Source organism: Glandiceps talaboti, chromosome 3 (genome assembly GCF_964340395.1).
Source record: "Glandiceps talaboti chromosome 3, keGlaTala1.1, whole genome shotgun sequence".
Lineage (NCBI taxonomy): Eukaryota > Metazoa > Hemichordata > Enteropneusta > Spengelidae > Glandiceps > Glandiceps talaboti.
This window is the reverse complement of record NC_135551.1, coordinates 20,792,571-20,864,659: the sequence shown is the minus strand read 5'-3', so window position 1 is coordinate 20,864,659 and position 72,089 is coordinate 20,792,571. Positions and strand designations below refer to the sequence as shown.

Here is a 72,089-nt window from a genome sequence, read left to right as displayed (position 1 = left end):
CCACCAAACATCAAAACTTCAACAGGCAATGGACAATAATTTTCAGACGTCTGCCACTTGATTCCAAGAGCATTGAACAAACAGGTCAAAACACTATCAATCTGCAAAGTTCACATGATACCTTACATATAACAAGTTGGGTCGAAATAGGTGACATCAATCCGAGCTTAAGAGACTATTATGCACAGAAGAAAAGACAGTCATTAAAAAAAAATAGGCTAGTTTATTACATTTATCAGGAACACATTACCTTGAGATAAGTCTTCTCTTCTGTTTGACATCTGCAAATAAAAATACAGAAACTTCTTAAAATTTAATTTCTAATCATGGTGGCATGAGAACATAATTATCAATAAAAGTACCAATTATAGCACAAGTGTAGAGTAAAATTTAGTTTTCTATTATGGGTATGTGGTTTTGGTAATAGGCATATCTGCATGCATTTTTGGAATGTTTATTCATTTGCCTTCCCTCACTGGTGTTACTGCTGATAGCAAACCATGGAGGAACGAAAGTTGTTACAAACAGGGTAAGTAAAAAAACGGATTGGATTAACACTTGGCTCAGCATTTCGGAACAGTTTTATGGCCTCTTTCTGGTGTATATGAAATGCCTGGGGAACTGAAAAATTGTTTATGAACAGTGAATTATTATGTAAGGTGGCCATATAATTGTTCTTATCAAATGATGGACTTAATACAAGTCTATACTTTCAACACATTGAGCAGTGTTATTATTCCAATTCAGTTGTTTACTTTCCCTAATTAATTGTCACAGGTTATGTTTGTCCTTGGTCTGATGTCTCAAGTTGTATATTGTCATTATACAACATGGTATACATGTTGTATTGGAGATGATCTTTTTGCTAAGGGCATTTCCATATTTATTTTTAAAAAAATGATTACTGCCTACCCATCCCTGTCATTATATTTGCAATAGCCTGTCATTTGACTGTAGCACAGGGTGTTGTCATGGTTGCTTGGGCCACTTATGTAAGTATATCACACTCATAATTTGCAGACTAACATATTTAGAATTATTACCAAATTTCATCCCAAGAGGTTTGAACGGTAAAGTTCATTACCAAAACCACTTGCAAAAATTCACACTTTTATTCCTCATTTGCATATCACTGGTTGGATTACCAAATCATGAAAAATCCTTTGTGTACATACCTATATCAACATCTTCATCAAAGTTCTTGTTAATCTGCTTATTGATTTTGATTTGCGTTTGTTTTGTTATGAACACTATCAGAGAAGTGCACAGCTTTCTAATTGGCACATGACTGTCAAAGATACTTTTGCAATGGGCAGATGATTGAATCTCAGGGGTAAGCTGATAATTACTTCTGCAATTGTCTGACTGATCAAAGGATAAACCATACTTGGCTATCTGAACTTGGAAATCAATAGCAAGGAGGTGAATCTTTTAAAAGTAAGCTCATATAACTTCACAATATGAAAGGCACCAGATCAGTGTAAACATGTAGTACATTACCAAGGTTCTCATACAAAACGTTTCACATTACATTGTCCCTGCTATGAAGTATGAAGACATATTGTGCACTAAGGGGGTAAAAAAATTAGTGAAGGTATTTGTCCTCTCTCTACATCTGTACCATTATGCTTATTTCTATCTCTGTAACTATGGAAATTGACCCGGAATTTATCACCATTTACAAGTGTGATAGATCTATGATGTATTCCCTGAGTGCCATAGGCTGTTAATACATCGTTCTTGACCTGCAATATTACTGTGTATATTCTATTTGCATTTAATCTGAGTGGTTGAGAGAAAATTACAGCCCAAACTACTGGGCCAGTTGTATGTGAGGCTTTGATTTGCGAGACCACCCTTTCCTGACTGTTGAGCAGGGTAATAGTAACAGATATTGCCATGTTCGTACTGCCAAATACATGTAAACCATACAAATAAATTGGTTTGTCTACTTGAAAGGAAATTCTGTCTCCCTCAAACTGATTTGTTCTCCACTCATTGACGTTAATATGCTCAGAACAGAACCGTTGTACAACAATGTAATGTGGTGACACTACATCTCGTGATTGAGTGCTTATTTGGGTATGAAAGTTTGGGTTAAAATTTGGATCACTACAGCATTGCATTAGCATGGTTGCATCTTCTGCGCATAGAATTTGTTCCACTACTATCTTGTGGACAGATATATGACTTAAACTGTTAAAACGGATATGAGGTAAAAATGCTTCAAAGTCTTGCGGAGTGTCTCTGCATTCAGGATTCTCAGATTCCTGCTTTTTTGCAACCCAAGCGAATAATGCATCCACCAACGTGTCTTCCGACACAGCTAAAGATTGCCTTTGTATAATTTTTACTACCAATGGCACAGACAGTTTGATAAAGTCTTGCAGTGTGACGTCAGTAACTAACAGGACTGCACCATTGTGGTCAATCATCTTAAGGCAATGGTCACACAGTTTAGTCAAGCTGTATTTGTCGCTATATTTCAACATTGCAAAGTTATCTTTGACTGTCATGTTATGAATTAAAAAATGTTCACATTTCTCTGTTAAGGTGGTTATCATATAAAAATCAGCAATCTGAATGTAGTCTGTTACATTTTGATTATCTAGTATCAGGTCATCGTTGTAGATGTTGTCAATCGTTTTCCTCATTTTTTCACTGTCAAATTGTTTACAGTATATTGTCCCATTTTTTGCCCACTTTTCGATCTGTGTTTTGATCATCTGTGAGTTGAGCTTCATTACCAATGAGTGCACTCTCAATGTACTGCCATCTTTCAAAACCAATACACAGTCTGTTTCTTCTCCACTGGCATATGCACTTTTTAACAATGTCCCGAGAGACATTTTGAATCTGAAATTGCAATATATTTAAATGGGGAATTTTTCAGGTTGATCAGTGCTGTGATGGAATTAAATTGTAGCAACGTCAAAGTATTCTTATATATATTTGAAACATGGCCTGCTGAAAAGTGCCATAATATAACTGTTGTGAAAAGAAAAGATGCTTTTATTGAAAGGTGTTAAATTGTGGTGCTCCCCTCTGGTGAATGAAGTGCAAAGGGCACATGTCCATCATGTCCATGTAATCCATCACAAACTGAGAGGTTGACCTTTCTATGTAAAGTTTCTAGGAGTGCACTGATATGCAAATGTCCAACCAGGACTCCACCTCCAGTCTGTTTAAACTAAAATCATGTGGGGACGCCACAACATCGACCTGTTTATATGAACACAGGTGGGGGCAGCACAGATTTTTGTGTTTGAAGAATCCTCTTGACTAGACTGGGGATTAGGATTGAAGTTTCTCAAACGAATGTACTGTACCAGTTTAGATTCTAGACTAATAAAAGAGCCATTTTGTCCTCACTACATCCTGGTTTTGTATTCATAGCACTACATAATACTACATACTGATTTGAAATTAATTGTGCTGTTTGCAATGATTTTAAATTTTAACAAATTTAGTTAGAAGGGGGTGGAGAAATGGCTTTAAGGCCTTACTAAAAGACTCTGTTTTAACTATTGATCTCATCCCTAATGTGTTGATTTATGATGCCAACTATTGACCTGTTATTTAGCACAATATAGCTATCGTATGACTACATATCTTCTTTCTGTGTTTGTGTTTCACTTATTCTCTGACACCTGTGATCATCCCCAAGTTTAATTAATAGATATTACCAGGTTACACGTGAACCCCCTTTTGTCTTGCTATTGTTTTGTGATAAACTACAAAGAATGAAATATATTCATAAGTGAACAAAATATTACTCATATTCTCAGAGAATATAATATGTGAATGACTCAAAAAAGTTGAAAACATAAGACTTGTTTGATGATGATCTAGTAATCAAAAATGTAGGACCATTTACTGTAGCCAGAGTGTAACTATATTGTGCGGGTTGCTGGGACTACTTTGTGCAGATTGCTGCAGGCCTTGGAAGTATAACTATTGTACAGGTTGTGGGCTGCTGCTGGTAACTGTGGGGAAGTGAGTGTAACTATTCTTCAGACTTTGGGTCACTACAGGTTGCTATTACTTTCCATTAAACATTAATTTATTCACTTTTAAACAAAACAAAAAATTGTTTGCTGGCCACTGGGGTAATTTATTGTGGAGGTAACACACTACATACAGAAATATTTCATAGAACCTATGTGCTGGGCTAATTGCACACACAATTTTGTGTATTTAAACCCCCATCCCTAAACATGATCAGATGGAATGTTAAAAAATGATTATAGTTAGCATGGCATTGACTTCAGAAAATATCCCAATTTCACTATTACAATGTACTTAGAATGATTACATAAGACCAGGAGTGAACAAATCCACTGGTCCTGGGAGGACCACACAAATTTTACCTTGTCTGGTCCGTTGGACCAGTACATTATTGTTAATAACTATGTTAAAAAGTCGTCTGAATATACAGATTCATGCGTAAGATTTAATGTTTCACATTAGCAGGACCTTGGACCACTAATTCTTTCATCAGGACCGCTGGATTTTTCAGGTACTTGTGGCGGGGGGGGTCACCAGTTCACAAAATGATTTGACCACTCCTAAAGACTTAACTATTTACTGTATCAGAGAAAACTGTGGACCAACTTATCTCTGAATCAACTCTTAACAGGAAGTGGTCCTGTTGTTTTGAAAACATCAAGTCAAGTCAAGTTTATGGCTGAAATCAATTAGACTGACTAGTTACACACACACTAGCCTGACCACAGTAAGATGACAGACAATTACATTACATGGTAAGGTAGGCCCTTGTTACATAACTGAAGAAAAGAATGAAATTGAACAATGAATAATTGAATAATTACTTACATCTAGTAATTATGTCTCTATTATTTTCATAACAGAGCTCTATAACAATAGCCAACTCCTTTAATGTACACTTCCACAAGTGGAGTAATGGTTGAGACTAACTTTGAAACCAATACTAGTAATCTAATCAACATCTGTGTAACATTTTTGATCTTTCTTTTGCCAAAAATGCCCTAAACTGAACAATTATGAACAGGACAAACAAGTGCCTTGAAGAGTGCAAACTGGTAAATGCATGTGTAAAAATGTCTATCAAGTAGTTTTCTATCGCTATCACTAGTGTTTAACTATTTTTTCAAATCACATTCCTTAATACTATATATAACTAGTATATCATATGTCTCTTGGGTGCAATATTTCATTATCATTACAAATTGTAGTAGTTCCTTTACCAAATCAAATATATTGTGTATAATTTTGATTCAAATTTAGGTTGATCCAAATTTATTGTACTACGGATTGTTGGTATAATAACAGTGCGAGTGCGCTCAGAGCCCCCCCCCCCTCCCCCTCCATTTTATGCAAAGTTGTAGGGGGAGCAATCACATGTTCCTTTGAATTTGAAATCTATTTGTATAATTTTAATAACAACCATGACGGTAATTATGGTTTATGAAAAAAACTGAAATAAAGATCGTACCGCATTTAGGCTTATGTGAAGTTCGCAAAATCTTCAACACCAAATTCACTACCACTGCACTATACTAACGTTAACCCTGACATTATTTCTAAGAGACATACGCCAGATTCGCGTGTCCACTTGTAAAATTCCGTCTGTCTGTATGAATGTAGTAGTAATAGTATTACAAAAATTGTCTCAGATTTGGGTAGTACGAGCAGCAATGTCATGATAAGTCTCTAACGTTTTGTCAACGTGCAAAACACCTATACTTAAGCTCCTCACGGGTTTTAAAAAGTGGGGAAAACTTACCGTATGGACGGAAAAAAAAGCGTGGATGATGGTAGGAACTTGTGTTTTTTTGGCGCGAAGCACAGCACTAGTCTCACAAAATACGCATGCGTCTGCGGGGATTATTGACACGATTTTGTGGGGGGGGGTTTAATCATAATTATATTCACAAGCGAAATACCGTGATTTTCGCACAGGCGGCAAATATGTTATGGTCGGATTTGAACATAATTCGGTGGGGAAAGGAGCATTAAACCCAGTAAAATTTGGTGAATAAGCAAGATAGTTTTGCAACTAGGAACTTTTCGATTTTACATTTGACATAATTTCAAAGTCAAAACAAGAAGGTTTTAACTCTACTCTGTCAGTCAATATATTTTGTACAAAAACACATCTAGAATGAAGATTAGAATGATAATAACTGTCGAAAAATAGATAAAGAAATAAAAAAAGAACATTAAATTTCTTACTTTATACTATGGTGTGCTGGCAGACAAATGGAGCTCTGCCGTCCGAGATTTAAGCGAGCTGAAGGACAACGAAGTTGTGGTGATGGTTCCAACTAAATCCAGAATCATTCACTGTTGAATTCGCTGTTGAGACTTGACTTGAGTTTAAAGCTGGCTTAAGTTACAAGTTGCATTTAGGATGCCTCGTCAACGTTGCTGACGCTGAATTCAGCGCTAAAATCTTAAACTTAAAGTGTTTATATGCTAAATTGTAATGCCGTTGGCGCACCATCGTTGACACTGAATTGTTTTTTATAGTTTTTTTTTTGCTTCATCACCGTCGATGCTTTCATATGCGGTCACTGAAGTTGCAGCCCATTCTTTTCAGCAACGCTAACGATGACGAAGACTTTTTTTCAGGCACGATGATGTCGCATGATGCGAACTACGACGACAACAACAACTTTCCAACGACTCAGATGACGACTTTTAAAAAGGCATCTTCTGCGCATGTGCGTTTTTCAACAACGATGGAGCTCAACGCGAACGATGGCAACGGTGGTGTCGCATATAGGCTATTTTTAGCATTTAAACTTAAGGCCGTCGACGAAGACGCACTTGTTAAAAGGCATCTTCTGCACATGTGCGTTTTTTCAACATCGATGGTGTCGCATATAGGCTATTTTTAGTATTTTTAGGCCATCGACGATGACGACTTCTTAAAAGGCATCAACGATGATGTCGCATACTTGGCCAACGATGACGAAAACTTTTGCATGCATGGTGATGGTGATGACGACGACGATGAAGGTCCACATTGGCGTGTGTAGCTAGTTTTATCGTCGACAACAGCCGATGACGACGACGACTTTGATAGGCTTTTTCTATGCAATGTAGCGTTGTCGACGATGGTCCCAACCGGCTTTCCATACGATATCCAACACCGGTACTCGGCGATACTTTAATACCATGAAAAACAAACCCATAAAAAACGTAACGCCTTAAGTGTAAATAAACGTTTAGTAAATAAACGATTTTTTCTTGATCTCTAATTAATGTGTGTCTGATATTACGTTTTATTTGTAGCCCTGTTTGAGAAAAATATTTTTAGCGAAACACAAGTAGGAAAACCAAAACTACACCCAAGGGATCATCAAAATATCATAATGATTATGATGACTACATCTCAAAATGACATGCTAAATTTATTTCCCTACACACTATGACAACTTGACATGATAAATACTGAACACTGCCGAGTTCCAGGCATGGGGTTAGAAATGTCAGTCATGAATACAACCCAGATTCTTTGAAAATGCAAGCTATGAGTATAAACAGCCGGAAATAAACACGATAAAAGTGTTGCATTTACGTCCTCAACGCTAGCTGTTGACGCTGTTTTGTCCGAGTGCCATTGGTGCAAGCACTTCTTGTTGTTATCGTCGCCCTCGGCCAACGACGATGCATGTTGCAAGGTTGCCAACGACAACAACTTTGTTAAAAGGCATCTTCTGCGCATGTGCATTTTTCAACATCGATGGTGTCGCATAGTATATTAGGCCATCGACGATGACGACTTGTTAAAAGGCATCAACGATGATGTCGCATACTTGGCCAACGATGACGAAAACTTTTGTATGCATGGTGATGGTGATGACGACGACGATGAAGGTCCACATTGGCGTGTGTAGCTAGTTTTATCGTCGACAACAGCCGATGACGACGACGACTTTGATAGGCTTTTTCTATGCAATGTAGCGTTGTCGACGATGGTCCCAACCGGCTTTCCATAATGTACACTGGTAAGTTGCCTCGATGATGTCGCATGATGTCATCGTCGCCCTCGGCCAACGACGATGCATGTTACAAAGTTGCGACTAAAAATAGCCTTTGCAACACCATCGATGGGTTCCATCGATGGTGTTGCAAAGGCTATTTTTAGTATTCTTGATTTAGACCGTCGACGAAGACGCAAAGGCATCTTCTGCGCATGTGCGTTTTTCAACATCGGTGGTGTCGCAAATAAGGCATCAACGATGATGTCGCATACTTGGCCAACGATGACGAAAACTTTTGCATGCATGGTGATGTTGATGACGACGACGATGAAGGTCCACATTGGCGTGTGTAGCTAGTTTTATCGTCGACAACAGCCGATGACGACGACGACTTTGATAGGCTTTTTCTATGCAATGTAGCGTTGATGACGATGGTCCCAACCGGCTTTCCATATCATCATCATCATCATCATCATCATCATCATCATCATCATCGTTGTTGGGGGACACATAGCTTAAATAGCAATGCTGATGACAACAACACAGCCAATTGCAACCGATCATTGCACTAAACAACAGTGGCACATTATTAGCTAACACTAATGTGAGTACACTGTATACGGTTCTCCACTTACAAGCTGAAGAAGTAACTTGTTTACGGAGTACTTGTTTAGATTCTTACATATACACATCACAACCAAGTTTGTGAAATACTATGGATAACAAACAAGTCTGCAGAGAACACACTTAACCCCATTGTGCAGGTGCAGACCCGGGTCAATGCATTAACATTTGATGAGAGCGAGTCTAAAGTTAAAATGTCAAAATGAATCATTCTGGGACAGCTGCTGAGAAAAATGTAGCGTTTGCAAAACAAAAGTGTATTTCATTGCACGACAAAATAGAATTGTTGTGTCAGACATGTTTTCAGATATTATGTCAATAAGATTGGGTCGATCATGAATGATGTATCGATATCTTCACTCACCACTCTACTAGACATTTTAGTGTCATCAGTGATGTATTGATTGTATTACATTACGCAAGTCAGGCAGATTTGTGCGTCGTCATCCCCGGGTTAAGTAACTTGACGGAGTAGATCGTGATATGATTTGACTCTGTGCCCTCTCTGCTCTTCTCGAGGGACCTCGCCTGTCAATTGTGGAAATGTTTCTTATTTCGCAAAAGAAGTAGCGAGACTCACGTTTTTTTATTAGACTAGTAATGGCTTATGAAACTAAGCGGATAATGGGTTCCGTCATTGTTTGTATTGACATGAACTAACAGCTGATCGTAAACGAGCTTAGGTGTGTACAGGGGGTTTTGTGCTTCGATAATATTCGGCTGAACGTTCCCGTACTGACAGAGCACTTTTGATATTCACTACTCAGTAAATTTATTCTGAGATTACGTTCGTAACAATGCTATTGTTCATAAACCGTACGCGTGATATATGTCTTTCTTATGTGGAATTGTAATCGCATGTTTGCAAGCAGTACTAGATGATAAATCGAGTAGTGACACAGAGCACGAGGTATGAGTACTATAGATTAACTAGATGAGAGAAATAATTTTTTTACTGTGTCGTTTGTTCTCTTGTATGTACACGCACGCGCTTGTTCGTGTGTATATGTTTGTATATACAGTACAGTACAGTACAGTACAGTACAGTACAGTACAGTACAGTACAGTACAGAGAGAGAGAGAGATAGAGAGAGAGAGAGGGAGGGAGGGAGAGAGGGAGATAGAGAGTGAGAGGTTCATAGTCATTAAGTCCACGATATATATCTACTAGTATATACACACGTACGTACTATATACGTACGTACGTACTTACGTATGTATGTATGTATGTATGTATGTATGTATGTATGTATGTATGTATGTATGTGTATATGAGTGAGTGAGTGTGTGTGTGTGTGTGTGTGTGTGTGTGTGTGTGTGTGTGTGTGTGAATGCGTTTGCGTGCCTGTGTTTAACCAGATAATGATATATTTGTTAATCATCTCAAAAGACTAATGACTCTTTTGTTTTCTTTTTCAATTGTTCATTTTTGACAAGCTTTTTCTCACTGAAATTACAGGGCGAGATGTCTCCACTCCAAATAGCTGCACAGAATGGACATATAGTGACCGTTGAATACTTAGTGAAAAACGGTGCTATGGTAAGTGCACAGGACGCTAACGCTGCTGTTAGGAGAGTTACATGCAATAATATTATAGAAGATAACATTCCTTGTCCTTGTCCAGTCATTTTCCAATTTTTCCAAACCACGTACATTAATAAGGTAACTTTGTGATTGCAATGTAAAGTATTAGCTTGAAGTGTTTTGATAAATAAATAAATAAATAAACGTTATTGGCAGCCAGGTTTATTGGAAATGACTGCCCAGCTTTCGTATTACAAAATATACGTACATGTAATCAGTTAAAGTAGCTATATAAAGCACTGTTATGTACCGCATCTCGACTTATTATTTGTGTTGCATTAATGTTTTAGCGTAAACACGCATTCTTTTGCTGTTGTAGGAATTTACTGGTGCGTTCCATGCAGCAATCGAGAAGGGTTACGTTGATATAGTTCGACTTCTGAAAGACTCGGGTGCCAATGTAAACGAGAAAAATATTGTGAGTGAGAAAAAGTTTCAAGTTTTGCTTAGTTTAATTTTTATTTACTAATTATGGTTAATAACTTAATTATGCGGCAAACAACGGAAATCAATATAATTCTTCGTGCATTTAACCATCATGTATACATGTATGCATGATGCGATGACGGAATAGCGGCTCAGCGATTACGTGGTTGAATGAGAACAGCGCCGCCTATATACATGACACATCACCGAGGGTGTCGTATCCCTTTATCTTTGAAGAAAAGGATGATACTGAAGAGCGCCCACAACGGCTGATCTTTCGGTCTAAGATTATCAATTCGTTAAAGGAGAATACACCAATTTCAGTGGTACGGCGCACAGCAATTAATACATTTATTAATTAGAAGTGTACTTTTGTCCAAAATATGAAGACAACATTTTGTATGAACAAAACCCGACGATGCATGATCCTTCGTTATGACAACTCAGAAAGTGGTATTCGGTTTTATTTCTAGCGCCAGAAAAATCAGATCACGTGACATGTTATTGTTGCTGTTATCCTACAGGTTGGTGACTATCCAATTCACCTAGCTGCATGGAATGGCCACTGTAACGTCATCCAATATCTTTTAAAGATGGGAGCTATAATCAACGCATGCAATAAGGTATGACGCCATTATGTTCACCGTGTATATAAGTGTGAGCATTTCAATGGTCAACATCTCCATCCATACGTACGTAATAACTATAGACTGTCAACAGTCGTCTTGACTTTTTTTTGTGATTTATATTTAATACTAAAGTCGATGAAACTAATAGAATTAAAGATAACATACGTTCCATGAAGTCAAGACGGACTTTCATTTCTATGAATATTCATTAGCGCCTTCGTTTATGGGACGTCTTTAACCTGGATGCCTGGGTAACCACTGGGGAGCGTTTGAGGAGATAGTACATATGCTAGATTAAAATTGCATGTGTTTGAATCCTCAGGGAGAAGCACACGTTCTGTATGTGCATTGTGCATGCTGACTATTAGATTGCATGTTATAGGTTATGTATTTTGAACACAATTAGTATTTAAATAAAACACATTTTTAGAAATTTGTTTTAATAATACGACAAAATGTAATCTGCATCTGAATACGTAGCTATAGTGTGGTAGGATGTATCACGTGACTGCGAACACATCAAAATTACAATATATTAAGACGATGACCTACAGCTAACAGTCACCCTAAATTACGGTTCATATCGCTGCATGGTCAACATTATCTGGAGCTATTGGTAGCCAAACCCTAATTCGTTTGAGTGTGTTTATTTAGTGGTTGATAACTAGGAACAGAGGCAGGAGCGACAATAGAGTCTAAACCCGTGTGGTGACGAGGTACCAATACTCAAGGGAATTTGTCTCATATTGATACAAAAAGAAAGGTCATGGGCAATATACCACATTTGTCTATCATCACTCCAGAGTCCACAATATAGTTATAAATATATGTATCATGGCCAGGAACCAACGGCATGTATATACGATTTCTTACATTAGTATTAGTTGTGTAGTAGTGTTACCTCATACATGTATGTATTCTATTCGATACTCTCATAGCATTTTACTTACAATTCAGCATGGAGACACTGCACTTCATTACGCTGCTTTTAGCGGTGAGAAAGAAGCCCTCGAAGTACTTTTAAACAACGGCGCTGATTCCTTCGTACAGAACAACAAGGTGGATATATTTCTTGTAATTTGATCACTTCTGTGACTTCTTTCTCTTAAACCCCAACCCCTGTTTATTCTGTTAGATGTACGGATGATATACAAGGCAATAAACTTAGTTACTATCGTAATTTGAAGAGGGAGACGGAAACGATCAAAAAGTTGGTCCACTTTACCGCCTAAATCGCTGGAATGGGGCTATTTTTACTGTTTCTGATCTGACATCCTTTTGTCATTTTAGTTATGATAAATAAAAAAACCCGATCACTATAGCATGAACAAACTGCTAATTGAACAAAGTAATTTATTCACCAGCTTGTTTATTTGCAGGGGGAGACTGCCTATGACAGAGCACATTCTGAAAACCATGAAAGCATTGCTTCTATACTTCGTCCATATCACAGGGTGAGTCTCACTTATCTTTCCTCTGTTCCTGCAGTTGTTTATATTATATTTTTGTGTCAGTTTTAATATGTGAATGTACTGCAGAAAATATAAATCAAGTTTCAGAATTAATACACACATTTACGTTATCTAGGTAACTTTTCACTTACTACAGTGTAATATTGACATAGTGCGTTTTCACATTTCTGTCGCCAGCTACACTCAAATACGGGTTTGAAGACGACCGTGGTCTCATCCAAGCAAAGTCCAGTACTATTACAAGTCGAACACGTGGATTATTGAAGTTGATGACGTCATTCAATTCCCTGCGTCATAAATCGTGCAATAGTTTTATAGAATGAGTTCAGCGTGTTACCACAGCTTCTTCACAAAAATTGTACATAATATTTTTTTTTGAAACTGAATTACCTTTTTTTCTTGAAATTGTTTTGTTTTAAATTTGTCATAACAATGGTTTGTTGAATGGATAGAAATGGACGAATTGCTAGATAACTTAGAAGAGGAACGTAGGCCTTGATGAAAAAATATTGCCTTTTTATATACACAAAAAAAGAAAAGAAAAAAAAAAGGTGAACGCCACCCCAGGAAATATAGATATTTTCATAAAAAACATGATTTTACATCACCTACAATTACTTCCGGTTTCTGATAAACATCAAGATGATCGTGTACCCTAATTTCTTGCCATGAGCTATTCCACCAAAGGAATCAGCTGAAATAATGTATTCAGTGATTGAACACTGAATAATCATGAGAGCTGTTTTACACCGCTCTGTATATTAGTTTTACATTCATGAATATTCAGTGTTCAACCACTGGATACATTATTTTTGCTGACTCCCACGATACAACAACCCATTGCAAAGATACCCTATAAATGCACAAGATCAACTTGATGTTTCTCTGAAATCGCAAGTAATTGTAGGTGTTGTAAAATCATGAAATGACTTTCCAGAACCCATACTTTATGAAAATGTCCCTATTTCCTGGAGTGGCATTTCCCTTTACTTTTCACATTTACAAAATCCACATTTCATAAATGTTTGTTTTTGTGTGTATTTGTTTTGGACGAGTGTTATCCACTGTATTTGTGAAATTGAAACAAACATTGCCCTTTAGCCTGGTAATAATTGAACCAAATGCAACAACGTGTTTAGTCTATCTTTACAGTGAAATTGTTTGGTCATTACACTTCATAATATAGACTGCATGATACGTCGTGTCGCTCCGCCCTCACCGGCCTACTCTGACAGGAGTTGTCCGATGTTTGAGGGCGCCCCGTCGCGGTGTACCTTTCAGGCTACACTTTATATTGCAATGAATGAGCACCATGGCGAGTTGATTGTTTCACTTGGTATTGTAATACCATATATGTTTTACATCATTTCTTCGCAATCTGAAACAAACTGAAAGTGAATCTTAAAAAGTTACATTTGTCAAGTTTGTGAGAGGAATAAAGCACTGTCACTTGGTTATGGCGTATATTTGTAGGAAATAATCACCTATGAGTACGTACATATTCATTGCTCATCTAGATCGGACACATATTCATGTCTGATAAGTGTACATCTGAAAGAACAATAAGAGTTTGAATTTGATGTTTCCTGGCATGTGAGCGAGAGCAAACTATGTGATGTTATGTAAAATCATGAAATGACTCTCCAGAACCCAACAGTTTATGAAAATACCTTTATTTTGGGGGGTTGCCGTTCCTACGTGAACATTACATTCACAGCCAGTCATACAAATATGTCAAAAACTAACACCTAGAGCCTAGAGGGAAATACAAGTATATATTCAGTTGAGCTATGAAATTTATGACGAAAAAAAAACGTGTTTAGGAGACAAACGTGATTATAACCACTGACAGATAGCCACGCACACATATCAACCCTATCCGAAAATCTATATCAATCCGAAGAAGTATATTGCTTATCACGTCATAACTTTGTCATGTGGTAATTATTCACTTGAATGAACACAGAAATATCAAATTTTGCCCGTTTTCTATAATTATTACTACGGCACATATAAGAATCTTCAATACTTCTATTGATGTTACCAATTTTTTTTTTGACAGTGAATTTTCACGGTTGCATTTGGTTCAGAATTTAAATCTCAGTAGTTGTCAAATGCCTTTATAGTGACCGTAGTAATTCCAATAAGACAACATGAGACACAGCTCGACTCGCAAGGGCTTCTATGTTTTATTGACTTTAATTTGATTTCTCCAGAATGTATATTTTTGAAACGAATCAAAAATAATCTGAAGTCACTCTTTAATAGAAAAAGGAGCCGAGTCTAAAAGCAACTTTTGAAGAACTATGATGAGTTTGAACTCTTTTGTAAAGAGTTTTCACATCCAATCTAAAATACATTACTTGTACTGGTCACATTTACGTTAATGTCATTGCCTATATAATGTTTTTTTTTTTCACATAAAACGACATATTTGAATTGTTTCTGAAAAAAATTATGTAGATTAGAGACGGGTTTTATTGAAGTTGACTTTCGAAATTTTCAAATTGGTGTGCTCTTTCATTTCTTTCAACTTTTCTGATGATTGAATTTCAAAGCATTTGCGTTATCATTGTATTTGTCTTTTCATTGTTTGTACAGGAACAGAGTATGGTGAAATGATAGCATTTGTTTAAAATATGTATGTCATACATATTATGCACACACACACACACACACACACACACACACACACACACACACACACACACACACATATATATATATATATATATATATATATATGCATTTTGTATATATATATATACAGTATCTTATATATATATATATATATATATATATATATATATATATATATATCTGAGACTGACTTCGTATGTATGTATGTATGTATGTATGTATGTATGTATGTATGTATGTATGTATGTATGTATGTATGTATATGCATGCAGGCATGTCTAGTCTGACTGGCTGGGCGGGAGGGTGGGCGCACGCACGTCTGTCTGTCTATGTATGTGTGTATGTACATATGTATGTGTGTATATGTATGTATACACGTATGTGTGTATCGGGTATGTCTATTTCAGGAATTTGTAAGGTTTCTGGTGATGAGAAAGTATGAGGTTAAAAGAAGAAGAAATCATTTCCGTCTTGGAACGCTGGAACCCCTTGGAATTAATAGATTATTCTCGTCATTCCCAATCTAATCAGTTTTTTTTTTTTAAATTTCAGGCGTGTTCTATTGGGTTCTATTTGCATTGGTGTGTGCGAATATTAGAACTTTTCCCACGTATAACCGTTTATATATGTATGTATGTATGTATGTATGTATGTATGTATGTATGTATGTATGTATGTATGTATGTATATATGTATGTATGTATGTATGTATGCATTTTTTCATTTTTGATGACTCCATAGATTTTTTACCTCTTGTTGGAGATACATACGACCAATCAAATTTTCACATACCAAGGAGTTCAAAAGATAAATTCGTAAATGAGGCGCGGGAAAGACTCTTTTAAACATCTGTCGAAACTTCGGCATACATTCTGCCAATGGTCGCATGGCCAGCGACAAAGAAGGAAATGTAACACATGTATCTCCATTAGGCAGCAGTGTTATCGATTACGTCATCATCTCCGCAAACCTTTTTAGTTATGTAAATGATTTCGAAGTTATTCCACACATAGAATCTGATCACTTTCCCATCACCTGCCACTTAAAAGGTACTAACATCCTCTCTCACGGAAAGGAAATCGGCCTGACGTGTCAAGTCCACCTTCCATTCGGTATTCTATGAATGAGAAATGCAAAAATCACTTCAAAAGATATCTACTTTCTACACCTGTGCAAAAAATGGTTGAGAACTCAAAAAGGGCATTCCAAAACCCAACACAGGTTATACGTAAACTAAATGAAGCCTTAAAAGAAGCAGGTAAAGATGGTCAGATTAAACCAAGCAATCGTAGAAGTCAAAGGTCATTGCACTCGCCCTGGTTCAATGAACTTTGTCAACGAGCCAAGAGTAACACTTACGAGAAATTAAAGCTTTTCCGACAGCTCGGTACCACTGATTCCTTAAGTGACTTCATAACCACGAAGAAATTCTTTAAGCAGACCTGCAAGAGCTGCAAACGTAACTATCAAGAGTTGATTCGTAATCGCTTTAGATCTAGAGAGGCCGAAACAAAAAACTCTAGCGAATTCTGGACCATCCTAAAAATTCAATAATTGGTCGAAAGAAAATACCATCTAATGATATTAGTATCCAGTCATGGTATAATTACTTTAGCAACCTGTATAAAAGCTGCAATGATTTAAGTTCAGGTGACAGGGAGTTCTTGCATTCTGCTGAAGAGGTTCTCCGCGATCATGTTGGTCAGGTGGAATCAGAGGCTACCGATGACACTAGTAATATTTTAAATTCTCGAATAACAGAGATTGAGGTTCTAAACAGTCTGACAAACTTGAAAGATGGGAAAGCTCCCGGTCCAGATGGGATTCCAAACGAATTCTATATAATTATTCTGCAAATATAATTTTACCAGTGTTAATGGAGCTTTTTAATCATATTTTGGACACAGGAAACTTTCCTTCTGAATGGTCTTCTGCGATTGTTATTCCACTACTGAAAAAGGGAGATTCGAGTGATCCCAACAATTACAGAGGAATATCTTTATTAAATGCTCTCGGAAAAGTCTTTACTACAATTCTAAAGGTGCGTTTAACCAAGTGGTTTGAAGCCACAAATATAATTTCAGATTGTCAAGCAGGCTTCAGGAAAAAACACAGTACAATTGACAACATTTTTGTTTTTTACGCTATTATCCAGAAATTCTTGAGTATAAGACGAGGAAAACTATATTGTCTCTTTATAGACTTTTCCAAGGCATTCGATAAAGTTAACCACTCACTTCTGTTGTACAAGCTAGCACCAATGGGTATTCGAGGCAAAATGTACCATATTCTACAATCTATGTATAGTGAGATCAAATCGTGTGTGAGAGCCAGCAATGATACTTCGCAATACTTTGATTGCCCAGCAGGTGTAAGGCAAGGCTGCATTCTCAGTCCCATTCTTTTTAGTTTTTATATCCAAGAACTCAATACTCAGTCGTCCGGTCAATCAGGCATACAACTATAAACACAAGACATGTACGATTTATTTGCCCTCCTTTACACAGATGATGTTATCATTTTTGCCGACTCAGTCACAAATTTACAGCATCTAATTGATATCCTTTCTACTTTCTGTACAAAGTGGCGTATGCAAGTCAACCTTGCTAAAACAAAAGCAATGGTTTTTAGAAGAGGTGGACACCTCTCCCGTTTTGAAAAGTGGTACTTTGATGGCAACGTAATTGAAACAGTGTCGTATTACAAATACCTTGGTCTTCTTTTATCTTCAAGAAATAATTGGTCGAAGGCGGTGAGTTCATTAGCTAAACAAGCCAGCAAGTCTATGACCACGTTATCTATTGCAAGAAAGAAGCTTGAATTTGTTGATCCCAATGTGCATTTTAAATTATTTGACGTAATGATTTTACCAATTTTGACATATGGGTCGGAAATATGGGGATACCAATATTACGATGCTTTGGAGAAAATTCAGAGAAGCTGGTGTAGAAAATTATTGGGGGTCCCAACCACTGCTGCGAAAGAGGCTGTAGTCGGCGAATGTGGTCGTCTGCCAATTTATTATTCCACTTTAAAGAAAGATTTGACGCAGGAATCCGCGTACTGTTTTTAACCGTATGTGGTCATCTCAGTGTAGTATTGTGAAAGCTTGCCTAAGCTAGTCATGATGACGAGGTAAATTAGATGATATAGTCTGCAGCTACGTATGTAAGCCGAAGAGGGCGTATTATAAAGCGTTGCAGGTAGTTGCCAATCAATGTATTGGTCGTCGCTCTTTCACCTTAGATACAGGCTTAATATTTATATTACTGGGTAATACGCTTCAATTAGACGTACTGGCGTGGCCTCCCTCAAACTTAACCATGGCAACTGACGATGTGAGGAGTCATGTGACATAATCAATACGATTACTCACACAGCTGTTTTCAACTTGAGTGGTCTTACATTTAACCCGAGTTTAACCTTACACACCTTCACTGGCAGCTGGGTCACTTAGGGTATAGACGAGTGACTACAACTGCAGACATCACACCGTGGACTAACATAACCTGTTACAAACAAGGAGAGTAAACCACTGAATTGGATTAATAACACTTGGCACAGCATGTTGGAACAGCAGAGGCTTGTATTACACACCATGGTTTGATAAGAACAGTTTTATGGAGAGAAATCCCACACAGTTTTGTTATTTTGTTTCAGAATCAAAGTCCACCGGTTTATTCAGCAAGCTAGCAAGTCTTATACAACATGAGATTACACAACTAAAAAAATATCACTGTGAATGATGGTATCTTTTAATTCAAAGTTATGCAGTAGTACAATATAAAGTATAGACAATCAAAACTGTCAAAAATATCATATAATACACACATAATGAAAATATGCAAGAAAGGAAAGTGAAAATATGATATATTAATTTAAGTCGACATGCATGTACTAATGTACAGTTATAATGGATTTATCATACAATTTAACACACACCATATCACTAATAACCATTGCATTATATGTATTATAATTCATAAAATCCACATAGAGTCAGTTGCCCCATTTCGACAGGAACGCAAGTGTTACATTTAAGCAATAACCCCCGCCGAAGGCAGGTAAACACGAGATTTTGGTACAATTCGCGACATATAGCACGAGCCGAATGGCGAGTGCTATATGGAGCGAATTGTACCAAATTCGAGTGTATACCCGCCTTCGGCGGGGGTTATTGCTATTATATTATATCAAAATATGTGTCTATTTCTTCTAAATGTGATTCTGTGGTTATTTATATGCCTGAAAAGGCGAATTCGCTCGTACAGAAAAAGATCGTCGGTAATAGATCGTCGGGAACGAGCATATATTTTGATGAGTGGATACGTTCACGTCGCCCATACACACACACTGCATGAACACAAACCATACACTGCATTGCATTGCATTGATAAATTACTTTATTTACATCATATAATGCTAACGAAAACGCGTTGAAAACTAGAGCAACGAAGAAAACGGGGCAAGAGGTCAAAGAAAGTAACAATTTTGTTTGGATATTTACATAAGAACAATACAATCTTGTACACTGCTAAAAATAGATGTCTCGGCGTTGAATCAGTTGAATGGAGAAAGCTCGAGGCAGTAAATCAGAGACGCGACGTTACACAGTCTACTTTAATTTAATGGTTAACAAATTGAACATTGACTGAACCTGAAAATGTACAGTTTTGAAATAATCCTGACGCACTTGACTGATGGTTAAAAGTTAATTATAAATTGGTGTTGCTTGATTCAACGAGAGCAGGACGCTGACGGCTCGTTGCATGGGAGAACTTGTACGTTATCAGCCATGGCCAGTGATGTTGAAGCCACTGATCGATCGTTGCTTTCGATCGCAAGGTCATCAGTGGAATTATTTGGACTACTGTAACCCAAACTATTGTACAGGATACCTGACATACCTTTACTCTGAGGAAGTGTTAACTTATTTGGTATAAGAACGAACACTAGCTTCTTTTTTGTGAGTACTATTCATATGCTAGTTTAGGGGCCCATTTTACCACTGCCAGCCGTGGTAAAATGGGATTTTACCACAGTTATTATCCAATCAGAATGGCCCATAGTAGCATGATATAATATAATATTTGTTTTACAGCAAAAAATGACTAAACGCAAACTCCTGTAACGGAAATACACGTTTTCGATAGATACCATGGATATGTGCATTGACAATATTACTGATAGTAATTTTCCGGTATCACTATAATACGTATTGAAAAGTTTGTTTCATTCCTATATATTTTTAAAAAAAAGATATAATGACAGTTTCCTCAGTACATCAGTATACAATAAGACTATTACATGGAATGTTTCATATATGAGTCATGATCGATGAGTCACGTCTTATTGCGAAAATGAAAAAAAAGAGAGACTCATTCCGTTTACTGAATGAATCATCATCTGATTAAGCTGAGGAGAAATATATATTTATCTGTGATTTCCAGAACACGTGAAAATGTATCATTCTATAGAAACACTGTTTCGAACAGCTACAATCATAATAACGATATTGCTTCTCTTATATTTTCTTCGCTCACACGCAAGCGAATTTTTTTTTATAATGACATAATATTTCGCCACTATCTACTGCACATGCGCTTTGATACATGAATGTCATGAGATCTTATCGATCTCAGATCGCCAACCAATTGCAATTGGTGGTCTGAGCACCTATCTAATAAAGAGTTTGGCTAGTGATTGCGATATATTAACAGCGTCGTTACTTCTGTGTCGACTTACATATATTTTGTGTTTTCAATGTGTATTGTTGTATTTGAATTATTTGTTTTTTAGTATAAAAAGACAAAGAAGGAAAGAAAGAAAGAAAGAAAGAAAGAAAGAAAGAAAGAAAGAAAGAAAGAAAGAAAAGAAATACCGCTGTAAAACTACATACCAATTTAATCAGATGACTCCGAAATACTTATTGAATGTAACTGTTCGTACAGAGAAACATTGATTAGAATTCATCTTTTTCATTTGTTGGCATCTTCTCGCTTTCTTTTGGATCATTTTTCTTTTCTTGGCCATCTTTTGTAGCTTTTTTAACTTTGTCAGTTGCTCCGTCGTTCAACAGCAGATTGATATTAGGAGTCGGCCCTTCGTTAATTTTGTTGGTCTTGTGAATAACAGCGTTACATTTTCTTAAATTCGCTGTAACCTTCCATAGCGATATTTGGATGGGGATCTTTGTCTTCAGAAAACACGGGTTCTGAAACAAGTCATCCAGGCCTTCTAAAATTTTGAGCCCTTCAATCAGACCTCCTTCGTCTAGATTTGCCGTCTTCCAGATGTCTTCCTTGTTTAGCTCTATATCGCTTTCATCCATATCTCCAGTGAGTTGGCCATCCTTGCATTCGATTATTCTGCCTACGTCTCTCAATTTAGCCCAGAGTGAGTCTAGCTCTTTAATAGTCGCCAGCAACCGTTTTTCTTCGTAATCATCTACGGCGCTGTGTATGCCAAACATCTGGTTCTTGTTGTCTCTTTTCTCAATTTCCATATCCAACAGTGATTTCTGATTGGTCGAAGCTTGGTCAAACTTACTCACTTTGCAGTTGTCATACAAGTTTTCAAACTTCTCCGCTTTGGTCTGCCAGCTGTCACGTGACTCAGTACATGTATTTAAATCTTTTTGTACCATTTTTACCTTTGCGTTCATTTGCTGTTCTTTCTCTGACTTCCGTGCTTCTTGAAGTTCCTGCTTCAGTGTTGTGATTTCGTCATCGTTGGTCTTAATTTGGAATAGCAGTAGACAAACTATCAGTGCTACCCCTGTTAATATATAAAAAAAATAAAGCATATTTTATAGTATGAAATAAAAACAATCAAATCTTGAAGTTAAATATTAACCATACATTTATATTGAGTGCTTTGTCAATTGAACTTTGAAACTGGATTTGAAATGCAAACATATGCATATGTCCACTCTCTGTCAACTGCATTCTGTTCTTTTTGCAAACATTGAGCTTATATACGTCACATAGGCAGGATATTCTGAAATCGAAAGTTGAATGTATTGTTTAAAACAATCTTAACTTTGAAAAAGGCTATATTTAAAAGCAGGGTTGAACGCAAAAGGAAATATGGACAAGCGATTATATATGCTACGATTTGTTTATAAATAAATAAATAGACAAATAGATAAATAAGTAGACAGACACTAATAAAGAAAAGAAGAGAGAATAGACAACATTATATACTCACCTAATATGGTGAAGATAGATCTAAGTTGTTCTGGTTGCATTTTGAGGTACACTCTTCTGATACTGTAGCCCTCGGTGAGTCCTATTCTTATGAACCGTCGACACGTTTAAGTTAAATAGGAACAACGCGATGCCAGGACTCTGATAAATTAGGCACTCGCACCTTCGGTGTTGTGAAACTCTCACCGAGTGTACGTTGCTGTATGAAGTATGATTCACGATGCGAGACTGAGAAATACGTGTAACTGGTACATTGCTGTGCTATATATGTTGATAACCCGGCGTGAACTAAGAGGTGTGACGTTTGAATGGCCATATTGTAATTAATCATGATGACAAAAATAGCATGGGAATTCCACGTATAACATGTCGTGTTTTGTTTGGATATGTTTAATCGTAATCGCACAGTGTGCATGCGGCATTGTTTGTCTTTTGTACAACAAAATGCAACTCTTACAAGGAGTTGGTTAGAGCCCACTACACAAACTTTAATGTTAGCCCCGTAAGATCTAGAGGAGGATTGGTAATCCTGTACATGTCAAACACTGAGTCAACATTTTGACAGCTAAAGGGTATAAGCTTGCCATGCAACCGTCTGGTGTATAGCCTCAAGACATCCAAGCGTTCCAGGTAATCATTTAATCTCGGTTCATCGACCGTTGACCCTTCCCTTCACCTTTGTCCTTGAAAATTCTTATGCATGTGCATTACACTCTCAGTGAGAAAAATACCATAATTAATTTACAGAATGTGAGAGATCATGATCATAATATGATCATACATGTTATCATATATGTCATATTATAACCGTTATGAAAAGATGAATTTTAACACTTCACACCACCCCCAGGGGAGGCCATGTGTGGCATGTGCTGTAATTATCCGATTAAAACTTGTGTACTGAATGTTTAGTTTTTAGTGTTTCAACACCCACCTTGATTGCAATCTGGTCAAAGAGGTGGCTATATTTCATTTTCCTGTGTTATTAATTCTGTGTGTCTATATTTATGAATAAACTAAACAACACAAAACTCTGACCAGTCCTATATAATTAATCCTCTCCACTGTGCCGTCGTTACGTTGTTGGTTTGATGGCCTTTAGTTACCTCTGTAAATAAGACGTTTCACGTGAAAGTTCAAGTTATTCTTTGATTTTCTTGTTTATTTCGCCTGCTATCTTTAAACTACGTCATCAGAAGGAAGTTGGCTCTAAACCCGGTTTGCAACCTCGTTATCATCATCATCATCATCATCATCATCATCATCATCATCATCATCATCATCATCATCATCATCATCATCATCATCATCATCACAACATCATCATCATCATCATCATCATCATCATCATCATCATCATCACCACTACCACCACCACCATCAACAACAACAACAACAACAACAACAACAACAACAACAACAACAACAACAATAACGACTACAGCAACAACAATAATAACAAGAGCAACAACAACATGGCCAGACGGCGTCGAGTAATGACTAGTCACGCAGCCCAAAGAAATTGGCTTTGCCAGTAAGCTAACCATTATCTTGTAGGGGGAGTTATCATGTGTAACAGACGACCGGAGCGCAATTCTATAATATTGGACTAGCTGCTCTATCAAACTAAGAGAATTTAGTAAAGCCAATGGCGGATGTTTGGAGAGTGGGGGTAATGGCCTCCCGTAAATTCGATGAAGAGCCGTGTTCGGCAATAGGTATATGTACACATACAGAAAAAGTCATTATGAAATACTTTTAAATTAGCGAGTCACGCCCTATGACGAAAACGAAAGTGAAAGCACAGTTGATAATATACACGTCACATTTCCTGATTGAATTCGGTTGAGGGCGTTCAGTAGAATTAACTCATTAGTAATCAATAAGGTCATCATGGTGAAGTATATCAAAACCACGAAAGAAACAGTTAAAATTGATTTACAATAACTACAACATAACACAAGCTTTTCAAATCATTACTTTATTACATGCTATCTTGTAGGGAAAAGATATTTTTAAAAAGAAAAAAAAAGAAAAAAGAAAAGTAAATGTAAACAATAAAAAAAAAGAATTTTGTAAACAAATATTTGTAAAAGGATATGGCCAATTTTAAGCCCATGTAGTCTGACACGTCATTAAAAACACTGCCTCCACCAAATAAACCATGTTTGTAAAATAAGAAAGGAGTTCATATATTCCGAAGAATCCCGAATAATACAGACGAAGACGTTACATCCAGGTTGAGTATATTCAACTTGTCACATATCGTATTGATTAAAGAAAGGTATAGCAGGCCTGAAATAATGAAAAGATACATTCAAATTGAGTATGTTTAATTCGTAACATTAATGCACAGCTTATTGTTATTATATTATATTGGAAACTTGAACTTCAAGGGGGAATGCCAAACAAATCTCGCCCATCTCACAGTAATAGTACAGTAGGACCCGGATGAAGATGAGCGTCAATTAATCGGGATTATACTATTTGCATCATGGACATGCATGTATACACATTATACTATATATTGACGTGCATATCAATACAAATGTACCACAAAACTTACTTGTTGCTAATAGTGTTCCCAAGTCTGTATCTCGTCGTAGAGGGCAGTGCCTGGACATTCTGTAGCTCGATCGGACGTCTTTGTGAGCGTACAGGACATAGCCCGATGACAACTTGCCTGTGTCAACTGCACACTTTAACAAGGCTTTAGCAGAGTTAATGGCTGCTTGAGTGGGCTGTGTGGTCAAAAGCACATTGGAATAATTTTAGTCAGATGGTGTCGTAACAGACTCGGAGCCAGAGTTATGTTGCCCAGGGAATATATAGAGCAGCAGAAAAGTGGCATAGTTTTTGAGATACCGCAACCGATATATACCTTCATTAGAATATGGAAATCCATTTTGGGTTTCTGGATCATATTTTAGGTTGCACATGTATATGTTTTTGTGTGTGATAGGTATTAACCAGCACACAGGAACCCCCCCCCCCCCACCATATGTGTGTCACTATTGCAACGGCCATGTTTTCAGCCAAAATCACATTTTGTCTTCCTGTAGTTCAGTAACGGAAACTTGGAGAGTAACTTAATGTTTTGTAGGACAGCTTTATCCTGGAGATAATGTGCTTAGTTTCTATATATATCAAATTCTTTTTTTTTAGAGTCTAACAAATAAGGAAATATATGACGACAGACGTGGAGACTGATAAAAAGAAAGTTACAACACTTTTTGTAACATGATGCAGGAAGACTAAGACCATCATTTGTTCGGATAACATACAGGTACTATGTGTTGGGTTTTTGTATTACTTTAGCGATTTAATATGTTTAGGTTGAATATTTATATATTCTGTGTGTGACAGGTATCAGCCGTCACAAAATTATGTATATCAACGTCGTCGGACAGTATTTTCGAAAAATACGCGAAATGTAGATTTTTTTGTAAACTGACGTACATCACCGATTTTGCACTGAGCAAGAACCACTCTTCAAAGAAAATATGAGTATCACCATGGCAACGGCAATGTTTTGAGCCAAAATCTCATTTCGTTTGCCTGTAGTTCAGCAATGGAAACCTGGAGAGTCACATACTGTTTTTCAGGCTTATATGGTTTCTTACTAATCCACTGTGTCCTCTGTGACAAAAACCACTAAGTAAAACTAAGTTTTGCAACACCCTAAAATTTCAGCTCAAAGGTGATGGAATGTCGTAGTCTATTTAATTTTGTATTAGGGCAAAAAAAGAGAGAGAATTGTTTCTGATCAGCGCGCGCATCACTTAAATACCCTCGTGTCGGTCTTTTTTGTGTGTGTTTGTCCAGCCCATGCAGTCTGCAGATCCGGGGGAGAAACACAAAAATAACCCTCCCTACTTCAGTGAAGAAAACGGCATAGCCAATCATGAAGAACACAAATGAGAACTGCCCCACATATAGACTGTCGACAGTCGTTCGTGCCTTTTTTGCTACGTTTCATCTAAAACAAAATCGTCGTCTCGCTCCGTAGCACTGATCATGAATACTAAACGTACGCGTACTGATACAGCGGGAACAGCGAGTGCCGAAGTTGTTCTCAGTAGTTATGCGGTTATAGTAGTAATGATCCGGATCGGAGCGAGGCGACGACTTTAGTTTTTGATAAAACGTAGCAAAAAAGGCGCGAACAACTGTCGACAGTCTACCACATACACACTTGCTCTAAAGTACTAAATAAAAAACCCAGAAACTGCCATAAATAGTAGATTGAGCGTGACAGGTTTGTTGAGAATAAAAAAATTCGCGTCGTCGCATCATTTTAGACAATCTGTCCTGACCAGAATTGAAACAATTCTCTTTTTGGGGCCCTAATTTTAAAGTTTATCATCATGCATTTCATCATTCCCTAGACTTAAGCAAAGAGTACTAGTTTACTGTATGACAACAATTATTTTTGCTGCTTGTAGTTACAAATCAAACTCTAGGCAATTGTTTGGTTTGTCATGCGGTGCCCAAGGAACAAGGATGTGAGAAATTGCTAAATTCTCAATGGTTGTTATAGTACCACACTTATTACCAACAAAATCATGTACACATTCGATGTAAACAAATTGAAACTTGAGTACGAAAACCAACACCGACACATAGTGTTTTGGATCGATCAATGTTCGTCCGAGTCCTCCTCCATAAAATGTGTTTTAACTTTCTTTGCATTAGTCTCTGTCAACATACATTTCCTTTTTTGTTAGACTCTAACAAAGAGATTGAGACATGGAAACCGTACATTATTTTCAGGATAAAATTGTCCTGCAAAACATTAAGTGACTCTCCAGGTTTTCCATTGCTGGACTACAGGAAGACAAAAATGTGATTTTGGCTAAAAACATGACCGTTGCCATGGTAACAAGCATATTTTGGGGGAAGAATGGATCAGTAATGGATAGTGTAAGACAAAGGGTGATTTAGAAGGTGTGAATTGGGTTAAACTTTGTAGTTCATGCTTAATGCGATCATCAGACAATGCGATCATCAGTTGTCTGATGATCGCATTGAGCATGAAACTCAGAGTAACAACGAAACACCTCAAGTTCCAACCAACTTAAATTGATTATATATATATATATATATATATATATATATATATATATATATATATATATATATATATATATATATATATTCCTGGCCCTGCTGCAGCACTAATAGACCTAAGCTGTGTTGGGCCAAAAGTACATTTGAATTATTTTATGGGTCATATGTCATAGTAATTATTCACCTATCCAAAAAGGGAAATAATTTTGGATATAAAGAACTCGATTGCCAATAAAAATGTGGACAGACTAGATGTTATGTCAAATCTTGTGTTTATCAACTCTTACCATTTCCTCTGATAAAAATACGTTTTTGAGGGATGTTAAAAAGTGAACGACTGACGAATATTCATGGATTCTGACCTTTGATGACACAAAATCTCCGATGAACGCAATGCCGTAAGATTTGGAATTGTAGCCCGGTGAGTGAGCCCCCTGGCTGTTCCAGCCACGTCCAGCGTACACTTTTCCATCTCCCCCTATCAACCAGTTATAGCCGATGTCGACCCAGTCTATTTGTGATGCCATAGTACCATTCATGCATGTCAATGAAATAAAGAAGTAGATATACATGTACTGGTTATTTGTAAAGTAACTTAAAATACGTCGTCTCCTTTCTTCCCTTTGCCGATGGGAGTTTATTTTCCTCCTTTTCTGTCTGTCTGTCTGTCTGTCTGTCTGTCTGTCTGTCTGTCTGTCTGTCTGTCTGTCTGTCTGTCGGCTGTCTGTCTGTCTGTCCGTCCGTTCGTCCGTCCGTCTGTCTGTCCGTCCGTCGGCTCGCCCCCGCCCGTCTGTTTTTATGTCTGTCTGTCTGTCTGTCTTTCTGTCTGTCTTTCTGTCTGTCTGTCTGTCTGTCTGTCTGTCTGTCTGTCTGTCTGTCTGTCTCTGTCTGTCTGTCTGTCTGTCTGTCTGTCTGTCTGTCTGTCTGTGTGTCTGTTTACTAAAAGTATGAATTAGTTAGAAAAAAAAATGTTGGCAAATTGCCTATGAGCCAAGGTACAATATTTCGTCTAATTTGTATACTCACGTTGATGTTTACCGTTTTAGAGTTAACTGTTATATAACTTTGACAAAAATTGTAAATGTCTCTAATACCCAAATGCACACTAAATATATAGCATTCTTTACCAACTGAGTAATGCGATTTGAAAATATTCCCATAAGCTGATTTGTCACAGTGCCAGGGGTGTCATAATACATGCAGGTTAGACTTTGGGTATCCAAATAAAGTTATTATGTAAATAGACATAACATTATGCGAAACTACGACCCACTACGTCCTCCCTAACCCAATGCCAGAAGTTTAATAATTCACATGTAATTTACTTAGAATTCTAAACATGAGCTATCATAATACAGATCAGAGACGAAGAAAGACCATCAAGATATCGACAAAATATGTAAATGTAGGATAATATTTACCGTTGTTATCCATGTGCCAGTTCTGTATACCTCGTAATATACTAGAACAAGACGATACAGTTGAGCATGATCCAGTATCGGTGTGGTGAATAATAACATAGCTTATATCGTCACTCATGTAGCTTGTAGAAGTGGACCGGGCTCCCCATTCAAAACGAGTGACAACGGTGTAGGAATCACAACCTATACATATACAAAGTATTCGTCAGCTCATGTGTCATGATTTCTCTGGATTAACTTTTTTTAATGCCATATATAAAAGTATTTAAGTATTTTCCGCACCTGCAAACATTGTTTAGATTGAGAGAGAGAGAGAGAGAGAGAGAGAGAGAGAGAGAGAGAGAGAGAGAGAGAGAGAGAGAGAGAGAGAGAGGGGGAGGAGTCTCAGGTTTCGATGTTGCTATAAATTGTTGAGAAGTGCTTGGTTATATAGAGGGCCGGATAAATGAGCAATAAATAAAATGTGTACATATATCCTTTGCAACCAATTGTCAAGAGCTAATTTAGCTTCTATTGAAACGTTGCACAAAATGCAAGTTTTAAAGTTAGTCAATTTGACGACAGACAACTTGGACTTCTCTAGTTAATTGTTGACATTAAATGTAATAATGTTGGGGTATTATCTGTATTTTTCGCAATAGAAACAAGGAAAAGATTTACTACCACCGTGATGAAACTATGTACACATTAATAATTATTATATTTCCTATGATAGTTATCTAAAAGTATATTCCTTCTTACCACCACGATTGGATGAACCAACATTTGACGTTCTTCGAGAAGAACGTCTGCCACTTCCCGCCGAGCATGCCTCGCACCATCCAATTAGGGTAATCAATACCAGGGTTCGTAGTACAAAACTTGACATTTTCAGCTACTTGTAAATCTGTGTGCAGCATATAATATTTACTCATAGCAACTTTCAGAATAGCCTGTTTTTACTGTGATGTTGTGTTACATCGGTAGCTGTACGTCGTTTGATCCTCATAGCCCTCAACTTGTTTCCGAGGGCTACAAGGTACATCTATCGATGTAACAGGTTACTTTCAGAACTTTCGGGGTGATGAATACACAATAATTAGAAATAAGATATATTTGATAAACACCATTTGTTTGGTTCAATTCAATATGATGCGAGTATTGCTGATTTTACTGCCACACATGAATGGCGGAATTCAGTATGATCAAGTCCATGAAAGAGTGATTCAGCTTGAAAGTCCGCAAAAACAGGCTTAATCGTCAAGATAATTTTACACCACCCGATTAATTTTTGGGACGTTATGTCACAGATATCCCCGTTGATACCATTGCTATATAAAACGATCTTAAGCTAACAGATTGTGTTTTGACGTATACATTTACAACACTTCCCTGTCTGTAAAGTACGGCGTGTCGTGTAACGCTATCACTCAGTGGTTTAGAAGCTTGATAGGGCTCAACAACAACAACAACAACAAATATCTTAATACAGTCCAGTCACTCCTACATTTAACAGTTATACACTTCATGTACATGTATACGTGCTACCTGACTTGTTTTGTGCACACTACCCCCCCCCCAAAAAAAAAAAAATATATACACATAACAATACACTAATTAATTACATGCAAGTATGACTTACAGACAGGTTTTCAAATTCCATACCTGTGTCCAGTGCTATTGTCAAGTTCTCAAACGGATTGCCTCAGAAGTTCACTCTTTCTGCATGGAATCGAGTGGTTCATGAAGTCCAGCGATGGCGAGTGCAAACTGGGGGGAAACTGATCAACCACGTAGTTATTAAGAATAGATTCGATGTTTACGTGCACAATCGACCCTGAATCAAAAAGCGGATGTTGATACCGACCAAACTTCCCGCTACACAGCAGATAACGAATTTCAATACCTGTCTTCAAATTTAACTTCCTTATAAATATGTAAATTCTCTATTTAAAGAACGGATCATAATCTACGCTGTAAGAGAAGTTTTGATTTTGATTTTTATCTAGTACTTAATCAACCAATATAATTCTACGTACAGAACAGAAGGTCATTCATTACACACGGAAATTTACATCGCATATATAATTAGTGTACGTATAATTCTGTACGTTAGCTATTAAAGTTAGTATTGTTGCATTCATATTGCACGTCGGATGCGTACTTGACTAATTACACTAGACCCTCGCTAACTCGCGGGTGTCCGGGTCCATCAAGAAACCCGCGACTTGTACTTGACAATGATTCAAGTGAACAATGTGCAAACAGAACATGTACACTGTTGGTGACAGTTTTGTGTGTAAATTTACTATATATCAATAACTGAAAAGTAAGTTGTAATAAAGAAAAAAAGTCAATCATATTTATACCACACACAATTCACAAAGACATAGAAAAAGCCTCACTATTTATATGCAAAATACACACGGTTGACGTTGCTAACAGCAACCACAGTCATTCTTTCTGTAGTATCTTGCTGAGGAGTTAGTTTTACAATTGCATTTATTTCATTTTTGTATTCTCTTTTATGTTTTTAAAAGTGAGCTGCCAATTTTCCCTAGAGGATATTAAGGGGGGGGGGGGGATCCTGATAATTCTGACATTCCAGTCACTGAACTGGATAATTAAAGTCGCAGGATGATACCCCTAGAGTCCATCAAAGCCTTCCTTTCGTTTATACAAAGCTCATGTTGCGGCGAAGACCACCAGCTGTAACTGTTTCGAGCAAATATGGTAGGTGAACATCTTTAAAGCCAAACAACAATCGATTTTAGATAATTTGTCACAGACATCTGACTTTATGGAAAACAACAGATCAGCACTAGACAGGAATATCATGATAATAACAATAATACTTTTTATTTGGTTGTCGTATATATGAACTTAAGAAATTTCCAATTTCATTTGAAGTGTCCCGAATCTCCAAAACCAGGCTTAGTATAGCAATTCAAATATTAATTACATTTGCAGATGACCCAATAAATTAATTTGCATATTTCTGGAGAACAAGTTCTGAAATTTATATGTTGTCGTCGACGTCGTCGTCTTCATCATCATCATCATCATCATCATCATCATCATCATCATCATCATCATCATCATCATCATCATCATCATCGTCGTCGTCGTCGTCGTCATCATCATCGTCGTCGTGGTCATCGTCATCGTCGTCGTCGTCGTCGTCGTCGTCGTCGTCGTCGTTGTTGTTGTTGTTGTTGTTGTCACTCATTAGTGCGTTCAGAATAACTACCTACTAGTATTTTAGCTTTGTATCTGTGAAATACGTAGAGAATCCATTTTGTACGTATCCAAGAGACAACTATTTAATGAACTGTGCTAACAATGGCTAGTTTGAATCCATCGAAGGTACGCATCGACATTCACGTTATTCCAGAATATTTCAACCAAGCTTGTATGCTAAGCCTATAAACTCAGCCAGAATATCCCTCGCAAACAAACTTTTCAAACTATCAGAAAATGCCAACATTTTGTCAGTTAAGATCAATTAAAAACTCTGGGGTCACCGCCGGGACAAAACTTTGAAATACAGGTCAAGGTCAAAATGATATAAAAAATTAGTCATTTTCGCCGAATCCAATATGGCCGACGAATATTGTGTTACATTCATGGGAAATTAAACTATTGACGATTTCCTTGAATGCAAGACAGGGAAACCCCATACTTCATTGTATTATTTACAAATGACCATGTGAAATGAACTTTAACTTCAAGGTCTATTCTGCTTTACAGAACCATTATTGTTTCGTTTATACAACACAGTGTATTATAATATGATATCTTCTGCTCTTGCTAATTGCACCGACAGCATAAACTTTAATGTAAGGAGAAGCTGGAACTGGTGAGTGACCTAAATGAGCATTCATCCGTTCATATTGTCTAGACTGTATTATCATGGTATTTTTTGGAATTTCCCCAACGTCCATTTCCTGGAAATATCATTAATCGTCTTTCGATTTAAACGTTTCATTTTGATTAAATTATAAATCGAAATTGACAAACCGTAAGAGTCACTTATCAGTAAAAGCCAAGGAACTGCTACAAAGAATTTATTTTTTAAAACTGTCTTCATGACTTGCTGAATTTTAAAATCATGTGATATTTATATATGGTTTTACCTGTTCAGGTAAACGTATTGTCGCCTTGTAAGGGTGACCTGACCTACCTGTATATTATGTTAAAATGTGTAGCTCAAGCTCAAGCATTGTGCAATAGGATTATTTAAATTTGGTGGCAGTGTTGCGTTACATTGTTGATGAATTACAAGTTTCAAATGGACTTCATGGGATTATCTAGCAATATTTCAACCTGGAAATACTCACGTCTGCCAACTGTACATGTGTGCCCCTCAGCCTGAAGTACAGAGGTACAGGTATATTTAGCGCATGCGCAAAATCACCGTGACGTAGGTGTTGTAAAATTTACATGACTTGTTTGTGAGGTTATTGAAATACTAGTAGTCCACTTGCGGGGGTCAATCGAGGTATTCATTAATGTTTACCAAAGAATGACCTACACATTGTTTGTGCTTTTGATATGACTAGGGTATATTATTATATTATTTAATTGCCGTCAGTCATTGAGTACAAATGAACTCGTGTAATACACACCAGGAAATTTAATATAAAGACATTGAACGCCTATTCCAAAAAATACACTTAAACTTTACTTGTAGCTATTTTGTTTAAAAGAGGAAAAATGGTAAGATCTATTTTATTTCATTTGTTTGATATTATTTTTTATATTGTTTTGATTGACTGATTGATTGATTGATTATTGATTGATTGATTTATGCTCAGAAGACTTAGAAAAAATAACTGTCACCATGTAACCCTGCATCATTCAACCTCTCTGAAATAGCTATATAGATAAATGGCAAATCTGGTCTGGTGAATATTGGGGCGAGGCATTTTTGGAAACCAAGTGAGGAGTAGTCTTGCTGCTAGACGTTCGGGCTTTCTTTCGATACTATAAGCGAACGAAGTTCGCAGTGAGGGCTTGCCCGAACACCTCGATAGCGATGTTCGGTCGTGTGTCGTATTCTATCGGAAGAACATCCGAGGTCTAGCAGATAGACTAAGTGAGGAGCTACCAATCTCTTTAACAGCCTTGTCAAAACGATACCGAGGCTATTGTAAAGAGATTACAAGCTCGCAACTTAGTTTGTTTGCCAGAACGACTCTCTCCAGTGAAAAGAAAAAACCTCTTCTTAAAGCGAGATTTGAGAATGTTCATAAGTCTGTTTTTAGAGTCAAGATTACATTAATTGTTCTGATGACAGTGACGCGTTGCACATACTGTCAAGTCATGTAAGTAAAATCACTATTTTAGAACGTGAAGTTGCAAATATGATATTCTTATGAGATCTTACTTCTAATGTAAACCAGAATTCCTTGAATACATATTGACTTGTGTGTTTTTGTTGTTGTGGTGAATAAGGTAAACCTGATATGGAAAAAATTTAACAATATTGATAAAAAAGAAAGAAAAGAGATACATAATGTAATATTCTATGATATACATGTTTGATTAATATTCTATGATATACATGTTTGATTAAGTTAGGGTACAACTTGTTGATGAGTGACTTAGTATGCACCTCAGAAAATATGAATCTTAAATATCTACTGTTACTGTGCTCAAGACAACTGAAATCCACTGTTAGTTTAAAAACAAAAACACAAAAACAAAAACACCACAAACCAACCAACCAACCAACCAACCAATCAACAAACACACACACACACACACACACACACATATACATACATACATACATACATACATACATACATACATACATACATACAAACAAACATACATACAAACAAACAAACAAACAAACATACATACATACATACATACATACATACATGCATACACACGTACATACATACATATACATACACACACACATACATACATACATACATACATACATACATGCAATTGCATACATACATACATACATACATACATACATACATACATACATACATACATACATACATACATACATGCATGCATACATACATACATGCAATTGCATACATACATACATACATACACACACATACATACATACATACATACATACATACATACATACATACATACATACATACATACATACATGCATGCATGCATGCATGCATGCATGCATACATACATAATACATACATACATACATACATACATACATACATACATACATACATACATACATACATGTAGTGCATATATTATGTCAATCCGAGTTTGATCGGTTCTTTCAGTTTATGATAAACGTTCCTGAATCTTCTATTATTGGCCTTGGTTTTCCACAACGTTATCAACACTTCAACCATTCTCGCGTCCACTGAGCAAGGATCTACAAACAAATGCCGTAGTCCGTCAGATACATCAAGACCATTGAAGATATCTAAAGACGACGCGTATTGCATTAACTCTCTCTGTTCTCCTTCAAGTTTGTAAACAGGTTCCCCAGAGCTGAACCAGCCTTTACACTGCTTTCGGGCCAACGTAACGAGTCTTTGTCTCAGGCTATCCAACCGATTGTGAGTTTCTTGAGATAGTGTTTCTTCGTGGTCTTCTACGGCAGCTTGATGTCGGAGTTGGCGATTGTTATTTCTTTCAATTTCTAACTCCTTCAACAGTGTGTCCATTTGGTCGTCCTTGCGTTGCATCTTCATTTGATAGAAATCATTGACACACTCCCTGTCTTTCTGGTCAAGCATTTCTTTACATTCTTTGTAATTATCGCGATGTGAGTTGATTTCAGCTATGCAGTCTCTGTATCTAGATTCTTGTTTTCTATTTTCCCGGACACAGTCTCTATATTCAGTGCTGTCCTTGCTGCAAGATGCATACATTTCCTCGAGGAGTTTGATTTCTTTTGTCAACTGTTTTTCCTTTTCTTCCAGCAACATCATCCGATGTTTCCAGTCAGCATAAAGCAGGTCATGTTGTTGTTTGACTTTGTCCACCTCAGTCTTGACTTTAGAGTCGCATTCTTCGACGGATATCTTCTTATTTGGCCCGAAACACACAGCTAAGAACATCACTAATGCAAAAAAAGAAGCAATTATAACACAAATTTATGTTTAACATGTAACACGCGATTTGATTGGCTAACATGGCATAATATATTTTGCAACACATCCCGTCATTATACTAGGACCTGTAATGTGGGTCATTGTGCTAACGTCTACAACATTACCTCATAAAGCATACTCCTCAAAGAGAGCTGTTTCAACGTTTTCATGCTATGTTTAGTTTGAACATTGGCTGTGTCATCCACTCTAAACCCGTTTTATAGTCTAATTACTTCGAATTTGTAGGAACCGCATTCAAAATTACGCTAACAAAATCGTTTATTTTATCACGTGACATTCGACGGCCCTGAACGTGAATGGGTATCCACAGCATGTGCAGGAAAGGGACGCGATATTCAGCACACATGTATATGGAAATGTTAAGTGTATTTACATATCAAAATCTTCTGCAATAATTAAAACACAAAAAGTACGACCGGAAAGCAATTTTCTTTTACAGGGTAATTACGGAATTCTAAAATAAAAATAAAAACTACGTATACCTGCATGCCTGTCCATCCATCCATCCATCCATCCATCCATCCATGCACCCACCTCCACCCACCCACCCACCCACCCATCCAGCGACCCATCCAAAGTAAATGACATTTGTGATAATAATAATACATAAAATAGATACCTGCTATAACAACTACTAATAACTTATTTGTCTTCACAGTTTCAACCACGTCGGATATAAATCTCTCCACAATCATAGTTCCACCGTAGTAAAAACACAAATATGTATAGGGAGACATTCGAACCTTTAAATATATATATATAAGAAGTTAGATACTGACAGACGACAATGGTTGCATTCACATGCGAGTCATCGGTCCATCCTTTGAGCCAACATATGACATATACTCATGCGAAAAAATCACCTTGTTAGATATCAAGTGAGGAAATACTGTGTAAAAGGTAGCCGTTTTCCGCTGTACCTCAGACCGCAATATATAGTGGTCTAGTGTACAAGGATGAGCTTTAACGCTCAGAAGATTTACAATAACTATAAAATATATGTGTGACGATGAAATCAGTGAACTTCTAGATATGTATTCAAGCGAGAAATCATAAATGTGTTAGTAACGTTAACAATAACAATAATAATAACAACAACAACAACAGCAGCAGAAGCAGCAACAATAACAACAACAACAACAGCGTAGAAATGATATGACAATAATTTGATTCTTTGCAAAACACTCCATAGCTCAATGTATATGGTGAATACCGCTCGTCCAAAATTGCAAGCTGAACGATTTAGGTACCTTAGTATAGTGTCAGGTTATCACCTCGCAAGCGGGACCTATTGCAATATATATTTGTAAAAAATGAACACGCCTCGTAAGTCCATTTTTTATCACTTGGACGACATGTACTGTGTGACTTCCGGCGCGGGGTAATTGGGATGTGGGTTTCCCGATCGAGCAGGCTCATGAAAATGAATTTAAAATGAAAATAGATTTGCAAATGAAAATGAAAATGAATTTGAAATGAAAATCGATTAGCAAATGCAGGTGAAAATGAATTTGAAGTGAGAATCGATTTGCAAACGCACGTGAAAATGAGTTTCAATCGATTTGCAAGTGCAATGAAAACGAATTTCAGTTGGAAATCGAATTTGAAATAAAAGTCGATTTGCAAGTGCAAGTGAAAATGAAAATGAATTTGAAATGAAATTCGATTTGCAAATGCAAGTCAGAATGAAAGGGGAATCTATTTTCAAATGCAAGTGAAAATGAATTTAAATCAATTGAAAATCGATTTGCAAATGCAAGTGAAAATGAAAGTGATATCATGAGCCTCCTCGGCTGCCGTACGTAGTCCTCCTAGTGAATTCCATACACACTGCATTTCTTGGAATTTCCCATATAAACATGGAGTGGGACTATTTCCTGGAAATATCGTTAACCCATTTGTCAGTGTGTAAGGTTTCATTTTGACTAAACCTAAGACTTAGCGATCAGTAAAAATCAAGAAACTGCGACGTAGCATTTATTTTTGTTGTAGGTGGTTTGCAGTATTTAGAAAATGATATCGTTAAGAAAGGTTTTGGGCACTCACTGGAAACCGAGTGTGAATTCGGTAAGGTGACCCGACCTGTATATTTGATAAAATGTATCGTTCGAGGGGTTCAATTCGCGCTCAAGAAGTGTTATGCCAATTGAACCTAGGTTATTTAGTGTCACTGTTGGTTATGTAGTAGATAAATTATACATTTGAAGGGGGCTTCATAGCATTTTGTATAATAATAGTTCAAACTGTAAATACTCACGCTAGCAATGTAGTGCCATTCAGCAGGAAAGTGTTATATCCACACGCATGCGCAGAACCAAAGTGACCCAGACGTAAGATTAGCATAATAAGGCTTTTATGTTATGACCCTGGCTTTTTATGTTTCTCATTACTTTTTCACAGATGGGTCGGTCGGGCGGTAGATCGATTTAAAAGTAAAGAGTAAACAATCATCTTCTTCATATGTTTCTCTGCATTTCCTTTTCCTCCTCGCTATTTTCTTTTTATTGGATTCCTGGTAACAAGCCCTTTGCCAGCTTCTCTACACAATTGTAATGTTTTTAGCCCCTAACTTGAATAACCTCGCTCCGTCATGAAAGAAAAATGTTCTGTTCGTGAACAAGTATCGCCATCGTCACCATCACTGCAGATATTATCGACATCTGTACGTCAAAATTCTTGATTATTCTTGACTGAGAGGGCGCTGTTCCGTCTGAGCTGAAACTCTTGGTCGGTCTGGTAATAAGAAACAGTAAAAATAGGGTCACCATCACCGAAATGATAAATAGGTATATATATTCATGTTTTGCTATGGATGGTTTAAATAATGCCGTGTGTGTTGTTATTATTACTAGGGTATTACTATATGAAGGTGGCTGTATTATATCACACGTGTACATATATTTGTATGTATCTCCTGAAATACATGACAAGCATGGGCAAATACATTTTGGAATTTTTGGTCACCTTACTATTGAGTAGAATAACTCCAGGCCAGTGGTCCTGCAGCTAAATATAGCGATCATGAATATTACCCTTCGTAAGGGAAGGGATCATCTGTCTGTCTGTATGTCTGTCTGTCTGTCTGTCTGTCTGTCTGTCTGTCTGTCTGTCTGTCTGTCTGTCTGTCTGTCTGTCTGCTAGCCAGTCTTATCAACCCAATCGCGCTTCTTAACTAGTGAGTGCTGGCTGGTAACTGGGCAACTTTGACTGTAGTGGAATATAAATTTTCAATACAAAATGTCAGTGGAAAACAGACAGTGAACTAAACATTCGTCACGTCTAAAGTCCTATAAGATTGGTATTGACAAACAAGAGGGTGTCTTTCTCTGGCTTAACGCCGCGCCCTTCATTGGATACTGAAAAGAACATCGTGGAGACAACGCGTACGCGCGACTTTCGCTAAATCGTTGACATCGACGACGATGACGGTGATCAAAATAATTAACATTTAGTCCTGAGTCGTCACCAGTAAAGAAAAATGAAATACAAATAAATTCGTTTACTTTGATTGCAACATGTAAAGATGGTGGATCAAACAACAACAACATGAATGTTATATCTATTATTTAAAATTTCTTGATCGGGGCAGTATTTTTTTTTAAATACTTCAACGCACTATTAAACACGATATGGCATCATGACACTTGTCTAGATCTTGTAGGCAGTGTGAACTCACTTTTATATCGTTATAAAGTCACAAAGCATGACCTCGCAATGAGGGCTTGCCCACTACAATAGAGTTGTGTCTTTTCAAAGTGCCGAGTTTGCATAGTGCTTACATTGTTCAAATAAAAGATTCGTCAAATGTTTTCTTCTCTTAAACGTATATGGTATAAAGAAAGTTCCACAGTAGTGTTCGTTAGTGGTGTTTGTTAGTGGGGGGTTCACAACTGGTTATGTCTCCGTCCTTAAAGGTAAGTGTTCTCGTGTGTGAGTTTTTTCGTTGATAATTAATTGCGACTGGATGTATCGTGGTCAGACGAAAATTCAAAATTATGCTAATTTAAATAATTACCTCAGTGAACTTGGGCGAGATTGACTCGGGATACCATCCGTTTCTGTACAACCGTTACTTTAATTGTAAAGTAAACGTCTCGGATGGTAACGCAAAAAAAAGCGTTATTTAGTTAAAAGTCCAAAAACATACTAAACCAACGTCACCGTACAAGAAAATGCGAAAAGACATGCAGTGGCTATGCAGTAGTTTATCGTAGTGCGATTTCCATTAAAAAACAGTCCCTGTATATAACCATTAAAATCACGTTTAAAACCAAGTAAACAAAACCAATCGATCATAATCCCTGACAGCAAAGGTTAAGGATGTGTTTCTTATCAAAGTCTGCCCATAAAAGTGTCGTTTGTCAACACACTCTTTCATTCCTGCTTGATTTACAGATGTCAGATTTGAACAATACCACGGGTCACCTCGACATTCGGTTCAAATTTGTATTGACCATTGTATATCAAGTAATGGCGTGACACCAATTGTCGGAGCAGTGACTATGTTGCATGTACAGAAATTATTATTTGAGTAGGCGTCATGTCTGCATTTAATTGTTTTAAATGGCTGAACAATATTGCCCCATATATGATGCCATTAATGGAGATGATAGGGTATTTGGAATGGTTGTAAATCTGAAGTTTAAAGTTTTGATCAAATAATTTTAGTTACCGAATTATGCTCTAATATAATAATTTATGCACTTGCGTTTGAGTTATTGAAATGTTATTATTTGTCAGAAATTGCAAATTAAGGAAATTAATATTCTGCCGTACTTTTTATCCGTTCTTGCATGTAGACGAGTCTCAGCAAAGACCGGGTGTGTCTACGTACAGATCGTGAAATCAAACTACGAATGATTTATACGTTGGTTGACCGACATGCAAGATATCCGACTGTTTTTGAAAGTTGTTTATACTAAATGAGCATTGTGAGAATAACATAGAATTGAATCCAATAAAATTCAATGAATGCTTTATTAGGTCAAAGGACAGTGTAATAGAGCGTGAAAATCAGTGGAATCCATGCATGAATAAGGTCAGAGATCATTGCAAGGTAGTGCAGAAGAAAACTATGGTGCCGGAATGCTATACAAGTTGTTTACGATTTCAATGACTTACCCCACCAGTGAGAGTCTGAGTGAATAGGTAATGGTTTGATAATTACAATAGGCTTCAGAATGCCATTTTGTTGGTGTACTCTCTATAAATTATCGACATCGAATATTCGTGTGATAAAATTATACACTTTGTCACACAAGCTCAATAAACGAATTTCGTTTGTTATGGTGGAGGGTCTGGTAGACTGTCGACAGTCGTTCGTGCCTTTTTTGCTACGTTTTATCTAAAACTAAAATGGTCTACTATAACTGCGTACTGATTGAACAGCGAGTTCCTATCAGTACGCGTTATTAGTATACAGTGATATGGAGCGAGGCGACGACTTTGTTTAAGATGAGACGTAGCAAAAAAGGCACGAACGACTGTCGACAGTCTAGGGGTCAGGCGTCAGTGCAATTGCTGAACTTCATTTTCGCACTTCTAACCAAATTTCGAAAACATTCAAACCTTTATTGATAAATTCTGTTTTAACTACTGAAATGATGATAAGTTGATTGAAATTTACTACTAATTTGATGAGATGCAGTGCTAGTATTTTAATGTGTTTACCTCCATATTTTTACATTGCATCGATCGTAGTTGTATGACCGCTAAAATTTTCATCATGGTTTACATCATATATAAATGTGTCTATGTCGAACCTCGATGGTAGGGGTGGGTGGGGGCGGATGGTTGAGTGTGGGGTGGAGGGGTGGATGGGGTTTGTTCTAAACGAACGAAGTTCGCTTATTGACATTGTGCGACATTGTGCGATCGTCCCTTAGTAGCCGTATTCCATATAATGTGAGATTATTTGATAAAGCAATTACGATTAACTTTAATACCAGTATGTTGTAACCACTCCTCTCAAATGTTGATAGCGCCCGTCCGTCCATCCATCCATCCATCCATCCATCCTCCGACCCATCCATCCGTTCGTCATGATGTGACGATGCGTGAAGCGATTGATATATCTATTGTACACATTTTGCAGATTCTTTTAAAAGTTAGACGAAATCAAATTTTGCATCACCATATGGTCATTAACACGACAGGTTATAAGATAAAACAAACTAAAAATAAATTCACAGCCGAGAAAGGGGACAGTTGTCGCTGAATTCAAACAATAAAACCAGTCATCTGCAAAAAAAGGCAGTTCCATTGTTAAGTTTTGCGTACTAGTATAGATGCTTGATTCAATGATGCCACGCCTTTCCAATAATGCAATCGCTTGACCCCTGCAAACTTCTATACATCGTGCTAAATTTGTGCCGTTGTCCTTTTCGGAGCAGTATATGAGTGGTATGCACAGTTATCGAAGTTTTCTTTGGTATTGAACTTTTAAATCGTACGCAAAAAAATTCTAAAGTGGCATTTAAATGCAACAACTCGATGAGACGTACTGCGGTATGAACAATAAGCCAGGTAAACTTCAATAAATTGTGCACTTGGTTATTGAAAAGACACAAATGCGTGTATTACTTACTGTTTTACTACGGGAAACGTGGAGTACTTTGTGGCCGGTGACACCACATCACATGAAAGTTTCTTAAACGTTTTTGGTTAGTTGTTGTTGTTAATGGTGTGTGTGTGTGTGTGTGTGTGTGTGTGTGTGTGTGTGTATTCATATAAAATACACTCGTCAAAGTTGTAAAACGTGACAATGATTACGGTACAATAAACGGCAAACAATAAATATGCCAGTTTCAACTCTGAACTTATCAGTATAGATACATTGGTTTACTTCAGGTCTTTATATGTATACCATAATTGATAAAACCCTCGTTTGAATGTTCTACAAACTGAATGCGGCAGCTACTAACTCTGTCATAGGTTCAAAGGTAAGACAAACGCAGTGAAGTATAAGAATACTTTTCTTGAACTTATGCTGCACAGTTCTTAAGACTGTTAGAATGACACACAACCCTGGTTTCTGATCTAGCTCTAACTGTGACGTACACATTGTTTAGAATTTTAAAAACAGAATGTATTTTGTACTATGTATGCATATGGGAACTAAGAAAAACTCCATACTCTTTTAAATTCACCGATCGATACCGTATTGTTGCAGCAAACAACCCCAAACACGTAGACAGTGTGTTTCTATGTTTAACATCTTGTCTATGGTAATTGAATGCTGGAAATACACCGTGACGAAATAATTTGGAGACACTCGTTTTAAACGCATAAGAGCTTGTTGTCCGAATCGTGTTTCTTTAGAGCACGGAGTTACTGAATTCGTTCTGTGCTGACAGAAAACCCACTTCCAAAATTAGAAGTGACGTCAGTAATTATAAATAATGCCGACTATTGATTGTTTCCACAGCAACTATCATACCTATGTGGGAGATAGGGAAAAGTGTGGACTAAGTGTGAAGTTTGACACCTAGAACAGTAACGATGTTATTAGGCCATTGTCGTCGAAAGATGGGAAAATCTAAGTATAAGTGGTTATTGTTACTCCTGCCGCTAACTATTCTCTTCTTTGTCAATATTGTGTTGTTTGATTCAGATGACAATTCAAAATCACCAGAAATGGGAAGGTAATGCGTATTTATCATCTTATTGTGAAAAATGTGTATCATTATAGTTAATTTGCAATAGTTATTTCGAATGCCTGCTTTAATGATAGCTTTCGTGATTCATATAAGGCTGAATAAGAGCTATTTGGGTCAAAATGTGTTACTCTGTGTCATGCCCAGTTACAAACACTGTTATGGTACCGGTTATATTTACGAGCATTAATATTACTCAAAACACAGGTATGTGCTTTTGATTGAAAGAGTGATCAAAGTGAGTTATTGCGAACAGTTGGGCGAACACTAAGCCCTTGGGAGACTACTAGTAACCGGGGGGGGGGGGGGAAGAAAAAAAGTTGAGGACATTTATTACAGAACCAGAAATGGAAGATGATATTTACAAAAATCTCCCGAGGGACTAGTGCCAGAGTAGGTACTTGTCTATCAAATACTTTAAGATGGATTCGATATAACATTTTCGTCCAAAAACTTTAAGTCACATTTATCATATATCTACAAATTACATTATCAAGTGTCCAATGTTTCTAAACACCAACTCCATCCTTGATTTAGTCGGTATCTTCAATAAAACGATTCTTGAAAAAATATGGTATACGATTGTATTTGGTCTTTCTATGTCATTTTTTACAGACAAAAGGAACAACACGTGTACAAATCTAATATGCATATAGATCAACAGATTGTTCAACTTCCGAATATAGACGATGGTTTCGTGCAAGGGTAAGATATAACTGTTTTTTTTCCGCTTATTGGATTAGTATTGTTGTGTAAATGCACCCAATCTGTTTATTTGGTGAAAAGTAAGTTTGTTAAATTAAAAACATATATTCAAATTACTAACCACTTTTCATTATTGTACGTATTACTGCCAGTAACAGAAATGAAATGGATGAAGAAGGTGATAGTGTTGCTTACAGTGATATTTTGAAAGATTATCCCGTCAAGATGGACCGAGTGCCGTCGAAGATAGACAGAGCGCCTTCGAAGATAGACCGAGTGCCGTCGAAGATGGACAGAGTGCCGTCGAAGATGGACCGAGTGCCGTCGAAGATGGATCAAGTGCCGTCGAAGATAAAACGAGTGCCTCCAAGGATAGACAGAATGCCGTCCAATACTCAAAATAATATTACAAATCCATTGCTGAGATTGAGGTGAGTACTGTGGACAATAAGAGTTACTTTCGTGTTTGTATCGTTCGCACGGTCATTTAGGACAATAGATTAGCATTGTAGGCACTGGGATGGACATAAAGTACACCAATAACAGTGGCTCGTGCATGCATGTAGTATGCATGTAGTATGTATGTATATGTATGTATGTATGTATGTATGTATGTATGTATGTATGCATGCATGCATGCATATGTATGTACGTATGTATGTATTACACGTTTTACAAGCGTGCCTTTGATTACAGTAATTCATACTATGTTTTTTGTTATTATAAAACAACCAAACAGAGCTAAGATATCAAAGAACATATCCATCGATGCAGACGTAAGAGTGTATAAGAGAGAAGTACCCCCTCAACGGATGCACTTTTTACAGAACTACCAAGACGGCCTCGTTGTTTATGACCCAAATTATACAATGATGCCTAACTATTCACTGTCCTTGGCGCCAAAACATACGTGTGCAGTCGTTGCTGATGGCATGTCTTTAACACGGTCAATGTGTGGTTCGAAAATAGACTCGACGTCGTTTGTAATGAGAACTACTTTACTGACCTCGCGAACGGATACAATGGAGGATATAGGAAGGACAGCTGACTTAACATTATTAAATAAGAATGTACTCTCCAAACTGCAAACATCTTTGTCAGAAAAAGGTCGAAAGAGAGGAAAGATAGACCCGACTCGACTAATAGAATTCAACAACACCATATTCCTGTATCCATGGAGACTGGAAAGGTATTCCAAAGAGCGACAGCAACTACGATATGTAACACTGCGCCTGCGCCAATTGTATAATATCAATCTCAAGATGGCGTACTCTCCTTTGAAGCCATTCACTGCAAAAGTCAATGAGTAAGTAAAATTGCTAGATTATGTTGTATTCATGTCGTTTTTGATTCGTTATTTCAAATTCTTCTTTGAGAATGTTCTTACACTAAAGAAGGACAAACAATGTTCCCAAAATAAAGTTACAAAGGTGGGGAGAACTAGTCTTATTAAGGGAAAGTCTAGTCTTGCTGCTAGACGTTCGGACTTTCTTTCGATACTATAAGCCAATGAAGTTCGCAGTGAGGGCTTGCCCGAACAGTCTAGCAAATGTCATTTTCAGACCGGACATTCCATTGAGATTAGTGGGTTGGGCCATGCATGCATATACTTTAATATATTCAATCTCTGCATGCAGGTGTTGACAAACACATTTACATCATTACTATGTCTTATCGGTTTATGGTAATTCTGTTTGATGAGTGTGTAGACGTTGTCATTCACACATTTTAGTTAAAGCATTGGTGGTTATTTTTACAAGCCCCTCCTTAAGATGAATATGCATGAAAAATTAGCTATTGTCCCCTTGTTTGTGCTTGTCGCTAATACGGTTCTCTGATTGGCAGTTATTTATATCCTGATGACATTTGCTAGACCTTGGATGTTCCATCCTCCGAGTCGATAGCGATGTTCGGTCGTGTGTCGTATTCTCCGGGAAGAACATCCGAGGTCTAGCAGATAGACTAGGGAAAGTCAAAGTAAAAACCGTTGTGGATTTTAAGACATCCAAAGGTTACATGTGGTTTGTTTGGTTAAATAAATACACACTTTTCTGAACATGATGTGATGTAACTGGATATCAACAAGTTTAAGCACACTGTGATTCATCAGGTTTAGACTGCTCTTTTAATAAAATGCAAAATTTATATCATTCACCCACACAATATATTTATAGTCTTGCTCATGTCTGTTAATGTCCCGTACCCTGTAGGTTCTGGAACACTGCTACGTCAAGTGAAGAATTGACACTGATCACACTTGCTGTTCTGCTCTGCGATGAGGTAACTGTCTACGGTTCAACGATCGCGAACTTGACAGGATGGAAGGGACAGAAGCCAGTTTTAGAAGCCATAGATTCATTATGGAATTTACACAAGGAGAACGAAAGATCCCACTTAGAGAACTCAGTCGGCGCTATTGTCAGTCAGCTTTACAGCTCTAATATTCTGCATATCGATAATGACTGTACAGTGTCATAAACATATCTGGAAAGGTTTACTAAGGTGCGAATCTTGATGCCGTGTTTTTCTCATTTATATCACATAAACATGTTTTGGTGCAAGAATCATTCTACTTGGGGTACAATTTAATAATACTCACTTTAAGCTTTGTGTGGGCGTACTGTTAGCAGACTTAACATATCAAGCAAATTGCAAGTCCCTTTAATTTACATATCCACTAGAATGTTTACCAATGTGGCCTCAGTTTCTCAGAATTTCCCGTTCTTATTTTTTTTACAACGAGGGTTAACACAATGTATCTTGGCAATTTTCACTTTTTGAAAGTGACCTCAGATGTCCAACACAATGGTGACAAATACTGATAGTAAAAAAAAATTCACCAAGAAGGACATAATAATTCTTCCCTCTTATCAGTAATATGTTTCGGATATCTTTAAAAATACGTGTTTAAAGTCGGAGCATTTCTTTGCGATATTGAGTTGTAAATATTCAGTGATAAGGCTTGAAAGCGCAAGCCCCCCCGCACGCACACACACACACAAACACACACACACACACACACACACACACACACACACACACACACACCTTTAGTAAGTTTTGAAACTAAATTGTTACGAAGTCAAGAGATTAGTTAAGCACTTATTTTCAATCGATTTGTTTTGAAGTGTTCAATCAACTTTTATTGCGTGACAACGCGTGCTTGGGATATCTTCGGGGTATATACCTTAAAGTACTTTTAACAATGTAAAGTATGTCAATCAATCAATGAGTCAATCATTGAATTTCTATAGCGCCAGATAAAAAAGATGAGTTCTGTTCAAAGGCGCTTGAAAGGTTCAATCCACACAATATGCTAGTTTGAAAAGGTGTGCTTTCAATTTGTACTTAAAAGTTTCCAGATTTGATGACTGACGAATTTCTTGTGGTAAGCCATTCCAAAGTTTTGGAGCAGAGTTTGAAAGAGCACGGCCGCTATACGTCTTGTTGTTAAATGTTGTTGAGACCAACAAGCCCTTATTAACAGAACGGAGGGAACGTTGTGGTGTGTATGACTTAATCAAATCACTGATGCATCCTGGGGCTTTATTGTGTTGGGCGTTGTAAGTAAGCAAAATAATCTTGTAATTTATCCTGAAGCGAACTGGCAACCAATGTAGGTCTTGATGGATGGGTGAAATATTGGTGCATTTCCTTGAACGGGTGATTATTCTAGCAGAGGTGTTCTGAGCACGTCGGAGAATACAGATTATTATTATTATTATTATTATTAATTATTAGGAAGTCCGTAGAGTAACGCATTGCCATAATCCAGCTTGGTTGATACTTGTTAGATACTTCCTGATGGATCTGATACGACGAAGATGATCATAAATGGAATTGCATGTATTCTTGATGTGATGTACAGCATATGGTTATTGTCAAAAGTAACACAAATATTCCGTGCTGACAACAGGTACAGAAGCTGATCCAATTGTAAGATGGTCTATTGGATCAGGCAGTGTGCATGTGTTGAATTTGGAGTGAATGAGGCTACTCTCTGTCTTCGAATCATTCAGCTACAACTTTTTTGCTGTAATCCAAGCTTTTATGTCACAGATGCAAGTTTCAATGGAATGCACGGCTGAGGAAGTATTGTCATATGAGAAAGCCATGTATAGATTATTATCATCTGCATATTGATGAACCTGTACGCTGTGCTTGTGAATAAGTTTACCCAGTGGAGATATGTATATTGTGAACAAAAGAGGGCCCGGCACTGACCCCTGTGGTACCCCAAAGATGGTTGACTAGTGATATTTCCAATCTGAACTGACTGACAATATTGTTTGAGATAAGTCTCAAACCACTTGAGAGCTACACCAGTGATACCAAGCTTAGGAAGTCTATTCAGTACTATACTGTGGTCGATGGTGTCAAGGGCAGCTGACAGGTCCAATAAGATAGGAAGAGCGTATTCATTAGAGTCGATTGGTACACATGTCATTATGAATTTTAAGTAGGACAGTTTCAGTACTGTGATACTTCCTATACGCTGACTGTAATGGTTCTAGAAGATTGTTGGTCACCAGATAGTTATTTACTTGTGCTGCAACAATCTTCTCGAGGACTTTGGCGAGAAAAAGCAAATTAGAAACTGGTGGGTAGTAGATCTGTTTTGCTCACATTTGACGCTTTCAGTTTGAGCTTTAAACCTACACTTCCTGCAACTGGAACATTTTTTTTGAAAATGATTTGTTATCGTACATCCTGAATTGCCTGCGGCTAAACGTATTTTGTAGCTGTATACACGATATGGTACAATAAATCAAAATTAAATTGATGTTTGGGTCCGCACCCAAAATCAGCGCACTCAACGGCGATCACGAGTTTAACCTGTTACTGCACTATTTACGGATAAGATGTACAGTGTCTAGTAAGTATTAGTATGTTAACAATTGTCAGTGAATAGATTGTGGTTGGCTGATTTAAAAATTATACTAGATACAAACTAAGATAGTTGTAAGACCAAGCTATCTTTCAGGATTTAAATTCACCACCACCCACGGATAATATTAACCCCAATTAACAGATACGATGTCTTTTTAATAAGTAATTGATTAATTTTTAGTGAATATAGCTTTGGTTACTTGATGAAAAATATGTCCCAGTTAATTGCAGCTAGTGTGGCAGGGGTTTAAAGTACACTTATTGGTTTTTTTTTTATAGATCACGTGAAGCAAAACGTGATTACATTATGTTCGACCACCTGGCTTTCAAAACAGACGATAAAGTTTCCCTGGAAATCTACGAAATAGGAAATCTTACATACAGACAACCATGTGTTCTCTCTAGATCTCTCTTTGAATGTGTGTTCAGTTATGAATGGTGACCAAATTAAAGTCAAGTAAACTATTGAATGCTCAAATCAATCTTTCGTACGTTTCATGATTATGTTCATATAGATGTAATATCTGACCAGAAAATGTACTCGAACTGCAAAGTTGACTAAGATTGACCAGCTGCCCAGGGAAAGATTTTGTATACGTGCTTATAATCTATTGTTCGCCTCTTCCTTCGGAGTTTCAAAAATCCAACATTCCGAAATTCTATTTTGTGATGACTGCGTATATGGTCAATATTATGCCCCTGTTCTAGAAAGTATCAAAACCTGGGGTACACATCTGTATCTGTAACTGGTAATGCTGATGACGTAGGTTGTGAGAGAGGTACCACGATACTGTAACTGGCAGCTGCATTTTTTAAATATCAACCTGGAGGGCGCTGTTCATTTCAGCGAAAGTAGTATCTCACAGACGGATTACTTTGAAAGCACAAACCGTTCAGATGAGTATAGCCTGGCTTACGCCATCTAGATGTCTACATATATGTCGAGTATTGAATCACCTTTCTGATTATTAGGACAATTCTTCAACCAAGTTGCTTTAACGAGACGTAATACAACTAGCTACAAAGCATTGTGGTTTCCAAGCTCAATCATGGTTCCCTACTTTGGAATAAGCTTCCTCTTAGCATTCGCCCGGTCAGTACAACCGAATCTTTCAATGGAATCCTAATTTATAATAAAATCGCATCTTTTTAAGCAGTACTACTGGGTGTGATTTGTGCAATTTTCATCCCCCTTTTGGCCCCCTCAATTTATATCATTTTAGTCATGTAATTGGTATTATCATTAAAGAACATTGTGACACCGTAGAACGCTGTGAAAGAAATTTAATTATTATTTATGATTAATTTAAGACTTGTCAAAACAATTTCTATACTGATAATTTCAAGCATATCAGCTAGTTTGATGAGTTGAACCGTCAGTGGTTAAAATATGTATGCAAAATATATGTATCAACCAAAGCATTATCTTCCAAACAAGATATAGACTGTGTCCCATGAAAATTGTTGATAACCGTACATACATGTCGTGTACAGAGCACTGACAATTACAAGTAATTGAATGGAGATAATAATAAAAATTACTATATATATATATATATATATATATATATATATATATATATATATATATATATATATATATATATATATATATATATATATGGACTTCTTAGATTGTGGTTTGTATATTGTAAAACAAGAAACAGATTGTTAAAGTAAAATGACAAATTGAAGTGAGATGAGAGAGAGAGAGAGAGAGAGAGAGAGAGAGAGAGAGAGAGAGAGAGAGAGAGAGAGAGAGAGAGAGAGAGAGAGAGAGAGAGAGAGAGAGAGAGAGAGAGAGAGAGAGAGAAGGCGGTAAAGACAGAGATTACGAGTGAGTAGTATATGCAGGCACCTAAGTCAGACTCTGCATATTCCACTAAGAAACAACTGATTCATGGCTCACCAGCTTAAGAATTGGTTTACTAAAGCAATATAGACTTGGTATATTAGATATTGCAGTGTTGTGTATTTGGCATGATCAACTTAATAATTTGAACCGTTTTATTAGCGAAGTGATCTAATTCTTTTGTCTTTGTATACTCATTGTATTCAAATACAAGCTCCACATCACCTTATTTATCCTCAACTGAATTGTTCGTTTCACAGAAGGTCAAGGTTCATCAAGTTGGGTATCTTTGTGATCCTTTTTGATTGGTTATCGGGAGCAGCACACCATGACAGTGAATAAACACGTACACAAAGATCGTTATGTTACTAAAGGGGTTTTCGTCAGGAAATGTCTGAGCAAGCAAGCAATTAAAGTGTAGAGGTACTTGCCCCATTACCTTTCTTATCTGATAAGAAGAACACGCACGCAGGTGCTTTAATTTGCTGGAATGAATGTACGCTGAGTTCAAGTTCTGTACTCTTGACCCATTGAGTGGCGCTTAAACATACGTTATCTCTGAAGTGGGATTCGAAATCTAATTTGAGATTTTCCCAGTTAGTTTCAAGTAGTGTTTCTAGTGCATGCTGTTTCCATTCTAAGATAATTATCCTTGAAAACCGTTAACTGAATAGCAAAGAAGGGAAGTGCTAAAAATGTTTAAAACGCGCATTTTCTGGGTCAAATTTACATTATTTTGCAAAACTGCTGGTCGATAATATGGAAGTTTTGCTGTTATACAATCACTTCAGCCAGTTTAGATATTACCATTTAGAGAAGAATGCGACTCGGCATAATTTTCCCGACGTAGGGATTTTCTTAGAAGTAAATATTTTTAAGTTTGTACTTTGGGTTCAGGGTGTAGATGCATGTTCCTGATTTGATAGCAGGCTTTTCATCGACCTTAGTAATTTGCAACATTGACGGAGTGCAGTCTATATCTTCATCAATGCGATAATCTTGTGCAAAGAAATATTCCAAAAATATATTGAATTCTTAAAAGGAGAAAAGTAGTATCATATTGCAATTTCATCACAGAATAATGGGACAAGAGATATAAGAATGGAGACAATTAATATTAGGAAAATCAAAACGGTGGAGTGTTGCATTGTTTGGTTGGTTGGTTGGTTGGTTGGTTAGTTGGTTGCGTACTGTTTGGCATGTCCTCTAGAATACATTCTTATTTTTTAAATTAAGAAAATAAAATATTTGGTTCAAAAACAAAATCAGAAGGCCGGACTATTGATATTTCTTCAAGAACAAACAAACAGAAACTTGCGTGAGATACCCTTCTTTTGATCTGGTACAATTTGAATGTTCGGCTCTATATTTGCCTTCAGCTTTATCAAATGTATCGATTGTTTTTCAAGAAAAGCGACACCTTAGCAGTCGAACCATGATCATTATAATAACATTCAATCTTCGTTAGGTTTGTAATTTGTATGCAGTTCAAGTCACACACACAACTAGGGAAAACAAGTAGGAGTAGTGCATTCAGTCTATCACTTAAAGATTGTGTTGTGGAGTCTGGGGATAAAGTAGTGATTGCGTCACAGTAAATGTACCATAAAGCTTTTATATAGAAACACTATCTGAGACTAGGTGTCTCAGCTATCATTCTCTTTTGTCTGGAATATGGATTGCAAAATAAGAAACTGAGATTAAGTAGAAGGAACCAGAGGTATAGTTTCTTTTTAGGGATTTTCAGAATGATACTAAGCCGCTGCGAACTACGTTACCAGACTCTAATGAGCAGCAAACACATTTTGCTTGAAGTTGTTTCCAGAAAGGACATTCCTGGTGAACTCTTAATGTTGACATTATATTCAGTTGAACAGATCGATTATGGGTATGATAAGAGAACGACTGTCATTTTTTTTTATAATTTGTTCTGTAGGGGAATAAAACCTTACCCGTTTTGAATTGACTCAACACTAACGCATCAGCACAACTCTGCTTTCATTAATGGCAACGTGATACGATAACCTTATCCTTTGCACGCAAAGTGGTAGGGTTATTAGCGTTTAATTACTCTAGGTGCAATGTTATTTTGACAAGCTTAGAATACACGTCAGTCGTGATTAGCATCGCGAATTCGTTCGTTGTTGAAAGGAAATTTAAGAGGTTCCGTGCAAAGGTGTAAGTTTACATGTAATGGCCTCCGAGAGAGTAAACATTGAACTTTATGAAGTCAGACTTTTGAAAAGGACCTTTTATAGGATAGTTGCTAAATATATGGAATTAATTGATCAATATGGAATGATTTGCCTTTAGGAAAGATATTTATGTTACGTTTACATTTGTAGAATAGCGTGACCCATCTTATGTAAAGTGTTAGAGTACAAGGGTTCCTGATATTGATTCTCAGTTTGACAATAAAGAGAACACACGATATACAAGCTTTGAGAGGTAATAAAATTGTTAAGGTTGTGTCAAATTCTACCAGTATAGGAGTTAAGGTTACACTCTAAAACTGTATACAGTATCTTCTCAGTCTGTATGTTCTAGTTTGCGTTCTGGTAAAAAAAAGGAGAGGTATAGACACAGATATCGCACTATTCAAAAAAACTCATCAATCTCCCGTCAAAGAAGGGAATTCTGTAACACTGGGATTGGCCATCCAGTATTATAATGAAGCCGCGGTCATAGCATTTTTTAATTTATCACCTGATTTGCAATTGCTGTAATTTAATTCACAAACCATTCCTTTATACTATTAAGTTCATTCTATGTATAAAGTAAAGTAAAGTGAAGTGTATATGATAGTGTAGTGACACCATTCCACAACCTCGATCGTGATTTCCAAGTTACAATTTCACTCATTTATTAATTTTACTATTCACTAATACTCATCAGGCTGAGAATTGATAATATCAAAATTGATCCTTAAACTCAGATAAGTACTTGTGAGCATTTTGCGGAATACTATAAAATGGACATTTACACAAATCTGTATGAATTGACTCATTTTCCATCTGATATTAAGAACTGCGCTGGCAGCCAAAATTGTAATGCTTCAAAGAAATCGAATAATGGTTGAGACTTAACGGTATTATACCGTATTAAGGTATTATTTGGTAAGTATTAAGATAGTTGGCGTTCAAAGGAAGTTAATATCGAACTGATTGCAATTTGAACTTTAATTCACCATACTTTGAGGACAAAATCCACAAAACAGGAAAAGTGGAGAGTGGAAATCAGAATAACAAGCGAGGATTATGGCAGTGTAACAGAACAAAACCATATGGGGTTGAGAAGTATTTTCTGTCTCATTAGACCCAACATTTCCGGAACAAAAGGTCGCACAGATCGCGATTGAACATATTTTTACGTGATCTTAATCTCCGGACGTGTATTATGAACACGAAGGGTAGTCCTTACCTCGTATATAGAGAACATTACATATACGAAATTGCACCATGCAACTATATATATATATATATATATATATATATATATATATATATATATATATATATATATATATATCAAATCTAAGATAAGAATGAATGTAATATCCACAAATAACAGTTGCTACGAAAGGGTCTTAAACACTAAAGATATCAGCATATACAAGATCCACATCAAACTGTAACTGAATCTTTATATCAATTTCTTTAATATGTGAATCTTGTATCATGTTGTAGCTCGTACCAGCATAGTTAACATCTGTCTCCCCAGTCTCAGTTCAATCCACACAAAATAACAGACTCGTACTCGACGGTGATATAGACCAGGCCATGCCTGCGTAGTATATATAATGGTGTTAATCACTGACAGTGAAACAATGGAACATCAGGAAGTAACTCGATATGGCACGGTGTGTACTAGTTGTGTCAAATTCTACAGTGAAAATGGAATTGGTGTACCATTAGATTAGACCCACTTACCATTAGGACACATTACACAGACAGGAAACTCTTGTCTGAAATGCTTTCGTCGACAACCCCTCTTCTTATTCTATTTTAGTCCTTATATTTCTTTGAATCAAACTCCGTCACTATATACAAGGAAATGACTAATTGATTGATTGACATTCTAGTAGCGGACAGAATGTTACATTATTTGCGTATTAACATCTTTTGTATTTGCAAATTGTTGGAGAGGGATAGCTGACACCTGTACAAGAATTTCCACTTAAGGTGTTTACGTGTCAATTTATATATTACGAAATGCGTTCATTGTATGGTATATCATTTTCCTCACTTTCTAAATACTTCCTGTTCGGCGACCTTCAAGGAAACTTATCTGTGATGAATGACGCGTTTGTGAACGATGTGTTGGTAACTGTATAGTGACATTGTGGTTATAAACATGGTTTCATTAAACGTGGTTTCATGAACAGTAGAAGCCTGGCAAAACACTTTATTACTAGCTGAACTCTAGGTCTGCGTCATTTACCCAGTGAACAATGCAGTAAAGATATCAGTCAACTCCAAATGTCGAAGACTGACAGCCATCCTTAACACGGAACGAAGTCATGAACACGAAAGGAGTCACAACCTAGCCTAGGGTGATGTTATTTTCAGTACCGGTCCCCCCCCCCCTCAATTTGATTTGGGTTACGTTTCTGTAGTGTTCGTGGTTCTCTGTGCAACACCTTAATTAAACTTATTAAGGAGTAGATTCTAACTGTATCATGTCTTCTCCGTACGTTGACTAAGAGGCTGGTTTTATTGCTCTCTGTCATTCGAACTGATTTTCGACTGTATCAAAGGGCGATGGAATCTTGTTGGTGCGTTTGAAACACTAAATATTAGTCAACACAATTGGGAAAAGTAAATTGTATTTTGTTTATATAAACTAATGTTTAAGTCAAAAGTGTGGCGTCAAGTACATCTAAGAAATCGTACGTAAACTAGCAAAGCTACTACAGAATAATAAGACGAGTAGTAAGCACCTTAAACCTTTTTTCACTGTTTTTGCCCTAGACGTCATTGTTACTGTATATAGTTCCACTTTCATTATCATTCTTACTATTCCTAAAAATCATCCCGAGATGCAAATCCTAGATTCGCACTCGTTTAGAGCAGAAAGGGATACTAGTATATATATTTAGTTTAACGGATATAAGTACAAATGTCTTACAAAAATGACCCCCTCAAAAAAAGAAATTTAAATAAAAAATAAACAAGAACAAGCACAACAGCAACAACAACAACAACAACAACAACAAAAACAAAAACAACAACAACAACAGCTAAAACAATCACAATAATAACAACAATAACAACAACAACAACAACAACAGCAAAAACAACCACAATAACAGCAGCAGCAACAGCAAGTTCATGATGGTACGGCAAATTTACATAAGTACGTTAAGTGGTCCACTCAATTTGGGGTTAGAGACTGAACTCATTCTGACATCATTACTTAAACCAGTCTGTTTACAATATGTATTTAGTGCTACAACGTGTTTTGAATCTCGTAATTTACTTTGAAAAAGTCGAATGTCACATCTGCCATATTTGTATATGTAATTCAATGTGCAAATTCTATTTTTATACTCTATCACAAAGTACAATAACCCGATAATGTTTCACCATGTTCTTGGAAACTCTGAAAGCATACAATGAGAAATGGTCATTATGATGTATGGGAAACATGCTTTAAGTCATTTGCAACTCTTCGAGGGAAAGTACCCCAGTTGCTGTTAAAATGAAAAAAACATTGTACGTGGGAAGGATTTAAGATTAAAAATATATTCGCATGAAAACTAGACCAACGACCCGGGCAGGAAGAACACTATTAAAAACTGACAGTATATTGCGTGCATCATATCCTACACCTGCTTCCCCTTTATGCACTTTGATTTAAGCTCATCTGAATTCAACTTATTAGTATATTGAAGTGATGATTTAGCAAATGAATAAGTGTATATTCACTTATCAACTTACAGGAGTCAGTAACAATAGTGCTAAATTGCCCGAGACGGCTGCATTGAAAAGATGGACATCGCAATTACTAACAGCGCACAACCTCAGAATGTTAAAGATTAAGAAGCGTGATAGAGTTTAATATACGACAGAAGACGATTTTTAAGATTGAAATTTTTTTTCGGTTGTTACTTCACCTGATTACAATGTCTAATCAAATTTACACTTTCCTTATAGTGTTTTCGCCTAAATCTTGCATCAAACATATGATGGTGAAATTTCTAGTTCATTGATACACACCAAAGCATATACCCTCCCACACATTCAACATAGCTGACAATAATATTTAAGATGTGGAGGCGTGGAATAAACAATAGCGCTAAAAGTATATTTGCATACATTTTTGAATATTTATTTGCTTGCCTATTAAATCCCCTGTTATTATTTTTGTGGTAAACACCATCATTTGACTGTTTCTATGGGCGTGGTCTTGTCCCTAGACATATTTGCATACAGTTTGGATATTTATTCGCTGGCAACCCTTCCTGTTTTTCATCTTTGCAATATAAACCATCATTTGGCTGTTGTTATGGACGAGGTGTTGTTGCTAGGCATATTTACAAACGTTTTTATTCTTTACATTTACCAACTCATCTAGTGTTGTTATCTTTGTAATATGCATCATTTCGTTGTTGCTAAGGGCGTGGTCATGGTTGCTAGGTAGTTTTGTCAAAACGATTTGAACAGTAATTGCAAAATAACAAATTTAGAAACAACCCCACCAAGCTTCAGGCCCGTTTATCATGTAGTTTTCAAGATATAAATTTTTAACCAAATCGACATTTTTAGACCTAATTTGCATATCTCTGATTGGATGATCATATTTTGGATACACCATTATGTACGCGCGTTCATAGGCATCCCTATTAATTTTCAGTCCAATCTGCTCAGTTTTGGATCTATAGATATTTTACCAAAAAGATACACTTATAGCCCTAATTTGCATATCACTGATGGCATCATCACGTCATGTACAATTCTCCTACTAAATAACACTCATGATGCTTGTGCTAAATTGTCGCCCAATCTGCTCAGTAATTATGGAATTATATACTTTTGAACAGAAAGACACATGTTAGACCTAATTTGCATATCACCACGTCATGAATAATTCTTAATATACACACCCCAAGAATGATCCCACCAAATGTCAGGGTAATCTTAACTTCCCAGTAGTTTTGGAGTTTGAGGTTTTTGACCAGAATCACATTTTTTGACCCCAAACTCACATCTCTATTGCGGTCATTTCATTTGTGAGAACAAACTTACATGTACACGTCCTAGGTTATGTCCCCTCCAAATACCACGACAATCGGTCTGGTGGTTTCTTACTTTAAGTCGATAACATACACACACATCCTCGCGCGCGTGCGCACACAGACACATATAGAAATTTCCCCATGTCTATAGCATACCGAACCTTAGTTCAGTTGTGCTAAAACAGTACCGAACTCACAGATAAACACAAAGAAGTATATATACACAAATCTTGTACATACTGACACGTATAAAACAATTATGTTGACTTCTACAGTGATAAATATATCCCTGGCGATCGCATATTTCTAGCTTCGTTTTCACACGTACAAGCCAGGTGTTATGTTATTGTTCGTTCGTTTGTTGATAATTCATGTTTTTAATCACCATGTACCAAATCTTTACATATAGCATACCTCGCAGACTTTATTAGCTAAAAAGACAAGCCTGTAGTAATAACACCTACAGATATATTTTGTATTGGTGATGGCAAGGAGTCGTTTTATCAGGTAAAAAAAATAATAATACTAAAGCTAGTATTAGAATTTCCAAACTGATCAAGATATGGAAAAAACAATTAATAAATATACTTTAAAAGGAAAGACGGAAATGAATTCTGTCACTTTTTTTTCCATTTTAATCAACAGTTAAATTGCAAAATGTCTCCTCACAAACCATCCGAATTGAAGGAAATTGGCAGTTTTAAATGAACAATGGTTTACGAATACTACATTGATTAAACTCTCATCTCGAAGGACAGACTGCATATTTACATGACTCGAAGGAAATTCCCAAAAAAATATAAGCTTCTGAGCAGCGCAAATGCTGTTTGTTAATACTATTTGCATTTTCGACTGCTTTGTCGGTGACGGTAACACATTCTGGGACTCTCCCAAGAAAAGGCTAGCGACCGAACAATTGCCTAAAGACTAGTTAAATTTTAATGCAAAGATTTAATACATGTGCAGTTCTCATTAATAGTTAAATGCCTGTTTCAGAATCCTTGACATTTGTATCATCGCTCTTAATTTGTGGCGACACTCCGATAGCATGTAGCATGAGTTGTTTACAGTATTTTGCTATGCGGGCATATAACTGTTAATTTGCTAATGGAAAGCTGTCAAACTTAAATTTCTTATAAAGTAGTACACACTAGTACTGTTTATTTGTCAACCTACCGTACCGTCGTAGACGAAGTCCATCGCATAGCTTTGAAAAGCGCAAACTCATGAAGAAATGTTGCCATGGTATTCTAGATTAAGTATTAAAATGGGTCAAACTATATATTTGTTGGGTGTAAATAATGCATGTTTGCTTCCAGACAGTGAGTAATATGATACACGTGATATTTAACAGTCAATTTGACTGGCCAAACGAGAATGTTGGTGAAGCTATGGTTCACATGAAGACAGTTCACGTACATCTATTGCCATACACCTTATGCACACTGACAAACGGTATGCTCATTTGAATTATCGTATATTGGTAAACAGCTAATGACATCGAATTTGCTGTACAGAGTGACATTTGAATAGTTGTAAACCTGAGCTTGTTTAGTCAGGCTTTGTTGAACGTAGCTACATTTACTTAATTACTTAAAACACGTTTGCACTTGTATGAATCGACTGCAAATATGCATAGTTTGTTTGAAATGTTGTATGTGCTAGCTCTGTGTTTTGTAAGTATTGTACCATGACAGGGTTCGGTTGATAGACACAGTCATTTTAATTAGACATTGACCTGTCCAGCATTCCCATTACATACTCACAATACAATCTACCTATCAAAGTGAATGCCGATGACGACAATTTTTCACTTCAATCGTTTCTTGTTCCTGATTAAGTCAAGATGACGTTATTTTTAGAACGTCATTAGACCTCCTCATTTCTATCTTAAGGAAGAACGTACAGTAACCAAAGCTTATAAGGTATCTAAATTCCATTAACGTATGCGAGGTCATATTGCAAAATGTCCCCTGACAGTTAGTCCTGCTTCAGGAATAGAAATTCCACTCAAATGACTGTCCCCAAGGAACGATTGGCCAGACTACTCTAGTTTGATAAAAAGTTAGTAAAACATATGTACATTAAGGAGAGACACTTACTTGAAATTAACGCGATCTGCGTTATACTTCGAATGTATATGACAAGTTGAATTGAAAACCAGTTGTTACGATTATTAATTTTGCCCAACTTCTGTCAAAAATAAATGTCGCCACATGTTATATAAAATTAACATTTATAGCGTGGTGAATCGCCATAAATCATACATCATGTTTAGTTCCCGTTGTGTTTAATATATCATCCGGCTTTTCCGATACAACAGTCACGTGGCAAAATATATGGAAATAGTTTTTTGTGTAAATCTCCAAGCAGAATTCAACTGGCATTATTCGGGAGTTATTACGTTATTGTCTTTGAACGTTTCAACGTGACTGTGTCATGTGACAACGCCTGTCTGGACTTTAAGCTTTATGCCACCCTGTCAGAAAGGACAGATACTAGATTTAACATTCGTTCATGAATGGTGAAATTTTTTATGAATTCCAAATTATGTTTGTTCAGCAGTATTGTCCTTATATCTTTTTATGCAACTGATCATTTAAGGACTTGACCATTATTGTTACTGCAACAATATCCTTTAATACCAACGTTTGTAGAAGTTTATAATTGAATGAGCCACTACACTGATATTTGGAACCCATTATGTATGTATGTATGTATGTATGTATGTATGTATGTATGTATGTATGTATGTATGTATGTATGTATGTATGTATGCATGCATGTATGCATGTATGTTTGTGTGTGTGTATGTGTGTGTATGTATGTATGTATGTATGTATGTATGTATGTATGTATGTGTGTGTATGTATGTATGTATGTATGTATGTATGTATGTATGTATGTATTCCAACTTTTCTCTTTTGCTGTCGACGCTCTATGTATACCTTTACTAATATTGCAATATATCATTGACAAGTTTAATCATTTCCGGGTATATATGTACCGGAATGTACTAATTCCAGCATGGAACTAAATATCAAGAATATGATAATGATCGTAAAATGTCAAGATAATCTTTTATATTGCCAATTTCAAGATCCTAAATGAGACCCGTGTACCATTTTACTTTCTTCCTGATTAGCTATTCCCGCTAGTAGGCGGAAGTATCTCGTGTACATGACATGAAAAGGACTCGTCATCTATCTGAGAAGCTCTGTGGTACTCCTTTTATCCAATGCTTTCAAAATTCTGATTATAAGAGTTACCGTGCTCTTTACCTAGAACGTATCCCCCCCCCCGAACAATGCATTAGAAATATAATTTACAAGCAAGGTTGTGCGATAAGTTGTAACGTTCCTAACATCGTGTGTAAAACGTTGACGCTACTTGAAATAGCATAACATGTTTTCGGGGATTTTCGTATAAGGATCATGCTAAATAAGACAAACGCACCCGCATCAGAGTCAGGCGAATGAGTTTACTTCCTGTCAATACCGTTGATGATCGATTTGTTAAACTCATTGAAATTAATTTCATGTATTGAAAAGGTGGAAATTAAAGTTTACCAAAACAGGCTGGCATCAGGTATTGCCATCATCAAAGTTTAAAGTTAATCCTTCCTTAGAAAAAGGTGTGTAAGACTAATGAGCCAAGCTAAATATAGTGTATTTTCTAAATGAATTCCAGCAGCAGTATTCAAACGTCTTTTTTTTTTTTTTATCTCAAAGACAAATTCTTATTTAAAAGTAAATCACAGTGTAATAACAACAAATATCAATATATTCGCGTCTAACTGGTGTTTTCTTTAATCAGATAAGTAAATTCCTTGCAATCGATTACTTGAATGGAAATTCTAATTTACAGACATTCACTGATAATTCTAATAACGTGTTTTTTTCAACAATGTATCACCATATATAGTTAAGAACACGAATACAGTTATAATTCTCTGCACTTGCATGACGTAATAAGGAAATGAAAATATTCAGCCATGTGTATATGAAAAAAAACAGCGGGCATGCAAAGGTTCGTTTATCTCAATATAAAATTGTAATTTCATAATCTAATACATTGCCGCCTACAGAATGCGAATGCTTACATTTTATCAGACAGATTAACCAAATTGGAAACAAGCCCAGTCGTTAGTTCTACCATGCGGCAGCGCATTCACTTTTCAAATAATATACGAGACTATTCGCATCAATGGTCGATTATTACTTGTAATTACACATTACGTTTAATACATGTCTTCATGCCCAGTTGAGTTTTATAACATATATGATGAAAAACATACACGTTTACATAATGACATGAAATGACATGAAGGGAGGGTTATATTTTAGGGATGGGATGCGTGTGTATGTGTGTGTGCGCGTGTGTCTGTATGTGTATTTATGTCTGTCTGTCTGTCTGTCTGTCTGTCTGTCTGTCTGTCTGTCTGTCTGTCTGTCTGTCTGTCTGTTTGTCTGTCTCTGTGTCATTGTTTTCTCAAAAACCGCTGGCTCAATTCAAACGAAATCTGGCTCACATATTTGCTAGGATAATGGCTAGAACTGAGTTAATATGCCATTGATATTAATTAGTTGTTTACATAATTAATAGTTTTCGATAATTAGGCTATGTCTTATAAATGCATGTTTCAAGTTCAATATAGTGTGGTACATACAATTTGGAACATACAAAGCACATGCGTCATATAAAGTTTGATAATATAGCTTGTAGTTTTAATGGATCATTTGCATAATTAATGATTTTCAGTAATTAGGCTATATCTTAAGAATGTGTGTAGAAGCAGAATTCTAAAGACTCTGCCCTTAAGGAAGGCATTCAGTTTCAATCTGGCTAGATTGATATTGGCAATATGCAGGTTTGTTGGAGATACAGGATGACATAAAATGAAAATGATTTTATTATGCGAATATTACTGTTATCATGACAGTGTCATGTTGTTGATTTTTACACGTTGACCTGAGCATTACACTATCTCTGTTTAATATTCTATAAAAGAAGAGATTACACCAACATATGATCTTTCCGGATTTATGTTTACAAAGTGACGAATCTAACACATCTAACAACATATTGACTCTACAGTTTGTTATGAAGTTACATTGTTCCTTTGCAATACAACGTTGAAAGAAGCAATATGATTGATAGATTTTAGTTTTAAATCTGGTATTATCTTTAACTGTCTCATATTTCACAGTATTGTTTCTTGCGTAAACAATTAGAGAATACATTTTGTATGCGATCTGGGATTTCATTTTTTTCTTTAGGAATACCAATTCATAACAACCATTCAAGTCACTAGGTGTAAAATCATCAATGTTTTGATAAAACATATGCGTTACCGCAATATCGATTGAATGAAACGTGCTGAATCAATATTGATTGATCGAAAGTTATACAGAATTCACGACAGCAGGAATCATATCAATGTTAATCGATGGAAGAGTCACAGGTGCTGATGTCGTTCGTAAATATCAATTCTACTCATTCAAAAAGTAATATTGTTTGTACGGATAACGAGGTATGTGTGCTGATAGATCGAACTTTTCTATGAGTCAGCCTACAGCGAATTTACACTCCAATGAATTCGTTATTAAAGGCTGTGGCCGAGTATTAAGTTGAGATCGTATTGATTAACTGGTTTGAGGTTATGACATTCAAAGCATGTTGCCTTTACAATATCGTGATTTAGACTCTGATTTCATTTGATTAAAGTTTTGTGAGAACTTTGGGACGGTCTCATTGACAGTTTGTCATTTGTTAATATTGCATTGAATTTGAACTTATGACCATACAAACATAGTATGTATTGTATAACTTTGACCTTAGATATTTGAGCGGATTGTAGAGTAAAAAACAGGCAACATGCATAACAACAAACTTGTAATTGAGTAATCACCTGACCGCATGACTGGAAACTATTCTAAACTGTATATTATATTAAAGTATATCGTAAACATCAAAATATCTAACTTTAAACATCTCTCAGTCGACAAAATGTCTTTACTGAATAAGAATAAGATATAATATCACAAGGTGTAATCTCAAACTAAACTATACCCAGACGTACAGCTGATACATCGCCGTCATCATTAACTTTTGATGAGTTGAGTACAGATTGAAAATCTACGCATTCGACATCAAAAGCCCTATATAACCGTATACTAATAGTATAATGTCGACCTGGAGAAATCTGTCACTGCATGACCCTAATGTACCAAGAGAGCTCTTGTCACATGGATGTAGTATCCGACAAGGAGATTATATTAGACTACTGACAGTTTTCCCATTTTCTAATGTTACCGAGTCATCACATTGGGAATAACAAGATAGAATGATTTGTAGCATGTGACTAATAGTAAATACAATCTATTCATTTTGTTTGTAGCACAAATGAGTTACCAATTGAAGAGGATGTAAGTATCCTATTGATAAAGATTTCTCGTCAAAATGCTATATAGTTAAGGTTATGCTTATCTGGGTTGGCTACACAAGCTGCCTTTTAGTTGCCGACTAACAATAAATCCCTTTGGAACAGTCACGCAATTTCTTTGCGTGGAATAAGTTTCACTAGGTGTTCTCTCAAAATATCGCCATATGGCACATACATACATACATACATACATACATACATACATACATACACACACATACACACACGTACATACATACATACATACATACATACATACATACATACATACATGTACATACATACATACATACATACATACATACATACATACATACAAACATACATCCACACTCACACATACATACATACATACATACACACATACATACATACATACACACACATACATACATACACATACATACATACATACATACATACATACATACATACATACATAAACACATACATACATACATTCACGCATACATACATACTTACATACATACATACATACATACACATACATACATACACATACATACATACATACATACATACATACATACATAGTAATATACAAACAACAATGTGCATTAATTTTCGACAATACATGTTTCACTTATATAGACACTTTTGCACCCCTTCCCCTTCGCAAATGACACAAATTAACCTCAGTAAACATACTATGTAGACAAAGGTAAAGGAATTAATTGATTACAAAATAGATGTAGACGTCAAATTAGATGTGGACATAAAAAACATCATTAATTGGGTATAACAATGGTGATCATTCTGAAAATAGGATACATACCAGTTCAAACAGCATGCGATAAGCCAACCAAGAATACACTATTATCCAAACAATGTAGACTGTATCTTTCAAATATTTTTTACACTTGAAATCATAACTTGAATATTTGTTGGGAAAGATGACATGTAAGTCTAGCCATACTATAATACAGCAAAGCGTCCAAAATTGATAGATTTGCCGCTATAATGTTTATCCTCTGCAACATATGAATAAAACCTCCTTTTTAGAAATTAGGTGTGGCTGTTCATGAACGGTCTTATACGGTATTATATTGATGAGAGCTTTCCCACTAAAACGTTGGTCAATATGAACAAAACATAACTGCGTTGAATCGCAGGAATTACCATCATAGCTCTAGTTGCAACACAAATACGATTTGTTTTCAAGAGATGTTTTTGATAGGCAACTCTGTGCTTTGTGAATTCACGTCACAGTTGGAGGAATTTTGATTTTTGTTTTCATTGAACTTTTATGAACTGATCAAAATATTGTCAAAATTCTAGCCAATGATTCTTTAATGGTGACAGAGTAATAAATACATAAATGAATTAATAAATAAATAAATACACAATAACAGTACATATAACAATAAACAATATGTAACAGCCAACAACAAGGTATGCTTAAACCCACCATCGTCGTAAACCTCAGCCTCTTTTACGGCACCGTCCAAAACGCGCCTCCAATCTCATTATTTCGCAGTGTCGCGGAAGAAATAACAGCTCTGGTTTGCGAAAATGAACCCCACTATTTATTCTAACACTTTGCACAATATTTGTTCAGGGATCGTAAAGGAACTTAATAACAAAAACAGCTGCTAAGAAATTTCATGCAACTGGAGAGTCCTTACTTAAATGTTACCAGGTTATCCACTGTCAGCGACGTATGCTAAAGGACATCGTGTCAGATAACGACATGCAATTTACTTTGTGAAGACACTTTTGCAAGAATTACAAGTACTCAACGATCTTGGTAGACTCATATTGAAGGAACAAGATAAGACAATGTGGAACGTGAGATATGTATGTTTTCGCTTCTTGCGTTTGGTAGATAAGGTACTTGGATTTTAGTGGAGAGTTGCACTCATAGGTAAAAGGTTTGCTGGAGTTTTTTGCTCCATTTACATATATTTCCATCACAAGGTCGGATACCACTGATAAAAGTACATGTTATGGGAATTGAAAAAAATGACTTGGATGTTTCTGATACAGAATGTAGCTATCGTTGATTTTGAGTATATATATATTGATCTAAACAAAGAAATTAAAGAATTTTAAATTACACAGCCTAACCTTAGGTATAAACAATTTTATCCGAACTGTTACATATCAAACACTAGACTACAGTTATAATACTACATCTGTATTTTATGTAGTTTTTCGTTTTTAATAATCCAAAGGATCACACACAATTAATAACATATATGTTGAGTTTGTAGACAGCTCACCTGGTTTAAGGCTTACACTTTTTTGCGAAAAAAGTTATTTTTCAGACTAAGTCTTTCCAGTATTGTCAGATTTTGACCAAATAATTTCACATCTTTTGATTTAGATACTGAGTATTCCTTTAACATGGCTATCTAAGGTTTTTGTAAATTAGGAACAAATGAATACACACACGAGCAGTAAGCTGATTTTCATTGCATTTCATTATTACACACGACACCACACCGGTGATATCACGTCACATCCCAACATACATGCATGCATGCATCCATGCATACGTACGTACGTACATACATACATACATACATACATACATACATACATACTTCCATACATACATACATACATACATACTTCCATACATACATACATACATACATACATTTAGACAGGCACAGCCGCAGATAGACATACATAACTATCAGAACACCACCTTATCCAAAAAGTGAAAATGAAAAACAGTATATACTACATAACGCTATTTGTTGTGACGCCGTTTGAAATCAATAACGAGTTTCTTATTTTCCAGAATAGTGCTCCTAGTGGTATGCCACTCTAGGTGGAATCGAGTATGAAAGTAGAGACTGATGTAAAAAATGATTAAATCCTAATTCATGTATACGAATACACATCAAATGGGTTCGAAATAACAGCTGGTATGTCAACTACAGCTGCGCTAGCTGAGTAATTCCAGATTTTCGAATTCCAAACATTATTTATGTGATAAAGTAGATTACCTGTAGGGTACACAACCTTTTACCAATATTTCAACAATGTGCGTATTATGTATTATGCAAATTTAAATCATGAAGTCTCTTGTATATGAATACATATAGTGAATGAGTTCGAACCAACAGCTGCAGTTGTCACCGCCAGCTGCACCGGTAATTCCAGGTTTTCAAAATCCATGCCGTGTTATTTATTATTGATGGAATAGGTTAACTACAGGGCGATTTACCTTTTGCCAAAAAAGTCTCTGCACAAGCAATATGTTACTCAGTTCATTAGTTCAACTTCTATACATGTACTTTAGTTCATCATGAAGACAACGCATCAGACAACTATTCCAAGTATCAGGTATCAGAGAAACATTTTGACTGAACTTCCTTGCGGAAAATCAAAACAATATCATAAAATCAATTTCGTATCATTCAATTCTGATTAATCTTTGAAATTCACGTTACAATTTCAAAATTTATTTTTCACGTAAGATACCTGGTGATAAAGAATGATTTAACTAATCAAAAATGAAATAAAACAAACAAACAAACAAACAAACAAACAAACAAACAAACAAACAAACAATCAATCAAACGCACACACACAGCTCTCTAGTTACCTTTTTTAAAAATAGTATTATAGGCGCTTGAAAAAAAAATTCCGATCATTCTAAACAAATTTAAACTTTCACTCATCGTAAATGATGTCTGACTTTCATTCGTACATCTGCTTAAGGGTGATTCACATGCAGAAAAAAAAAATGATATGTGTCAATTTAAAATAACAAGGAAAAGACGTTAAGCTTATATAATGACAAGCACAACGGAAATGACTGTGAAGATTGTTCGTCAGACATAAGAATTGTATTGTTCATATTTTCCCTAAAGTAAAAGATGATTTTATAATAAAAAGGATGAAATAAATGTCTTCAATTATTTCAATCACGCAGGTAACATACTTACAATACAAGGAGTGTCTTTTTCATTCATATATAAATCTTCCTCAGGGTTATTCAATTTGTGTCGATCAGAAAGATGGGGATAACAACTTAAAGTAGCGACGTCTTCCTCGTTATAATTTTTTTTCTTTCATAAAGCTTTAGAATATAAGGCAGCGAGTTGTTATTCACGGGCAGCATGTTTTTCTTTGACTGAATGAGTCGTTAACTTATTTCCTTGTGCTTGCTTGGTCGTCTGTACAAAGTCTCAAAGAACGCCATTCTCCTTGTTGAGTTCTCGCTTCTCAGGGTTACGAGTATTAGGAAGGCTTCCATTGCACATGTGAAGTACCACTGAAATATAAATCTTCTTACATTAAAAAAAGCATCTTTTCGTCACTCATTTTATAAGGTACGACAGTGTGATGTGGAGTTAAAAGGCCGTTTTGATATAAACACATGTTAAGTTACCGCCTGAATTGTGTTTCTATGTCGATCGCAAGGTAACGGGCCATCTTTTTAAAATAGATAAAGAAAAACATTATATCGGACTCTCTGTGTATAATATATATAATATATATAATATATATAATATATATGCATATATATATTTATTTATATATAGTATATATATATATAGTATGTATATATATATATATATATATATATATATATATATATATATATATATATATATATATATATATATATATATATATATATATATATATATATATATATATATATATATATATACTGCATGGGGTGATAACGGTAAAAGCGACAAACGGAACATGTACATTAATTATTCTGATATTATTCTACCAAGTACTATAGTGTTCATAGTCCCACCTCTTCAATATATGTTTGTTTTAAAGTGTTAAAGTGACATTTATTAGTGGTTCTTGGTAGATAATCTGACTTCATATTGAAACGCAAGCTAATGTTGCCAATAATCAGTGCAATACCCGAGACTTCCAATATTTCGACAACTGAAGGCCATCCGTTCATCTGGGAATGAGGCCATGAGCCTAAAAAGGGTCACGAACTCTTGCCTAAGGTGGCGTGACTGTTACAAACGGTTCCTCGAGTCTCTTCCCACAGTAATGATACATCCAGGTTGGTATAGTGAACCCATCGTCCCTGCTGAGCGTTTCCCTCATAATTTGATATGTATTGACTTATTACGTTCTTTTCTGTTCCAGGCTATTGATTCTCTATCCAATATCTAGATCTGAACCTTCTTAATAGGTGAACCTTAATAATGGCGTCCTGTCCTTTTTCATATTAGCGCAGACAGTTTCTGTCTCTTTCTGTGAGTAATCTTACATGTTTATATATTCTTTCTTTCAATGATCAGCCAGTTTCTACTAACATGTTAACCCATATAGACCATCACAGTCACTCTCATAGACTGCGTCATACTGTTCTTCTTTATCTAGTGCGTCTTTAGAGCTGGCAACGGCACTGAGCACTATATTTACCCTGCTCCCCTGCTATTGTCAAATGTACGTCTTTATTTTATAATCACATTTGGATGACAAATAACTGACAAGTATGTCGTAATTTGGGTACGTTTATCGTGCAATGCGCACCTACCGACATACCATTAGTCTCTCAGTAGGGTCAAATTGCCACCACGGTTGGTCTATCTCCTCCTGACATAATGGAACTCCAGTTACGAGTCAAGATTACTTCAACTACATGTACTTAAAAATGTTGACTAAATTTCTTTGAGGGTTATGACAATTGGAAAACCAAAACTGCCTCGGTTCATTAACCTCTTTGTACACCCAAAAATACATCCTGCACACTATACGGATTATGAATTGATCAGTGATTTGTATGTATATGCTGTACACTTACTACTGTACGATTCTTTTATCTACTATATTGCTATGACCTTGTCAGTACAAATCACGTTCTGGGCAAACTCACTTGACTAAACTTATTATCCTCTGTAACCTGATTACTTATCAATCATTTGATATTGATATCAAATATAATCTCATATCAACTCATGTCAAAAATCTCGAAATAAATATGATCATGGTAATAATAATAAATTAATACATAAATTGTGTTCTTTTCAATAAACAAATATAATCTGGTATGGAGGTTTAGACACTGTTATGCAGCAAATCACATTTCGATGCCAAATAACTGACAAGTATGCCGTAATTCGAGAATTGGGTACGTTTATCGTGCAATGCGCACCTACCGGCATAGTATTAGTCTCTCAGTTGGGTCAAATTGCCTCCACGGTCGGCCTATCTCCTCCGGATAGAATTGTGGAACTCCAATTACGAGCCAAGATTTACATGCAAGAAGTCTGTTGCGCGCCCAGGATATATTGATCACCCAAGTTAAGATATTTCGCACGTTTTGAATCTCTTTTAATGAATATCAAAAGCCATCTTGATATACTATCACCTGACGGATACCCGCGGAGAGAAATTATAATATAGTGAGTTCTATGCCTCTGTGCCAGTCTGCACCTTAAACCCCACACATTGATATTATCCACACACAACGATCGAAAATACCAACCAGTAAATACAAGATAGAATCGTATCTAAATGAATAAATGTATATTTCAGTTTGACTAGTTATTAGGCGCTGGACAAAGTTACACAAAACTATTAGATTATACTGACCCCTCTCTCTCTATGTGTCCGTCATTCACTGCTAATTCGTTAATGTTCCTGTCAATAACCGTTGATGGAACTACTGAGAAGTACAATCTAATATAATATGTGTTATTATAGTAAGCACTCGCTGCTGAAGATCTTGTATTAATAGAGTCAGCTGTTGATATACCAATCCATGAAGTCGAGTTAAATATTACCTAGCTCCAGTTAATATTAAATATATAATCATATGTTTTATTCATCACAATTTTTTTTTAATTTACGAGATACTTTGTATTTGCTTTTTCTCTCTCTCTTTCTTTCTTTTTTTTTTTACCGAAAATGTGTATGGCGTTTGATAAGCCATCTTTGTTAGTAAACTCGGCCCACCTCATCCTTAACTTGTCTATCATAACCTTAGTGAAAGGCCATTTCCCTTTAAGCTTAAAGACATTGAATATAGAAGAATGTGCACAATCCGGATTTTACAGTGTTAACCACTGACGTTTTTAAGTGAATGAAGAAATTACATCTGGGTAGTAGAACATACTACCAAACCAAAGTGACAATAGAGTTTCAATTAGGCAGCATGATGTTTAAATTTATTATGTCTCACA

The 72,089-nt window shown here is 36.3% G+C and overlaps 4 protein-coding genes and 1 long non-coding RNA gene across 8 annotated transcripts in view; 1 reads left to right on the top strand and 4 right to left on the bottom strand.

Annotated features, from left to right (window-relative positions):
- LOC144453981 (uncharacterized) overlaps positions 1–15,269 on the top strand; it is a 93,148-nt gene extending 77,879 nt beyond the window's left edge. For all 3 annotated transcript variants that reach the window (XM_078145358.1, XM_078145361.1, XM_078145360.1), the window contains 6 exons: positions 10,057–10,137; positions 10,502–10,600; positions 11,133–11,231; positions 12,195–12,296; positions 12,617–12,691; positions 12,887–15,269. In XM_078145358.1, the coding sequence (XP_078001484.1) occupies positions 10,057–10,137; positions 10,502–10,600; positions 11,133–11,231; positions 12,195–12,296; positions 12,617–12,691; positions 12,887–12,973 (543 nt within the window). In that variant the 3' untranslated portion in view covers positions 12,974–15,269. The remainder of the gene's footprint in view (positions 1–10,056; positions 10,138–10,501; positions 10,601–11,132; positions 11,232–12,194; positions 12,297–12,616; positions 12,692–12,886) is intronic.
- Positions 15,270–18,787: 3,518 nt separating this feature from the next.
- Positions 18,788–22,800, bottom strand: LOC144432787 (uncharacterized). Of its 2 annotated transcripts, XR_013480743.1 has the most exons (3): positions 22,559–22,800; positions 21,249–22,126; positions 18,788–18,858 (listed from the first exon to the last, which is right to left on the bottom strand). XR_013480743.1 is itself a non-coding variant. In XM_078121065.1 (2 exons), the coding sequence occupies exons 1-2, from the start codon at positions 22,596–22,598 to the stop codon at positions 21,312–21,314; spliced, it is 855 nt and encodes a 284-aa protein (XP_077977191.1). In that variant the 5' UTR covers positions 22,599–22,800; the 3' UTR covers positions 19,776–21,311. The 2 variants fall into 2 exon arrangements, 1 of the variants encoding a protein (XP_077977191.1); XM_078121065.1 differs by lacking the exon at positions 18,788–18,858 and having other exon boundaries at positions 19,776–22,126.
- Positions 22,801–24,714: 1,914 nt separating this feature from the next.
- Positions 24,715–29,184, bottom strand: LOC144433466 (peptidoglycan-recognition protein SC2-like). Its single transcript, XM_078121798.1, has 4 exons — positions 29,049–29,184; positions 27,990–28,138; positions 25,124–25,298; positions 24,715–24,852 (listed from the first exon to the last, which is right to left on the bottom strand). Exons 1-4 carry the CDS (start codon positions 29,164–29,166, stop codon positions 24,746–24,748), a joined length of 549 nt encoding a protein of 182 aa, XP_077977924.1. The 5' UTR covers positions 29,167–29,184; the 3' UTR covers positions 24,715–24,745.
- A 626-nt stretch (positions 29,185–29,810) lies between these two features.
- On the bottom strand, positions 29,811–33,418 carry LOC144433465 (uncharacterized). Its single transcript, XR_013480770.1, has 3 exons — positions 33,368–33,418; positions 30,693–30,808; positions 29,811–29,934 (listed from the first exon to the last, which is right to left on the bottom strand). It is a non-coding gene; the product is annotated as an uncharacterized LOC144433465 (long non-coding RNA).
- Positions 33,419–35,287: 1,869 nt separating this feature from the next.
- On the bottom strand, positions 35,288–38,426 carry LOC144433189 (uncharacterized). The gene is made up of 3 exons (XM_078121498.1): positions 38,418–38,426; positions 36,780–36,903; positions 35,288–36,108 (listed from the first exon to the last, which is right to left on the bottom strand). The coding sequence occupies exons 2-3, from the start codon at positions 36,895–36,897 to the stop codon at positions 35,288–35,290; spliced, it is 939 nt and encodes a 312-aa protein (XP_077977624.1). The 5' UTR covers positions 36,898–36,903; positions 38,418–38,426.
- Between the last annotated feature and the right edge of the window lie 33,663 nt (positions 38,427–72,089).

What these genes read in the sequence shown, in the direction of transcription:
- LOC144433189 (XM_078121498.1), bottom strand. Translation starts at nt 36,897, where the DNA reads ATGTCTCCCTATACATATTTGTGTTTTTACTACGGTGGAACTATGATT. An exon ending in ATTAGTAGTTGTTATAGCAG is followed by an intron (nt 36,109 to 36,779) that starts GTATCTATTTTA and finishes TTTTTGCATTAG; the next exon opens with TGATGTTCTTAGCTGTGTGT.
- LOC144432787 (XM_078121065.1), bottom strand. Translation starts at nt 22,598, where the DNA reads ATGCAACCAGAACAACTTAGATCTATCTTCACCATATTAG. An exon ending in ATCTATCTTCACCATATTAG is followed by an intron (nt 22,127 to 22,558) that starts GTGAGTATATAA and finishes ATATATTAACAG; the next exon opens with GGGTAGCACTGATAGTTTGT.
- LOC144433466 (XM_078121798.1), bottom strand. Translation starts at nt 29,166, where the DNA reads ATGAGTGACGATATAAGCTATGTTATTATTCACCACACCGATACTGGA. An exon ending in GAGATTTTGTGTCATCAAAG is followed by an intron (nt 25,299 to 27,989) that starts GTCAGAATCCAT and finishes TTGACCACACAG; the next exon opens with CCCACTCAAGCAGCCATTAA. An exon ending in GGGAACACTATTAGCAACAA is followed by an intron (nt 24,853 to 25,123) that starts GTAAGTTTTGTG and finishes TCATTATTTCAG; the next exon opens with GCCTGCTATACCTTTCTTTA.